Below are 72,089 nucleotides of genomic sequence, written 5' to 3'. Positions count from 1 at the left end.
ATATTAAGCAGGTTGACTTAGGCGCATTAACTTTTCTTTTGTCGTTGGGGATTGAAAAAACTGCCAGATGATGTGCTCTTTAGGTTTGTAGGTAATATTGTCCTCTCGGACGAATCTCCTCTCCTCCTCCTCCTCATCCTCCTCCTCTTCTTGATCTCCACCACTGTGAAGTTGTGGTGGTCCTTGTGGTGGGGGTGGTGGTGGTGGTCCAAAAGATCCAGCAGCTGCAGCTAATGTAGTCATTTTCTACTGAAATAACTGCAGGTCTACCTCTCTCAAAGCACAAAGGTAGAATGAGGAAAAAAGGTGGGGTCTTTCATCATTTGGAAAAGAAAACTGTTCTGAACCAATGAAAAGTGTTATTTTTATGTCACATGACATACACCATTAGGAAACCAAAAGTGAAATGAACCAATAAAGAAACCAAAAGTGAAATGAACCAATAAAAAGTTGTATTTTCAGGTCACATGACCCAACGCGCTTACGCTACGCGCTCCGGGCCGCGCCCCTGAGCGCGCCCGGGGGCGCGTAGCGTAAGCGCGTCAGGACGTTGCGCGATCATATGCGCTCGCGTGCTCCCAGGTGCGCTTACGCAGTGCGTTATATGATGCATCACGGGGTTACGCGAAACGTCACAATGTTGTTTTCGTACGCGAGAATAGCGCTAATGGGACGCTCACCGGTACGCGCCCCGGAGCGCGCCAAAGCACTGCGCTTATCCGTGCATTCACCGGTACGCGCCCCGGGAGCGCTCCGGGGACAAAAAATAAATAAATAAATAAATTACATAATTATACAATATAAAATTCGTTATACATTTTTTTACTTTTTATACCTATAGAGAAATGCTATTAAAAAACCATTGAAATTCACTGAAAAAACCATAGGTTTCACACCAGTTATAGTTAGGAATTAGCATTTAAAAAACCTATTAAATTCACTGAAAAAACCATAGGTTTGACACCAGTTATAGTTAGCTGGAAATTTTACTGACCTAAAACCATTGAAATTCCCACGTTATAGTTAGTTGGACTCACTATCACTTGCGCGTGTAATGCACTGCTGATGATATCACATATTACATCACTCATGACATGGTCAGTGACATCATTCATGACATCACTGATGACACCATCCTTGTGACAGAGTGACAGACCTCCTTTCACTGTAAAGTAACCCTTGAAACACATATTCAAAAATAGAAACTAACATTTTCAAAAAAGTGGAGATACCAATACCAGTTACAACAACCAATTCAGTAATTCCACCATTTATATACACATCCACTCATTCACCAACAGTTCTATATAGCCACTCATACATATACTCACTCATCATATGTAGTGATACACCTATACATCCTGTAACACACCGACAGTCTTCCAAAAGTTGCTCACACACATACTCACACATGCAAATAAACTATTGAACATCCATTTATTTGCATATACAGCTATACACACACTACCACCTTACTTCTAAGGAAACTTACACATACTTACTCTCTTAAACAATCACTTATAGAAACACATACTTATTTAAACAAGAACTCTTTCAATCTCTCACTCTCACATATACTCACTTATATACATCAATACTCACATATACTAGATTAAAACATATGTAGTTACTGATAAAGACACTAGTGAGACAGTCATTCACCTACTAACACACACATATACACACTCATCCATCCATACAGTCCTGCACACATGCCGTCTTCCAAACACATACAAACAGTGAGTCAGTCATTGATGCATCTATGTACTAAGTAATACCCCCACCAAACCATACAGACACTCATACTGATACTAAAAAAAACATCTAATAACCCATATACACACATGTAGCTACTCACCAACCCATGCAGCCACTTATACACAAAGTGAAACACTGATACAAACATTTAAATATTTAATCAATACTCGCTAATAAATATATTCACTAAAATACACTTAATAAGCTGTCATCAGCAGTGCATTACACGCGCAAGTTATAGTGAGACCAACTAACTATAACGTGGGAATTTCAATGGTTTTATGTCAGTAAAATTTCCAGCTAACTATAACTGGTGTCAAACCTATGGTTTTTTCAGTGAATATATATATATATATATATATATATATATATATATATATATATATATATATATATATATCCAACCAATACTTCTCCGGTAAGGAAAAAGGAATCCGGGCCACTTTGAAGTGCAAAGCGTGTTTATTTAGATGGCTTTCTCGACGCGTTTCGCAGTAACTACTGCTTTTTCACGTGAAAAAGCAGTAGTTACTGCGAAACGCGTCGAGAAAGCCATCTAAATAAACACGCTTTGCACTTCAAAGTGGCCCGGATTCCTTTTTCCTTACCGGAGAAGTATTGGTTGGATGTTTGTGGGATTCGATATCCCGTTCGAGGCCCGCCTTTGAAAAGCGGCAGGGTTCCACAGCGACTCATGTGGTTGGATATATATATATATATATATATATATATATATATATATATATATATATATATATATATATATATATATATATATATATATATATATATATATATATATATATATATATATACATACATACATATTGGCAAGTACCCATTTGCTCCACAATGATAACATTTCACAAACCCATTAACAAACAAAACATGCATTGACAAAAGTCTGGCATCTAATGCCATACATACTTGCTTTGCCAATGCAGGCCTATCAACTCACACTGTGCCTTTGTGTGACACTTCATTTCACACCTCACCAAATGTTGACCTGATGGAGAGGCCCTATCACATGGTGAGCTAGAGACCCTTTCACAGAAAAGGTTTTCAACTCACGTGTGAATGCTTCGCCTAGTGTTGCTCCATTTAAAAACTTCCCAGGCGATGGGAGGGGGTGGGTGGTGGGCACTGCCCAGAGTTGGTCCGGGCTTTTAAGGCAGAGGAGGACTTCCAAAGCCCCAACCACATGTCCCCACCCCCTTGTCAAGGTTTCTCCCTCTTTTCAGTATGATCAATCTGTGAAAATTATCTGAAGGTTGGCTAGAGCTAGATGACCCACTGAAAGCTCAAGCCAGTCTCAAGCCAAAAGCCCGGCTCTTGCTCAGCTCGAGGAGAAGATAGAAGAGCATCATAACTGTGTTGAGCAACCAAACAAAGTAATATATATTGAGACAGAAAATAGGATGGTAGTGAAAATTGAGACTGAAGCAAAGGGAACGGAATACAGACATTATCACAAAAGAGTTGGTGAACCCAAGAAAGCCCAAGGGCATGCCAATCCTTCCAAAAAAGGGTTCTATTTTTGACTTTAATAAGAGGATTATACCAAATAAAAGATTGTAAGAAACGGGAGCGATCATCTACAGCGTCTAGAAAAAGAGAAGAAAAAGATTTCCTAGCATTTTTAAAGATTGGAGAAGACATTCTATTTGGAATTTGTGATAAGGAAAGAAATTGTTCAAAAGAAAAAGGGTGGAAAAGGGAGGATTCAACCTTAAACCATAGAGGTTGTAAAGACTTGTCAGGAAAGCGGTCAGAGAGGAGATGTGTTGGGTGCATAAGAAAGAAAGAATCATGATAAGAGGAGAAATCCAGGAAGTTGACACCACCCATATGTTTAGGGCATTTGAGTTTGGTGAAAGACATTCTAGCCTTCCTATTTTTCCAGAGAAAGCGAGAAAGTATAGAGTAGATAGTCTTATAAGTACCTTTAGGTATATTAACTGGAAGATTGGAGAGAAAATATAGAATGATTGGAACCAACATCATTTTTATAGAGTCCAACCTGCCCCACCAAGATAAGAACAAAGGGTTCCATCTCGATGTGGAGTCTTTCAAAGTGGTGTGGAAAATCTTAATATTTAGTGCAACTGTATCTTTGATTACTGGAGTAAACCATAAGCCTAGGTATTTAATTTTAACAGGATTCCAGTAAAAAGAAGATAAAAAATCAGAATGGAAGCAATAGGCATTCAAAGGCAAGATTTCACATTTATCAGTATTAAGTTTGTAACCAGAAACAGACGGAAAGTGAGAGACTTCGGATAAAAAAGCTGGAACAGATGTTTGAGGTTTAGAAATAAAAAGGAGAATATCATCCGCATAAGCAGATAGCTTCAATTGAGAGTCGCCATAAGAAAATCCAGAAATATTGGAGTTCAGTCTGAGTTTCGTTAGAAAAGTTTCTAACTTTAAAATAAAAAGAAGGGGGGAGAGAGGGCAACCTTGGCGGACTCCTCAAAGAAGAGGAAAGGAGGAGGAAACAAGACCATTTGCTAACGAGTCAACAAGAGATCTTTGGGATATGGCAGAGGTAAATTGAGTATGAACAGACAAGGGGGAAAAGCGAGTCCTGGATTTCCTGTCAAGGAAGGGGTCCATAACCATATTACAATCGCCACCTAAAATCAAGTAATCATCAGTGTTTTGCATTAGGGAAGACACAATCTGGGGCCAAAACAGCTGATCATGTACAGTAGGAGCATACAAATTAAAAATAGTTAAAGGAATGTTATCCACTAACAGAGATACCACAACCCATCTACCATCAGAATCAGTGTCCTGACTCAAAAGCTGAACATTCAGGCGCTTATGACAAAGGACAGCGACCCCGTTTCTTTTACCTGAACCAGGAGATGCAAAAACATGACCAACCCAATTGCGACGAAGTTTAGCAACCTCTACATCCTTAATATGAATTTCCTGTAACAATGCAATATCACATTTCAAATGAGCTAAATGGGATAAAACCTGTTGACGTTTAATAGGAGAACCCAAACCCTTTACATTCCAAGATATTAATAGCAAAGACATTTAAACTTCATTTTGGATGAACAGTGATGAACAAATGAGAGAAAGAGACAAGAAGAGAAAGAGGCAATAAAGCGTAGCTGTGGGAGAGAATGCAATGAGGAAACATGCAACTGATGAAACAAGAGAAAAGTACTAGGGAAAGATATAGAGAATAACTGAGATAAACCAGAATAATGATAAGAAAAAAGAAAAGAAGAAGAAAAAAAATGAAAAAGGGAAAGAAAGAGCATGAACAGAGGAAAATAGAAATAGGACAAACCATGCAGAATTAGAAAAAGAAACGCAGGTAATGATAAAATGTTGCAACAAAGACATACCACAAAAAGATGATAAGAACAGGGGTGGTGAAGCCATATGAGGGGAATGGAACGCTGGACCAGAAAACTTCACAGCGGGGTAACAAGGACAGGGAAACACTTCCAGGGGAAAAGCGAGGGTGGATAAGACGGTAAAGGACCTTTAACCCGATACCTAAGAGATAAAGAAGAAATGAAAAAGTTATGGTACAGAGAGACCAACATTATAGAAAGAGAACAACCATTGTGAAACATAAAATACCATTGTGAACACTCACTGGACAAAAAACACAGAAAATAAGCGAAATACATGACACAATAAATGATGTAAGACAAAGGAAGAAACAATAGAATAAAAAAGGCAATACCAACAATTAGCGGAAACGGACAAAAACCAAAGGAAGACACTCATGGGCGAGAAATATCCATGGCTTCCATTTTGCAAGTATTCATGAACTTCCGGAGTAATTCAGGATCTTCATAGGTCGTGGTCTTGTTATTGTAGGTGACCTTGAAGAGGCACGGATGAAACAGGACGAACAATGTTGCCTTCCATGACTTTGTGATGTCTAGAAGACCTGTCTGGGTTTTTATTATGGAAACCTGGGCCACAGAGACCTCAGCCATGACCTTTTAATGGCAATCCCTGATGGTTATGCATTGCACAGATTTGACAGAGTTAAGCGAAGGGGCGGAGGATTGGCGATTCTCTACCAGTCGAATCTTTCCTGCCGGATCAATGCTCTGTCGGTACCATCTGACCCCTTCCAGGTATTGCATTTCTTTATCTCCTCATCTCCATCAGCATCCTTTGTAGGCCTTCTTATATATAGGCCCCCAGGCCCTAGATCGAATTTTAGCAGTGACCTGTTCAGAATCCTGGAGCCATATGTTGGCAAGCCCCATTTCACTATTTTAGGGGACTTAAATTTTCATCTAGATGACCTAACTTCTAAAGACACCCTGTCCTTGGTCGATCCCCTTGAAGCTTGTGGCTTTTTTCAACTGGTGAAAGGTTCAACTCACCGGGCAGGTCACACGCTGGATGGAGTTTTCTCCAACGACCCTAGGGTTAAGACGGGTACTCCTGAACCGCTGGTATGGACAGACCACCTAGCAGTACCTATAGAATTGACCCTTCCCCATCTAGATACATCTAAGAAGGGACAGGATCAGGGAGAGGGCAAAAGGAACTATAAAAACATCACTAATGATTCCTTGGCCCCCCTCATTAGCTCTGTTTCCCTGCCGCCAGACCCAGAACAGGCAGTACAAAAACTTGCCAACTCCATTGTTGGAGCAATAGATACTCTAGCTCCAGCGATACGCCGATATTCAGCAAGGCGAAGGGCCTCCGCCCCCTGGTTCAGTGAGGCACTTAGGCTGATGAGACAGGGATGTAGGAGGCAGGAGAGAAAATGGAGGAAAACATGGGATACTATAGATAGAGAGACCCATAAACGACTGTTAGGCGAATATAAGACCATGGTCATTAAGACAAAACAAGAATTTTTCTCTGACCTTACAACCTCTCTCACCTCTTCGAAGGAGTTGTTTAAGGTAGTGGATTCCCTCTGTTCACTACAAATGCCAGACCCAGTGATAGGATCGCAAGAGCTCTGTGATAAGATCTCTACTTTTTTCTATGCCAAAATCGATGAGATCTCTGTCAATCTGGAAACGCAGAGAAAATCACTTGGGAGCCACACGATCCAGACTCTCACAAATCTAGAAGCCTGGTCTAAAGATCCTACCAAAACTCTCTCTAACTTCCCACTGATTACACTCGATAACCTTTATTCACTGTTGAACAGGACTAAATCTTACTCTTCTTTGGACCCTTGTCCTCTCAAAGTGTTGAAGGAGTGTAAAGACACATTACTTCCTCCCTTACTAGAGGTAATGAATAGTGTCCTGTCACAGGGGGTTTTTCCTTCAATCTGGAAGAAAGCGATTGTCAGGCCACTACTTAAAAAGCCTTCCCTCGATCCTACGATCTTAAAAAATTTCAGACCCATCTCCTTACTTCCTGCCCCTGCCAAGATGCTTGAGGCTCACTTGAACTCGCACCTGTCTGCCTTCCTGGACTCTTCTGGGTTCTTAGATCAGACCCAGCATGGGTTCAGGAAATCCCATAGCACAGAGTCTGCACTTACTATTGTGACAAATAACATCAGAATGAAAGTGGACCAGGGACAGACAACGCTGCTAGTCTTACTTGATCTGACCGCAGCATTCGACACCCTATCTCCCCGATTTTAACATCCCGGTTGAGAGAGATAGGAGTGGAGGGGCCTGCTTTGAGCCTTCTGTCCTCTTTTTTAGACCTCAGAGAACAGAGGGTCAAACTGGGAGAATACCTCTCCCCCGCTAAATCTCTGCAATGTGGGGTGCCACAGGGGTCGGCCTTAAGTCCGACCCTATTTAACATTTACGTGGCCCCCCTAGCGAGACTAGTAAAAGCGCAGGGATTGGAAGTAGTGTTGTATGCAGACGAAACTCAGATCATGGTGTCGCTGGCTCAATCGGTTAGCACCTCCGCGTCCAGCTTCAGGAGTTGTATGCAATCAGTCGCTGACTGGATGATACTCAACTCCCTGAGGCTGAATGGCGACAAGACCGAGGTGCTGATCTTTGGAAAGGACCAGGATGTGTGGTCAAATGAATGGTGGCCGCCATCCTTGGGAACCTGTCCTATCCCCTCATATTCAGCTAGAAACCTTGGGGTCATCTTTGATACCTCGCTGGCAATGACCCTTCAGGTTAACAGAACGGTGGCCACCTGTTGGGGAGTTATTAAAATTCTCCGAAGGATAGTACACTACCTCTCCCCGCAAGCTAGGAAACAAACAGTGGTTGCACTGGTCGGTTCAAGACTGGACTACTGCAACTCACTGTATGCAGAGATCAATAAGGGACTGATCCAGCGTCTCCAAATAGTACAAAATGCGGCAGCAAGATTTGTACTAGACATCCCCTACTCCTCCTCTGCCACTCTAGCCAGAAAGAGCCTTCACTGGCTCCCTATAAAGCACCGTATCTCTTTCAAAATCATCTGTTTAGTGCATAGGGCTCTGAAAGCAGGAACATCTGATGGTCTGGGATCACTTCTCTCTGGCTATGTTCCCAGCAGATGTTTACGCTCATCACAGCAGAATCTCTTGGTAATCCCTCGGACTAAGAAGACCAGATGGGGTGGAAGAGCTTTCTCTTCAGTTGCCCCTCGTCTTTGGAATGCACTCCCCCTGGAGCTTAAGTCCTTATCCTCACTGCCCCTATTTAAAAAAGCCCTCAAAACATGGTGCTTCAAGAAAGCTTACTAGTAATTAGTTCCCTGGACATGCAATTATTTTGGTTAGGCGCCTTGATGCCCACTGGGCTGAGTTTGCGCGTTATAAATTTGCTTTCATTTAATTTCATTTCATCTGGCATTCAATCTACGCAGTTCCGGTCTGAACTCCAAAAATTTCTTTCGACAATCAGCTGTAATTTTGGCATAATCCTGGGCTAAAAACAGAGTTGAGCCATGCCAAGTGATCTTCGCACCTTGCTTAGCTGCTTGGAGGACTTTCAACAAGTTGATGTATTCCAAAAAATATAGAATAACACCTCTTGGTTTAGAAGAGGACGACGCAGAACGAGGAAGAGGACCAAGACGATGAGCCCGCTGGATATTCAATACAGGAGTGTCAGGGAGTCCCAAAAGCGTTGGTAAAAAGGTTTGAAAAAATGATATTGGAGTAGGCCCTTCAAGACCCTCCGCCAGGCCATAAATACGGAGGTTATTGCGTCTATTACGATTTTCCACTGTTTAATTTGCTTTTTAAGATGGAGAATCTCATTGGTTTCAGTGGGGAGTTGATTAGTGAGCTCCTGTACTGTATCAACGTGAGATTCCAAGACTTCAACTCTCTGTTTCGTTAGCATCCAAGAAGACTCAAGGTTTTGCAAACGAGTATTAGTTTCTTCCATGTGTGGTATAAGCGCACACATTTCTTCCAATATAGGTTCCATAGAAATGGATGAGGAAGAGTTGGTGGGAGATGGTGGATTCACTTTAACCCGTTTGCCAGAGGTGGACGCTGTTGCAGAAGGAGTTTTAGTATTTGGTTTCCTCCCCTGTTCGGGGGATAGCTCCTTTGGAGGTAACAGGCTCTTTAATATGTTCCTCTGTTGTATCTTGAAGAACATTAAAAGGATTAAATTCCTCCAGCCCTGCCACAGAGGTTTGGGCAGGCATATTCCGACTGGCACGAGACAACGCCATAATTCCACACACCAACAAGAAATTAGAGAATATAAAAGACACTGTGCTTATGTTCAAAGTAGTATTCGTCAAGGAAAAGACCTTTATTTTTATTTTGGTTGCAGCATAAGATTGTAGGAAAAAAGACTATTGTGCCTGTGGGGTCATGTGAACGCAGAAAAAAAGAGGTTCTAGTATGACTGGCTTCATGGAACTGTTGAAAAAGAAACCTTTATTCACTTGGCAGTCTCAAGGCGCAGAAAAAGAGATTTTCACGAGTTTGTAAAGTTGGCACATCAAAAACCGAAAATTTGTAAAATATCAGGCAGTCTGGGAGCACAGAGAAGTAGGCAGTTTGTTAAATAGGCGTCATGCAGGTATTGAAAGTAAAGTTTATTGCATCAGGCATCCTTCAGGCACAGAAAAAGAAGAATCTTCATGCCTAACATTATTTAGCAATGGGGATAGGCATTCCTGTGAGCTCGACGAGAAAACATATGAGCTGCAGGCAAAGCAGAAGTAGCAGGCAAATATGACTGAGGAGAAAGTTCAAAGCGCAACAATATAAGCGCAAGAAAATACTTCAGGAGGCAAGGTGATTTACTTTATTGCGGCGTTAGCAGCAAAATCAAAATGGCGGCCGCGATATTTCTGAGGAGACGCGAACATAGAAGAGGAAAATATGCTGCATTGGGCTCACCCTGCGAAGTGTTCTTCCGTGAGTCAGGTAGCACTCACATTCCGATGTTCAAAATGCCTTTGAAGCAGGTCCGTACTGCCGAAATGCGCCCCGGAGGTGTAAACAGCCCTCACACCCCGACGGAGCTCCCGGCGCCTGCGGCCATTCCAGTCAGCTCCTAAGCCACGCTACGCCATTCTGTATTATTTTTAGGGGTCGGCGTAACTCACTGACTTTTACTCAGCGGAGTTTCGTGGAGTTACCCAAAAACTCTATAAGACTCTGCAAAGTGACGCGAGCGGCAGAGATGTGGCACTTTGGCTGCTCGTTCTGATTTTTGGTGCTGGGAGCTTGTCGTGTGCTGTAAAATATGCGCGAACTGCACCAGAAGGCACTACTTTTTTCTGTTGCTCGAGTAGATTTTGTACCCAAGCAGCAGCTTTCTAACAGATCTGCCACAACTGTCCACATTGAGAAATCTCTCAGGGAGGCGGTCTAATGCTTAATTTTCCCGCTCACCAACTTACCATTGGCAAGCCACTCGTGAGAAAAAACTCTGCTATGCAGCGGTTGGCGGAGTTTATACTTGCGCAGCAAGCGCAAAACTGCGGAATTTACAGTCCACACCTAATTATTTTGTGCCTATAGGCCTGCCAGTGGGTTCCTCGAGTCTCCCTGGATTGGGTGGTAGACAGAGCGTAAGGCCACATTAGCCTCTGTCCCAGTGGCTGAACGGGAACACAACAATGACGAGGGCCCAACCCTCTACCCAGCAGACAGCCTCTCGTTGCTTATTTCGCGGCACAGAATGACGTCGCGCAGCAGAGTGGAGCATGGTAACAGCGCGCGCTCGGGATGAGGCGGGCCGCCATGATTGGTGCAGGACAATGGCTCGTCGGCACCGACAGGCCCCGCGTGCCTCCGTCTAGAAGCGGATAATGAGGAGGCGTGGGGTCACCTTGTCTGTCGGAGACGCCAGGCGCTCCAACACTGCCTGCTTTGTGTGCGTCCTGCGGCTGCTGCCGGCACGCCGAGTCCCTTGGTAACCAAAGGTACGCATCAGTGAAAACCTCCAATTTGTTCCCCTGCCAGACATGAAACACTTGGCCCTCCTGTACAGCGGTACACAGCCCAGACAGTGACAGCGACAGTCACAGTGCAGGAGGGACCTTCTATTCAGTACAAAGGCAGTTATTTTCAGGTGTGAATAGAGGAATGTTTGCGTCATCTCCCTTTTCTGACATTTTTGCAGATTTCCGTACAGCAATATCGTAGCGCGTTGGGCGTTTTTTTTCATACTCTAAATTGCTTGATCCTTATATTTTATTTTTTTATATTTTTCCGTCCAATGATGTTGAAAGGCCTTTCAAAAGCCCCCCATTGATGCAAGTTTTTGATCTTCGCAAAAATAGCTCTCTGTGCTCTGAACCTTACCTTGCCACTGGACCTTACTGGAAAGTGTTATATACATGTTATTTAACAGAAAGGCTGTTTTCTTTGTGTAAACGGCTAGCGTATCCCCTGCTATATTACCAAATGCAGAGCTGCATTGAGGCAGTGGTGTCCGCTCATACACATATATTATGTCCTTATATTCAGTTCGCTGAAGGGGGGTCCGAAACGTTCATTTATCTCCCAATTGCAAGCTGGGCAGGCACAGAGAAGGTAGAGAACATGTGTAAGTGACTCATTGAAGTAAGGACAACATTAGAAAGCCGAAATGGTTCTTTTGTAGTTCAATTGTTGCACTATTTCTCCTCCATCAAAGAGACTAAGGTGCAGACGTAAGAACTGAAGCTTCATTTTCTAAGATAGGTCAATTAAGTGCCCCTGCAGTGCCAGTGTTTGGTAGGTAGCAATTGTAAACATTTTGGTTTGTTTTGCCTGTAATTACTGCAAATCGACGTCTTTAGATTTTGAGTTTGTGGTCCTTCTGAGAAACTGTTTAAAATCCTCATAAGATATTTTGTGGTTCCACGGCGGGACCGTCTGTAGGTCGCTAAGTGTTGATTGAATAATAAGGGCCCAATGAGGAGGTTCAGGGTGAGCAAGTTCCTGACCAAGGTGATATTTAAAGTTGCCATTTTCGGCTTTGTTTAACTTGAACCAAGAATGTCAATCAATCAAAGCATCTTTATACGTCGGGAAAATCCGTCATTAAAGCAGTTTAACCAAAGTCTTATTAGTGCTGCTTTTTGTGTCATTGATTGATCGAGTTTGCCAAATACAAACGGAGTTGGGCTTTCTCCACTGAATTTGGCTACCTAAACACAGATTTATGCAGTTTTGACAGCCCCAGGTTCAGCCATCCACTGCCCTGGGAATTCTTTGAGGCCATAAGTTAGCGGAGAAAGCCTAAGCATTTAGGGGCTTATTAACAAGCCCCTGGCGCTGCCCATACATCACTTTTTCCCATATTAAAAGTGACGCACCGGCTGAGAAGTGGTGTATATAAGATGGACTTATCAAGGAGCGGGCCGCTTATTTTTAGTGCAAATCTAGTTTCTGCTGCTTTAAGTGCCAAATTTCCTGTAAGAAATTGGGTAATTGTTTGAGAAAGGTGGAAGCCCCACTCAGGCGACAACTACAATCCCTGTGAGGGCCAGCCAAAAGTCACTAAATTAACCTGTGCTTAATCCTCTGATAGCTGGGCACAAAAGCAGTCAGGCTTAACTTAGACGCAAAGTATAAAGTATTTATGCAGCACACAAATAGTAATAAAGTGAAAAGACAGCACAAATAAATCTCAAACCAGTTTAGAAAAGTAGAGTACATTTTAATACATAAAATAATACCAGAATGACAAAAATCCAACCAGTAGAACTGGAGGTATTCCGGTTCAAAGTTTATTGGTGAAGATAGTTCCTGAAAAGCACAAAGTGCCACTCACAGTTATCTGTTCGTGTTAGACTGGGGGAAAGTCACAAGTTTAGGCCGACTGCAATGGAGTGCGAATCGGATACAGGGACCAGGTTACTCCTGCTGAAAAGGTACCTTGTAAGTCCGGTGCAAAGACTTCCGCTCATGGTGGAGGAAGTAGCAAAAAGCAGGCTCAGCGTCTTGGACAGTTGTTGCTGTAGTGAGATGAGCAGGCCGAGCATCACAAATGGTCATTGCTGTACTGTTGCTCCGGTAGTCGTCCAGGGCTGTTGATGCAGTAGGGTGAAGTGCAATATTGGTCACCGTGGACTGCTGTTGATGCAAATAACAGGCATCACAGGAGCTTTGCATTGCCTGTAGTTGCAGACAGCAGAGTTTTGCGTGAACTGGTCCGTTAGCGAGGAGCCCAAACTTCAGCATTTTCACCTTTTCTTTGGGAGGAGTACACTTTGATGCGAGCTGAGGGCTTAGGACCAGGGGAGGCACTCCTTGGAGATCAAGGACTCCCTCAGGCAGAGGCCAGCAGGGCTCTGACAGATCCAGTTGCAGGTCCAGGCAGGTCCAGTTGCATCAAGTCAAGTGGGCAGTTGCAGGGAGGCCTCTAAAGCTTGCTGCATCCCTGTAACTCACACAGGAGGTCCGCCAACTGATCCCTGGTGTACCACTGATAGCCTGGATGAAGGCCAGCAGGTCTATTCTTCCTTCTCAGACAGAAAGGTAGTCCTTAAAGCAGCAGGGTAGCCCTCTGGAAGCAGGGCAGTCCTTCGGTAACTTCCACAGATCTAGGAATATTTATGCCTGGTGCCAACCTTTATGTGGAGCGACTCCCTGTCCTACCCCCACATCTGATTCAGGAAAGTTCTTTCCTTTCCCCTTTAAAGGCCCAAAACTGTCTGAGTGTGACAAAAGGCAGAGCAGACCTGGTGCAACGTTCCCTTGTATGTGCAGGGGAGCATAGCCCTTCAAAGTGTGAGTGGGGCTAAGTGCAGCCCTCCCCAGTCATCCTGTCAGGATGGCCCATCGTCTCCACCTCTATGTTACTGTCTGGAAGAAATACACAAATACCAACAGCAGAGTCATTTACAGTCATGTGACCCAGAACACAAGAGAATGGTAACTTTATAAAAGTGGCTTTTTCAGAAATGAGACCTAAAGGTTTGCACATATTAAATGTAAGAAGGCAATACTCTTTAATTCAATGGAGAGATAGACCTTACAGCAGTTAAAAAAGACCTTAGGAGTTTTCCAGTGTAGGGACATGTAAAACCTAAGTATACAAGACATACTTTTTAAATACAATGCTTCCTACCATATAAGCCTTTAGGGCATAACTTAGGGGTGACAAATAAGTATTAATAAGGAAGGTTAATGCCTGGTAAAAGGTTTATTTTGCCAGATCGAAATGGCAGTTTACAATTGCGCTACATGCTGCAGAGGCAGGCATTAGACATGTTTGAAAAGTGGTACTCTAGTGGGTGACACAATGAGTGATGCAAGCCAACTAGTAACATTTAATTTACAGGCTTGGGTACATGCAGTACCATTTACTAAGGACTTAAACATAAATATATGTGCCAATTGGGTGTAGTCCAATTTTACCATGTTGGAAGGCGAGAGAACAAGCAATTTAGGACTGGTCAGCAGTGGTAAAGTGTCCAGAGTCCTAAAGCCAAGAGAAACACATTCAGCAAAGCAGGAGGGGTGAAGGCAAAAACGTTTGGGGGAATACCATGCCAAGGATGCCAGGTCAAACATGTGTCCCCCCTCAGGTGAAAGTAGGGCAAACCACCTACTCTCATGGGAACTTTCATGGCAAAGGTGAAAGAACCTGGCAAGACCATCAGCATTGGCTTTGCCAGTTCCACAGCAATTTTCCACTGGAAAGTCCATTCCCTGTTGGGAGATGGACCACCTCAACAGTTTGGGACTCTCACCCCTCATCTGAGGGGTCTGTGGTCTGTTTAAACCTTGAAGTGAGTTCCAAACAAGTTTGGTCTCAACTTCTTCAGTGCCCAGTGCAATGTGTTCCATTTCAATTGCACTCCACCTCTGTTCACTGGGAAGTAACCTCCTACTGATGATGGCTACAAGTTGTTCCAAGTCCTCATCATCCCAGATAAACAGGACCCTTAGAGTGCCATGGAGCCACTTCTCAATGTAGCATCAGTTTCTTCATGGACCAGGGGCCAAGGAAAACAGGTCATATGGGCTCAAGAACTCCATTGCGAGAACTCTTCATCATCGATCTAAATAGATGTGACTACAAGAACCAGTAGGATAAAAAATTACTTTCAATATTACATCCAACTCAGGATAGATAAGGGCACTAACTGCTTGTCCTGAAGAATTGCCACAGGCTCATTCGAACATATTAGACCTGAAACATTTTGACCTTTTTAAAGAACCTAGGGTTCACATTATGCCCCTGTTCACAGATCATTTTAATCTTGGTATAGTTACCTTTGCCATAAACAATTTTGCATTTAGGCAACCCATAGCCAATTTCAGTCTAATTGCCTTCCCAATCTACCATATCCCCTCTTGAATTTGGTGAAGGGAATCATTCTACTGTCTGGCCAACACTGGTCAGAGCGACTAGAAGAGCTCATGCAAAAAGCCCCCAAGAGGAGCCTGCTGAGTATTGTAGCGCCACCGAGTGAAGAGCACAGCCCGGTCATGAAGCATGCCCCTTCGGTGGGTAAGGGTCAGTGCATCGGTGAAAGGATGCCCTTTTTGACTGCACAGGATTGCAATGACATCAATGTAGCATTGATGGATCAACGGAATAGAACACCATAGCTGTTTATGACTGGTCAGTGTGGGGAATACGTGTGCTGGACTGCCCAATTTTCTCTCCAGCTCCTCCTGTATTAGTGGGTCCAATATTTACATCTGGTGCCAGCCGTTGCTTCAGGGGGACTCCCTGTCCTACCCAACATCTGGTTCTGGAAGGTTCCTCCCCTGTAAGGGCTCCAAACTGTCTGGGGTGACAAAAGGCACAGCAGGCCTAGTGTGAGATTCATTTGTGCGCACAGGAGGCCAAGCCCTTTGAGGTGTAAGTGGGGCTGAGTGCAGCCCCTCCCTAGGCATCCTGTCAGGATGGCCCATCCTGTTTACAGCTAAGCCCTCTTTGTGTCACTGTCAGGAAGGAATACACAAACCCCAACAGAAAAGCCATTCACAGTCATGTGACATCAGGACACTGGCAGAAGATGCAAATTGTTGGGACAAGAAAATTACACCTTTGTAAAAGTGGCATTTTTACAGCTGTGACCTAAAATACCAATTTACCATTAAAGAGGATTTTGAATTACAATTCATTTGAGTGCAAACAGCATATCTCTATATGCAAGCAGTCTCAAGTTAACACAATTAAACACAATAAGGTAACCCAGTGTTAGTCAATGGGAGAGACAGGCCTTACAACAGTAAAAATAGTTTTTTACTGTCAGGACATGTAATATCTAAGTACCCATGTCCTACTTTTTAAATACTGTGCACCCTCCTCTATGAGCCTTAGGGGCCTACCTTAACACCTTCCATGCTCACGACGAGCTCAGCTCGTCATGAGCCACGGTGCTCATGTGCTCATGACAAGCTGAGCTTGTCATGACCGTTAGAACGCTCGCACGCTGGGCAAATCCCCCTGCTGTGAGAGCGTTCTAAAGAAACGGGTGTGGTCATGACGAGCTCAGCTCGTCATGAGCACACGACCACCGTGGCTCATGACGAGCTGAGCTCGTCATGAGCACCCGCCCTCCCCCCAGCACAGCAGGGGAATGTGCCCCGCAGGGAAGGGGTGAAGGGTAACTTGTAGGTATTAAAGAGGAAGGTTTAGACCTACCTAAAGTTTTATTTTGCCAGATCGAAATGGACATTTAAAACTGTACTATAGGCTGAAGGGGCATGCCTTAAACATTTTTTTAAAGTGCAACTCTAGCTGGTGGGACAATTATTGCTGCATGACCGACCACTAGTAGCATTAAATTTACACTCCTTGGGTACATGTAGTACCATTTAGCAAGGACTTACAAGTAAATCAAATGTGCCAATTGGGTCTAGTCTAATTTTACCATGCTTGAAGGAGAGAGCACAAACACATTAGAACTAGTCAGTAGTGGTAAAGTGTACAGTACTAAAGCCAATAGAAACAAATTCAGCAAAGCAGGAGTGGTAAATTCAAAATGTATGCAGGAATATCACGCCAAGGAGGTCTAGTCTAACAGTTTCTACAGTGGCGGCACGCAGAGGGAGTGATGCAGTGAGTGTGCAGGGAGGGGGAGGGGCAGGGTGGTGGGGTAGTGGAGTTGGACATACGACGGCCAGGAGTAAAGTAAGTAAATAAATAAATAAAAGGAGTTACCTGCGCTCGCTGCATCGCCGAGTTGGGAGTTGGATATTCAGGTTAAGACCCTATTGGCGTTAATGCCTGAATATCGCTGGGTTCCCAGCGATATTCATGCATTTCGCCGCTATCGCCGGATATTTTATCGCTTTAGAGATAAACGTTGCTAATAGCACGTTATCTCTGCGATAAAATCCGGTGATGCGCGGCGATAAAAAAAATATCGCTAAGCTCATTTAGCGATAAATATTGCCAGTTGTTGATAATATGCCCCTATGTTTCATATTGTTCTCAGATAAAAGAAAACTCAAATTGTACAAAATATGTTTGAAAACATGCACACAGAAATAGTGAAAGAATGTTTTGAATGTGCACCTACATGGCCTACATATCTATTAGGCATCATAATGTTAGAGGGTGAGATCAGCCTGTTTAGGGTGGCCCGTGGGTTTTATGTCATCCAATGGTGCGTGGAAGTGCATCTGTACACATTCTTCACTTGTATTCAAGAGTTGCATGCACGTATGTGGGAGGATAGGGATCAAGAGTGTATCTTCTCACGTTCGCATGTTTAGTTTCTGTGCAGGGAGGCAGGTCTGTGCGTGCTTGCTGAGTGTTGCCCATTTGCTATGTGCACATCCGCAGGAGGTTGGGAATAGTAGTCCTGCCTCCCGCAGTGGCACTGATCAGGCGCTGTCAGTTCGGCATGTGCATATCACTACAAAGGGTGCTGGGGATAAGTTAAATCTCTCTCTCTGCAGGTAAAGTGGATCTGCCATGGGGACTTAGGGCCACATGTAGGTAAATCACAAATACCGAATCGTTATTACCGATTTTTACCGAATCGGTAATAAGGAATCGGTATTTGCGATGTAGGTAATAATTCGGTAAAAATTACCGATTCGGTAAAATTCGGTAATAGTTACCGATTCCTTAGAATTTGGCAAAAATATTAGCGAAAACCCATTACCGAATCAGTAAAATACCGATTCTGTAATACCGATTCGGTAAATACCGAATCGGTAATTAAAAAAAACTAGAATTTTGGAATCAGAAAATCCAGAACAAGCACATGACTCCCAACCAGGAAGTGGCAACACCCATGCAGGTGCACTGAATCAGTTGGTGTTTGGAGAGACTGGGAGCAGCAGCCACAGCAGAGGAGCAAAACAGCCAACACCCAGTTCACAGAGAGAAACTGCACCATGGCCACATCTGATAAAAGCAAGGATTCTGCAGCTGGGAGAAAAAGACAAATTAAACTTGGTGAGAAGGAGTTGGAGGTCCTCATTGAGGAAGTAGTAAAAGAAAATGACCAGCTCTTTGGTAAGAGGTCACTAAACGTGCCTGAGTCCCAGAAAAGGGCCATTTGGATGGCAATCCAAGAAAAAATAAATGCCATTGGGGTCACACCACGGACAATTGAGGACCTGAAAAAACGTTGGTACGACCTGAGAGCACATGCCAAGGAGAGGATGGCTGAGCACCAGAAACAATCAGGAAAAACTGGTGGTGGAAGCTCCACAGCACCTGCTGCTACTGCCCTGGACCAACTGGTAGAATCCACCCTCCAGCCAGAGAGTGTCTGTGGAATTGGGGATGCGGATAGCTTTGCTAGACCTTCCAACACACAAGGTAAGTTGCATTACATCATACTGTTTCCCCTCCCTAACCCCATTCCCCTGCAACAATCCCACTCCAGGCCATGTTTTATGTAAGCTGTGCAATGCATCATGGGAAATGTAGTCCCTATCAATGGGTAGCAAAACAGTCACTGCCCAATTAGCTTAGGCAATTGTTACACATCTATAGATGAGATAGCAGAGGTCAGACAGCTAGGATGTCAGTTGTGAAATTTATTAGCACACATTTGCTGCAAGAAAAGTAAGTAATGATAATTTCTGTATCCACAGGCGGAACAGCGCCACAAGCTTCAGAGGGGGAGACTGCTGATGCTCCCAGGGATGATACAAGAAGTGATGAGGAAGTTCTGTCACCTCCACCCATTGCACCAACTACTCCACCACCACCACCTACAAAGTCAAAGCGATACACAGTTGCTCAACTTCCAGAGATAGATGCCACAGAGGAGGACAGGCAGGAAGTCCAGCATACATCACCAGGCGCAGACACACAGCCATCTGGGGCGCAGTCCCCCATGCGTGAACGCAGCACAGGTGTCCGTAGACGATGCCCAAGGTCACAAAGTCCAGAATTTCAAGGCTCAAATGTCTTTGCAGGCCTGGAGGGCCAAATGCTGATAGTGCAGCGCCTGCAGGGGAAGACAATGCGGACCATTCAGGGGCAGATGGTGGCAAACAACCGCAAGGTGGATTTAAATGAAGAAGGCCATATACTGCCTCAACAATACAATGGCAGAGGGACTAAAGGAGGTACACGCCTCCTGAGGCACAGCCGGGAGATAGATCGCTGACATTTTGCTTTTAACCCTGTGTAAATAATCTGTTTTCACATTGCCTCGCTCTCTGAGCACTTACATTTGAAAGCGACATTCAAATTTAATCTTCCCGCGTAGCGGACTTATCGCTACCGCGGCTTTCCTCTTGTTGCTGAAGACATCGACGGGGAACCCCAAGGCCACGCCCACTACGGTCGACCACTCCCCCCAACCTACGCCTAATAAAAGCGCTGACTGCTAGTGCATCACTCAAAGATACACCCCTCCTGAGGCACAGCCGGGATATAGATCGCTGACATTTTGCTTTTAACCCTGTGTAATTAATCTGTTTTAACATTGCCTCGCTCTCTGAGCACTTACATTTGATAGCGACATTCAAATTTAATCTTCCTGCGTAGCGGACTTATCGCTGCCGCGGCTTTCCTCTTGTTGCTGACGACATCGACGGGGAACCCCAAGGCCACGCCCTCTACGGTCGGCCACGCCCCCCCACCTACGCCTAATAAAAGCGCTGATTGCTAGCGCGTCACTCATAGATACACCCCTCCTGAGGCACAGTCAGGAGATAGATCGCTGACATTTTGCTTTTAACCCTGTGTAATTAATCTGTTTTAACATTGCCTCACTCTCTGAGCACTTACATTTGAAAGCGACATTCAAATGTAATCTTCCCGCGTAGCGGACTTATCGCTACCGCGGCTTTCCTCTTTTGCTGACGACATCGACGGGGAACCCCAAGGCCACGCCCACTATGGCCGGCCACGCCCCCCACCTACGCCTAATAGAAGCGCTGACTGCTAGCGCGTCACTCAAAGATACACCCCTCCTGTGGCATAGCTGGGAGATAGATCGCTGACATTTTGCTTTTAACCCTGTGTAATTAATCTGTTTTAACATTGCCTCGCTCTCTGAGCACTTACATTTGAAAGCGACATTCAAATTTAATCTTCCTGCGTAGCGGACTTATCGCTACCGCGGCTTTCCTCTTGTTGCTGACGACATCGACGGGGAACCCCAAGGCCACGCCCTTTATGGTCGGCCACGCCCCCCCACCTACGCCTAATTAAAGCGCTGATTGCTAGCGCGTCACTCAAAGATACACCCCTCCTGAGGCACAGCCGGGAGATAGATCGCTGCCATTTTGCTTTTAACCCTGTGTAATTAATCTGTTTAAACATTGCCTCGCTCTCTGAGCACTTACATTTGAAAGCGACATTCAAATGTAATCTTCCCGCGTAGCGGACTTATCGCTACCGGGGCTTTCCTCTTGTTGCTGACGACATCGACGGGGAACCCCAAGGCCACGCCTACTATGGTCGGCCACGCCCCCCCACCTACGCCTCACTCCTTCCATAAAGCATGTGCAATTACCGGACGCGCAGCGGACGAGCGCAGCAGGCGCGCCGTTTGCGCGCTGAAGGCACGCCTAAGGCAAGCCCGTCTGCGCCCGTCCGCGCCAGACCCGCGCCTAGTGCCGGAAATTCTGCCCATTTTTCTAACCTACAATATTCTAAATTAGACCTATGTAAGTTGGACCAACACCGCTGTGACCATCCTACCAAAACTGATTTTAACAATACTGATATTATCTCTAAATGTCCTTCTTGTGGCTTTCTTCCACCAATCGTCCCATTGCCTATCACACTCAACCCTCCGGATAATTGTCTCCACACAATGCCACATAGGAATACATCTCTTAAATGCATCCTACTTAATGTTACGCCTATGCTTAAATATAAATACGAGATAGAAGCTTTACTTATCGATCACAGCGCTGATCTCATGTTTCTCACGGAAACCTGGGCATCTCAGGCCTCTAGCCCTGACTGGAACACCGCCAGGCCCGCAGGGTACTCTGTTGAATGCATGAATCGAACAGGATCGATAGGTGGAGGAATTGCGATAATCTACAGATCACACCTCAAAATTATTGCCTGCCCTCAACCAGACTTAGAGGCCGAAGCCATGACCTTTAAAATCAAAGAAAATAATCATCTGATCTTTGAGGGACTGTTAGTGTATCGTCCCCCCGGCCCCAGAGATCCTTTCACCAAAGCTCTACACACTTTTTTAGAAACCACGTTTGATGCAGTCACCTATACGATCCTAGGTGATTTCAACTATCACCTAGAGTTAAATAACGACTCTGACACTGCTACTCTTCTTGACAATCTCCTCAGCTTCAATATGAATCAATAGATTGACAAACCCACCCACTCAGCAGGGCATACCCTCAATGGGATCTTTTTCAACAGCTACTCCATTAAAATCGTATCTATTACTCCCATACCTTGGACGGATCACAATGCCATCTTTTTTAACCTACAAATTAAAAATCCTTTAACTCAACGTCGAAGTTACCAGCCTCCTGAAAAATCCCGTCCCTGGAAAAAACTTGATCCCAACCTACTTGCTGAGACACTGGATAGAAATCCCCCCCGACTTCGAAGGTGGCAATAGGGATGACTGGGCTTCCAACTTCACTAGATGGATCACCGAGGCAGCTAATCAGCTGGCCCCAATCGAATTAAAGAACCCCACTAAACGGCTTGTTACCGCTCAATGGTACACGGCTGAGGTAAAAACAGTCAAGACTAAGTGCAGGCGTGCAGAGCGATCCTGGCGCACTGACTATAGCCATGAGAAAAAACTGGAATACCTTAAAACTCTACAGGAGTATAAAATCACTATAGTTCAAGCTAAATCCGCCTACTTTACAGAGAAAATTCAAAACTCTGCAAATTCCTCTAGAGAACTCTTCAAAACTGTGTCCCACTTAACTAAAACTCCTCGGGACACAGTATTCAGTCCTGATCAGTGTTTTGTAGATGGTATGGCCACCTTCTTTCAGAAGAAAGTACAAACAGTATATGACGATCTTAGGACCATGGTATCCGTCATACCCTCTAATGTAGCTGAATCTACTGACAAACCCCCCCCTTTTTCTAGTTTCTCTGCACTTGATAAACAGCAAGTCTCAGATTTACTTATCCAGATGAAATCTGGTTCCCCATTGGACCCATGCCCCCCCTTACGTGCTACATCAAATCCCTGAGACCATCGTAAATACCCTAACTCCTCTGCTCAATAAAATCATCTCTCATGGAGAATTTCCAAAAAACTGGAAAATGGCCTGCATCAGACCTATTCTCAAAAAAGAATCCCTTGACCCCTCTGAGCCCAAACATTATCGTCCCATCTCCTGTTTGCCCCTACCCGCAAAAATCCTAGAAAAAGCTATGAACCATGAAATAATGCAACACGCAGAGGAAAAGAAGCTACTCAATCCTTTACAACATGGCTTTAGATCCCTTCATTCCACGGAATCAGCCCTTATCATGGCTATCAAAAAATTTTGCAAAACCATGGACGAAGGTGGCCGGTCGGCCCTGATTTTATTAGAACTCACAGCGGCCTTCGACACCGTAAATCACTCCGTCCTATTAAAAAGACTTGCGTCCCTAGGCTTTACCGGCCCTGCCCTGGCCCTCATCACCTCCTTCCTAACTTCCCGCACTAACCAACTGATCTGGAACGGACTACAATCCGCTGAATTCTCTCTTCAGGGTGGAGTCCCACAAGGTTCGGCCTTGTCACCGACGCTATTCAATCTATACGTCTCCCCCTTGCGGCCCTGATTAGATCCCATGGCCTCCAACTGGTGTCTTACGCCGACGACACACAAATCATTGTGTCTATCTCACAATCCATTGATGCTACGGCGTAACGTTTCAGGAAATGCCTTACTCAGGTCAAAAACTGGATGAGCAGTAACTTTTTATGATTAAACACAGACAACACTAAAATCATTGAGTTCGGTCATAAACCTTCCATTTGGAACGATTTATAGTGGCCCCCTGAAGCAGGAGCTTGCCCTCTCCCTGTTGACAAAGTCAAAAACCTTGGCTTTTTTTTAGATAAAGAACTCTCTTGCAAAGCCCAGGTGAATCAGGTGACTTCCACCTGTTCCCACAGCATCAAACTGCTCAGGAAAGTCCTACCTTACATCCCGGTCACACTAAGGAAAACGGTGATGGGAGCCCTTGTAATGTCCCGGATAGACTACTGTAACTCCCTCTATCTGGGAGCAGGGGAAAAACAGCTGTCCAAACTTCAGGCAATCCAAAATGCGGCGGCCAGAGCATTACTGAGCCTTCCCAGACGTCACCCTACGTCTAAAGCCATCCGGGAGCTGCATTGGCTCCCGGTCAGACGTCGCATCCAATTCAAAGCCCTCTGCCTGGTTCACAGATCTCTACACGGCAAGGGACCTGACGACTTCAACAACCTACTTCTCCGTTATGTACCCTCGCGTACATTGAGGTCAGCTACCCTTGACCTAGTATGCCAACCCAGAATAAAAAGAGCCCGATGGGGGAAAGTCCTTTTACTACCAGGCGGCTAAAATCTGGAACTCGTTACCCCCAACACTTCGTGCCCAAAAATCTAAAACGAACTTCAGAAAGGACCTAAAGACCTGGCTCTTTTAATAAACCGATCTGTCCCCCTGCCCTCCCCTCTCTCTGTATCTTAGCGCCAAGACGCCGCGGCATTCGTGCGCTCTACAAATATTTCAGTCAGTCAGTCAGGTATCTGAGGCAGTGAACAAATTAAGTGACAGAATGGAGGGGGAGCGCGCTGCAAGGCGGAGAGACAGGCAGGTGATTGCAGGCTTCACGAAGTCTGTGAACAGACTGTGTAATCCCACCCACGTGCTGAGTCGAAGATCTGTGGCTATGCAAATGGAGATGGCCAAGTGCAGCCGTGAGGTTACCCTGGGCCTGGTCACAGTCACCAGTGCGTGGAAATCATGCAGAACAACCAGATTGCTGCCACCGGTTCGGGGGACGTTGAGGAAAGTGAGGAGGCAAACAGTCTTAGCACTGAACCCCCCCTCCCCCTTGCTAGAGAATAGGAGGTGCAGTGTGAGGCATGGCTCTGCTGCAGGACACAGTGCTGCTGAAGACAATGTGCAAGCAGGACGCGGCACTGGTGTGCGGGGGCGTAGGAGATAGGCACGGCCCTACAATTCAGATCTGTAGTGGGTGAAGGGGGAGCAAGACCGTAACAGGGCCTTAGAAAGATGGGAGAGAGAGGTTTGGAAGGCCCTGGACAGCATTGCCCCATTGAAAACAACAAGAGTAAGTGAGAAACGGGCGCCCGCACCCTGGTACTCGGAAGAGCTTAAAGTAGAGAGGGGGAGATGCAGAGGCTTGGAAAGAAAGTGGAGAAAAACAAAAGACCTGGACAACAAGTCTGCGTCTGCTGTGGCACATAGAGCCTACTTAGGCCATTGCAAAACGGCCAGAAGAGAACATCTGAGTTGGCGGATAGGTGAGGCGAATAATTCATCAAAGGAGCTTTTTAACATATTAAAAGAATTCACTAACCCTATAGTATGTAGCACGGCAGCCCCCCAGACACAACAACTCTGTGATAATATAGACACACATTTTAGGGAAAAGATAGATAAAATATATAACTCATTTGGAGGAGGAGAGATCTCCACTGGGTTCACTCCACAGCCAACTGATCCTTCACAATCTAACCTGGACTCATTTTCAACCATTACCGTGGAGCAAGTAGAGGAGGCACTTGCATTAACAAAATCAGGAAAAGAGTCAGACTGTGCCCCACCTTTCATCAAGGTAAAGTTAGCCACGAGCTTAGCTGCCTCACTTTCGGCAGTTTGTAACATCTCTCTGGACTCAGCTACCTTCCCTAACAAATGGAAAAGAGCCTCAATTAAACCTCTCTTAAAGAAACCGTTGGCAGACCCAGCAGACATGAAAAATTATAGGCCGATATCTCTGTTGCCTTGCTGTGCGAAAGTCATGGAGAAGATGATCAATAAACAACTGGCTGATTATCTGGAAAAACATCAATTGTTGGACCCTGCCCAATCAGGCTTTCGTGCAGGTCACAGCACGGAAGTGGCTCTAATAGAAGTCACGGACAGCATCAGGATGTCCTTGGATAAAGGGATTCCTACCATGCTGATGCTCCTTGATATCTCTGCGGACTTTGACACCATATCACATAACATCCTGCTTTGCAGATTACGGGATATTGGTGTCGGAGGTCTAGCTCTGTCCTGGCTCCAGAGCTTCTTGACAGATAGATCTCGGTAAGTCAAGTTAGACGCATTTGGGTCATCAGTCACCCCACTCGACAAGGGAGTACCTCAAGGTTCTATCCTTAGTCCCACTCTGTTCAACATATATGTGGCTCCATTGTCCGCTATTATATGATCACATTGTTTTGATACCATTTCATACGCGGACGACACGCAGGTGATTATTCCTTTTGATCCAGACCCTGCTATCACTAGATTGAAGTTTAGGACGTGTATGTTGAACATGGCTGAACAGATGGGGACAATTTCCTCCAACTGAACGCCAGCAAAACAGAGATTGTCCTGTTCAGTAAGGCGGAGGAACTCTGGTATCAGGACTGGAGGCCCACAGAGGGGAATCACCCTCCCCTGCAAAGCAGGTCAGGAATTTGGGAGGGATATTGGACAGTAAATTGTCATCTGAAGATCACATTAAATCACTTTCTGGTACCTGTTTTGGAATTTTGAAGATGTTAAGAAAGGTATTTCCTTGGATTCCCTTAGGATCAAGAAGGACTCTTATACAGGCGCTTATTGTGAGCAGATTGGACTATGGCAACCCCCTATTGGTCTGAGCCAGGGAAGATCTGCTCACAAGGCTCCAAGTGCTGCAAAATACAGCCGCAAGAATGGTCCTGACAAACCCAGACGCTCCCCTTCCCGACCTTTGTTATGTTATGTTATGTTATACTTTTATTTGTATAGCGCACGGCTACTCAGAAAGAGTACACTGGCTGCTGGTGAAGAATATATCAGTTTTTAAACTCCTCACTCTGGTGTTTAAGGCAACATGGGACCTGGGGCCAGCTTACTTGAGGAAAAAGACAAGGCCTTATGTTCCCGGTCATCTCCTCAGGTCAAGCAACCAGAATCTGCTTGCACCTTGCAGAATTTACAAAGCCAGAATGGGAGGACATGCCTTCTCCTATCTTGCCCCTTTTCACTGGAATAGGCTGCCGGAAGAGATTTGTCGCTGCATTTCTCTGGCACATTTTAAGAAAAGCTTGAAGACCTGGATGTTTTAGGGGTTGGTATTGCTCGTGGTATCCGTGTGCTGTTATGCCTAGGCGCCGTGAGATCCCCCTGGGGATGATACTATACGCTCTATAAATGATAAATAAATAAATAAATAAAGTAACCCTTTTGAACACATAGCTCGTGTCATGGTGTGCTGATAATTTGCCTGATGACAGGTCTATTAAACACCCTGACATAAATGCATTACCTGGCTTTGTCTCATTACTTACTTAAAAATAATTATTTGTGATCTCTGACCGTCTCTGTCTCCCATCTGCTGCAGCTGCACCGCCTGCTGCACTGTGCTGTGGCTGTGTACCTTGCTCATCCTCATCCCCCTGTTCAGAATCACACATTTCAACAGGTGTACCCTTCTTAGTGGCAAGGTTATACAGCATGGCACATACAGCTATGATTTTGCAACACACCAGGGGCTGGTACTACCGTGCACCTCCACTTTTGTGCAGGCAGCGGAACCGGCTTTTGAGGAGTCCAAATGTTCTCTCAACAACACTGCGTGTCGATCTATGTGCAACATTGTATCTCCTTTCACTTGGGGTGGATGGGTGCAGGTACGGAGTCAGGATGAAAGAGCGCACTGCATAGACACTGTCACCTGCGTGTGAGATGTAAGTAAGTATTACACAGCGTACAATCTTGTTGGACAGGCCACATGAAGGGCCGCTCCCCCCTCGGCCCGACCAGGCCCGAGCCCGGTCACACAAGTGCCACACACCACCACTGCTCGTCTTCCGTCCCCTCCGGGACCCCGGCCCCTGAACATATCGACCTCGTGGGCCCGACCCACTACTGGCCCGCGCGCCCAGCCTGGGCGCCATCTTGGACACTCCACCACGAGGCCGCCTGGCCCCCGATCGACCTCAACCCTGGGCCTAGCCAGGCCTCAGACATCCCGGCACCACCATCCACCCAGGAGGTGAGCGGGCTACTTGGCAAGTCAATGGGAGAAAGAGGCGTCGATGGCTCTCCCCCGCCAGGTGCCGCTCGCCCATCGCCGCCCCGGGCGCTGGCTCCACCCCCCTGCTGGGTGTCTGGACTCCCTCATCCCGGACCTCCCGACCTCCAAGTGCGAGGGTCCGGACATCAAAGGGCACCAGCCCCATAACTGGGGCAGCTCCAGAGCAGGAAGGCAGTTGTATCCTGGAGTCGAGAGACGCAGAGAAGAACTCATCCTTGACGGACTACTGGCGCTGCCGTAGCTCTGCCGTGCGCATCATCATCCTGCCTGCTGGCGCTGCCGCAACCTTCGTAACCTTCGTAAACCTTCATCGTCGTCGGGACCTGCTGGCGTGGCCGCGGACCGTTTGCAACCACCATCTTCATCGGGACCTGCTGGCTCCGCCGCGGACCGTCGCTTCCTTCGTCCATCTCGGGACCTGCCTGGCTCCGCCGCGGCCCGATCATCTAGAACGCCGAGCTCGAGGATTGAGAGCTATTCCCATCTTTTGGTAACAAGACTGTCCCGCTACCCTTTTCCCAAACCAGAGACCAGAACCGAGGGGACCCCTGAGTCCAGACCTCCTTGTACCATTCATCGTACTTAAAGAATTGCCTATAAAGTATCGTTGAACTTTACCCTTGTGTGGTGTCCGTCTGTGGGGGGGAAGTTACTTGTCTGTACGATCGTCGGAGACGGCTCTCCCCGGAGACCTCTCCTCTTATCCTCGGCCGACCCTCCCGGTCCGTCTAACATTGGTGGCCAGCGGCGCGATCCGAATCACCGCATTATCGTACAGAGAGTAGCTCATCCCACGACGAAATCACGATGTCAAACAAAGAAAGCGGATCCACCGAGAAATTTCAGATGGAGAAATTGGACGAGTACAGCCATCGTGAATTAAAACAATTCTGCATCGAACTAGGTATCGCTACCACCGGTCTAAGTACCAAGGACGATTTCAAGCATGCCCTAGAGTCTTGGGCAGAAACCGGGGCTGCCGGAACCCCCGATCAAAACATCGCAGCAATAGAAAAACAAACCACAGCCCCTGAAGAGCGAAGAACGGGTCTCTCGCAAGACGAGATCCAGGAACGAGAAAAAACCCGACTACACGAGCTGGAAATGGCCCGGCTCAAAATGGATGTTGAACTTAAGTTGGCCGAACAAAAAATAAACTTAGAGCACCTGCGTCTCCGAGAAGAAAGAGAGGAAAAACAGAGACAAAGGGAGCTCGAGGAGAAGAAATTGGCATATGAACACGAGCGAAAATTAGCGGAGATCGACTTACGCAAGCAGAATAAAGAAGTAGGGGTGCCCGAGCAACCCCACACCCCAGGGGCAACAGAGAAAAAGGTACACATCCCCAAGGATGTCGTTCGAGAGTACTTCCGAGAGGACGACATCCAGCAATGGTTTAAGGCCTACGAAATCGCTATGACCGCCCACCGGATCGATAGAAGCGACTGGGGAGCCGGTCTATGGGGGAGATTCCTCAACGAGGGCCGCGACGCCCTGCTACAGCTCCCGGACCACCAGATGACCTCCTATGACCATATGAAAGCTGCACTCCTCACCCGCTATGGCCTCACACCCGAGATGTACCGTCAGAGGTTCCGAGACTGCACCCGCATCCCGGGTACAACTTGGGTGGACTATGTAAACTATTTTAGCCGAGCCTTCGAGGGCTGGATCAAAGGAAGCAAGGTCACAACTTACGAACAACTCTTCAACCTCATGGTATGGGAGCATCTATCAAACAATTGCTTCATTGAGCTCCGCCAGCACCTCCTCGATAGCAAATTGACCGATCCCCGGCAGCTCGCAGCCGAAGCTGACCGGTGGGAAATCACCAGAGTGGGCCGGAATGGTTCCTATGAACAGAGCCGGAACAACAACGGTCAGCACCGTCCCCGAGGAGGAGGAGGAGGCCAAGGACGTGGAAGAGACAACGCTCCGGTCGCCCCCGCTAGCAGCACCACCCCCCCGGCCAACCGGGGCAGCACCCCGGCGCGACCGGGATATCGAGCCAATGTTACGTGCCATCGATGCCAACGAGTCGGCCACTATGCAAACGACCCAAACTGCCCCCAGTATCAGAGCCCAAGACCCCGCCAAGTAGCCGCTGCTGCTCTGGGGGAGGAAGAGATCTCAGAGGAACAAGAAGAATATGAGCAAGAGCATCAAGAATGGGAGCCAGCCGCCATGGCTCTAGCCTGCTTAGGGGGGAAAGACATGGTCCCGCGGGTCCCCCTACCCGCTAACACCCAGAAGTACAGCCAATGGGTGAGCATCAATGGACGCCGGGCCGAAGCCCTCCGTGACACCGGGGCCAGTGTGACAGCCGTCCGCTGTCACCTGGTGGCCCCAGAACAGTTCCTACCAAACATTCTCTGCCCTGTCCGTTCAGCCGATAACTCAGAGAGTCTGTGTCGGATGGCCTGCGTCCCTTTCGAATGGGGAGGGGTCTCCGGCATGTTGAAAGTAACGGTCCGAGACGATGCCCCCGTAGACTGCCTCCTGGGGAATGACCTTGGAAGCTCTCCGTGGGCAGCCGTAGAACGACGAGAACACCTGGGGATGTTAGGCATCCCGGACTGGGCATGCGTCACCACCCGGTCCATGGCCGCCCGTGCCAAACCCCGACCCGAGGAACCCGAATGGCCGGCGCCTCCGCCTCCGGTCGCACAAGCCGAAACCACCGACCGTGACGTCCCCCCAGAACCAGCTCAACCTCCAGACCTCGCTAACCTCGACCAGTGGCCTCAAGAGGGGGGGCCCACGCAAGAACAGTTTCGCCAAGAACAGAAGACCTGTCCCTCCCTCGAGGGACTCCGCCAACAAGCCCTTGCCCAAAGCGTAGGGGATACCTCCGGAAAACATTGGATCTACTGGGACAATGATCTGCTATACAGCGAACAAAGAATCGCGGAGTTGGGGGCCAGCCGAGTGCTAGTGGTGCCCCTCCGTTTTAGAGGCTTTCTGCTAAACCTGGCCCACGATGTCCCCCTGGCTGGACACCTGGGTCAAGATAAAACCTACAGCCGCCTGGTGACCCACTTCTTCTGGCCCAAAATGAGGGACGATGTACACCAGCATTGCCGATCTTGCCCCACGTGCCAAGCCAGTGGAAAGAGCGGCCGCAAACTAAAAGCCCCCCTGCAACCTTTTCCCGTGGTCACCACCCCGTTCGAGAGGGTCGGAATAGACATTGTGGGGCCCCTGGACCCGCGTACAAAACAAGGCCATCGGTTCATCCTGGTGCTAGTGGACCACGCCACCCGCTACCCCGAGGCTGTTCCCCTGCGGACTGTGACAGCCCCGGTAGTCGGCCGGGCTCTGATGGGAATCTTCTCCCGTGTGGGCTTCCCCCGAGAAGTCGTCAGCGACAGAGGCACGAACTTTATTTCCAAATATATGAAGTCCCTCTGGCAACAATGTGGGGTTACCTACCGATTCACGACCCCCTATCACCCTCAAGGAAACGGACTCGTTGAGCGGTTCAACCGCACGCTCAAAGGGATGATTGGGGGGTTGGAAGAGCCCCTCCGTCGCCAGTGGGATGTGCTGCTGCCGTGCCTCCTCTTCGCCTATCGGGAGGTCCCCCAGAAGTCCTTCGGCTTCAGCCCGTTCGAGCTGCTGTATGGACATCCAGTACGGGGGCCACTCAGCCTAGTCAAGGAAGGCTGGGAGATGCCCCCTCTAAAGAACCCCCCAGATGTTTTCCGATACCTCCTAACCCTCCGCAACCAGACCCGGCGGTTCCGAGAGCTGGCAAAAGCCAACCTAGAGGCCAGTCAAGAGGACATGAAAAAGTGGTATGACCGGAATGCCTCCTCCATCGAATTTGAACCTGGGCAACAGGTATGGGTGATGTCCCCCACCGAACCCTGCGCCCTGCAAGACAAATGGACGGGGCCCTTCAAAGTAGTCGAGCGCAAGGGCCCTGCCACCTATCTCATCGACATGGAATCTGCCCGGAACCCCCTCCGGGTCCTCCACGCTAATAGACTGAAACCCCACTTTGTGCGTTCAGAACTCAGCCTCCTGATGGCCACAGACAATGGGGCCGAAGAAGACTCCGAGCCCCTCCCTGACCTCCTACGGACTCGGGAGAAAGACGGCTCCGTGGATGGGGTCCGACTCTCGGAGGCCCTCACCCTGGAACAACGCCAAGAATGTCGAGACCTTCTGTTGCAGTTCGCCAGCCTGTTTTCCCTCACCCCAGGTGTCACCTCCTGGTGTGTGCACGACGTGGACACGGGGGACAGCCCCCCTATCCGCCACCGGGCCTACCGCGTACCAGATCGGGTACGGGCCTGCATCCAGGAAGAAGTAACCAAGATGCTCACGCTCGGGGTAATCGAGCCCTCAGACAGCCCCTGGGCCAGCCCTGTAGTCCTGGTCCCCAAAGCAGCCGCTCCCGGCACCACACCAGAACTCCGGTTCTGCGTCGACTACCGGGGCTTGAATGCGGTCACCCGAACAGACGCCCATCCCATCCCCCGGGCAGACGAACTAATCGACCGCATGGGAGCTGCCCGCTACCTCAGTATCTTCGACCTGACGGCGGGCTACTGGCAGATCGGCCTCACACCCCGGGCCCAAGAACGTTCTGCCTTTTCCACCCCTGATGGCCATTACCATTTCAAGGTCATGCCCTTTGGCATGAAGAATGCTCCAGCAACATTTCAGCAGCTCGTCAACCAGGTCCTGGCAGGGCTCGAAGGATTCAGCGCCGCCTACCTAGACGACATCGCTGTATACAGCCACCATTGGCCCGAGCACCTCCACCACCTCCAAGCGGTGCTACAGGCCCTCCAGCGGGCTGGCCTCACGATTAAGGCCAGTAAATGCCAAATTGGTCAGGGGTCCGTAACCTACCTCGGACACCAGGTGGGAAGCGGTCTGGTGGCCCCTCTGCAGCTCAAGATTGCCGCCATCCAGTCCTGGCAGCCCCCCATCACCCAGACCGAGGTACGCGCCTTCCTGGGCCTCACGGGCTATTACCGAAGGTTCGTGAAAGACTATGGTACCATAGTGGGGCCCCTCACAGAACTCACGTCCAAAAATCAACCCAAGAAAGTCAACTGGACCCCGGATTGTCAAACAGCCTTCGAACAATTGAAGGCCGCCATGTGCTCCGCCCCTGTGCTCCAGGCCCCCGACTACAGCCGGGAGTTCGTCGTCCAGACGGATGCCTCCGACCATGGCATTGGGGCAGTCCTGTCTCAAGTGAACACCGAAGGCCTTGATCAGCCAGTGGCCTTCATCAGCAGGCGACTCCTACCCCGAGAACAACGCTGGAGCACCATAGAGAGGGAAGCCTTCGCTGTGGTATGGGCCCTCAAAAAGCTCCGGCCCTACCTCTTTGGCACGCACTTTCGGGTGCAGACCGACCATCGACCCCTGCAGTGGCTGATGCAGATGCGGGGGGAAAACCCGAAACTACTACGTTGGTCCATCTCCCTACAAGGGATGGACTTCACTGTGGAGCACCGGCCTGGGCCAGATCACGCCAACGCGGATGGCCTGTCCCGGTTTTTCCGCCTCGACGAGGAGAGTCCCCAAGAGGATGGGTGACTCTCCCCGCCTTCAGCTGGGGGGGACGCATGTTGGACAGGCCACATGAAGGGCCGCTCCCCCCTCGGCCCGACCAGGCCCGAGCCCGGTCACACAAGTGCCACACACCACCACTGCTCGTCTTCCGTCCCCTCCGGGACCCCGGCCCCTGAACATATCGACCTCGTGGGCCCGACCCACTACTGGCCCGCGCGCCCAGCCTGGGCGCCATCTTGGACACTCCACCACGAGGCCGCCTGGCCCCCGATCGACCTCAACCCTGGGCCTAGCCAGGCCTCAGACATCCCGGCACCACCATCCACCCAGGAGGTGAGCGGGCTACTTGGCAAGTCAATGGGAGAAAGAGGCGTCGATGGCTCTCCCCCGCCAGGTGCCGCTCGCCCATCGCCGCCCCGGGCGCTGGCTCCACCCCCTGCTGGGTGTCTGGACTCCCTCATCCCGGACCTCCCGACCTCCAAGTGCGAGGGTCCGGACATCAAAGGGCACCAGCCCCATAACTGGGGCAGCTCCAGAGCAGGAAGGCAGTTGTATCCTGGAGTCGAGAGACGCAGAGAAGAACTCATCCTTGACGGACTACTGGCGCTGCCGTAGCTCTGCCGTGCGCATCATCATCCTGCCTGCTGGCGCTGCCGCAACCTTCGTAACCTTCGTAAACCTTCATCGTCGTCGGGACCTGCTGGCGTGGCCGCGGACCGTTTGCAACCACCATCTTCATCGGGACCTGCTGGCTCCGCCGCGGACCGTCGCTTCCTTCGTCCATCTCGGGACCTGCCTGGCTCCGCCGCGGCCCGATCATCTAGAACGCCGAGCTCGAGGATTGAGAGCTATTCCCATCTTTTGGTAACAAGACTGTCCCGCTACCCTTTTCCCAAACCAGAGACCAGAACCGAGGGGACCCCTGAGTCCAGACCTCCTTGTACCATTCATCGTACTTAAAGAATTGCCTATAAAGTATCGTTGAACTTTACCCTTGTGTGGTGTCCGTCTGTGGGGGGGAAGTTACTTGTCTGTACGATCGTCGGAGACGGCTCTCCCCGGAGACCTCTCCCCTTATCCTCGGCCGACCCTCCCGGTCCGTCTAACAAATCTCATCAACAGTTGTGTAATTCAGGGGGTGTCACATGTACTTACCTAGCAGGGAGCCTTCACCAAATTCTCCTGCAAGGAGCCGGGTATATATCTCACTGTTCCTGAATATGTATGAATCGTGGGTGCTCCCTGGAAACTTTGCAACTATGTCGGTGATTATGTTCTTCGCATCACATATAACCTGCACATTGATGGAATGTGTGGACTTGCAATTGGGGTTGATGTACTCAGTCGTAGCGGGGGGCAAATTGGTATATGTGTCCCATCAATGCAACCTATGACGTGTGGGAAGTGGGCCTTCTGATAAAAGTCCAACTTGGTCTTCAGCAGTTCTGCCTGTTTGTTGGGGAATTTGATGTAGTGTGCCATCCTTTGCAACATCCTTTGCAATGTCCGGATGGACATTGGAGAAAAAGAGCCATAGATCTTATTTAAGTCTTTGATTGCTATCCATAATTGTATTAAAAAGCTAAGGACCTTTGTTCTTCATAAAATTACTAATTACCCGAGGTCCACAGCTACCTAAACGGGTTCCCTTGCTGATTATACTGATCCTTTGCAACATGGCATCCAGGAATTTGCAGAAAATACGTGACAGGCAACTTTGTGAAACTCTACCTGCCACAGCTATTACCCCTTGGTAACTGCCAGATGCCAGGAGGTGCAGGCAACAGAGTACCTGTACATGAGTGGGTGTTGCGTGCGCCCTTGGTGTCTGGTGCTCCAGGAGTGGGTGCAGGTCCCGTATGAGGTCCAAGATGGTGTTTGGGTGTAGCCTGCAGCGCTCATGGATTTCAGCCTCAGTCAGTTGGAACAGTGTTATTCGCACTCTGTACACGCGCTCCTCCCGTCTCCAGATCCTCAGTCCTGCTGCACGCAAACGTAGCCGCCTTGCTATCACGTACAGGGCTGTCATTGTGTTCACACTGATGCATTTTGGGGCTGTTTTTATGCAGTGCACCTGATTACCTCCTGCTTTCACTTAGTGTTAAATACCGATTCTTAATTACCAATTTTTGGTACATCGCATTACCAAATTTTTACTGATTCCTTATTTCCGATTCTGTCTTTTTTTTCCGATTCGGTATTTGTTTTCCGATTCAGTATTTTTTATTCTCCGAATCGGTAAATAAGGAATCATTAACTGTTTTCCCTTATTTTTACAGATTCCTTATTACCGATGCCAATCGGTAATACCTACATCGCACATGGCTAAATACCGGTCGGTAACGGTAAAATTTACCGAACTTCACCGTTACCGACCGGTATTTAGCCACCTACATCTAGCCCTAAGTCCTCTATATTTCATGTGTATCAAATATATGTAAACTGTTCAAAGACGTGCTGTCCTTTACATAAAAGCTTATGCGGTATTATTGGACAGGCCCTGTCATGTGTGTAAAATCTATGTAAAATTTTCAAAGACTTGCTGTCCTTTACATAAAAGCTTATGGGGTGTTATTGGATAGACCCTACATATTAATGGGCAAGGTCTCCATATATTTGGGAAGACCCCATGCTGCTATAAGCTGTCTAAACCAAGTGTTTTCAAGTTTGTATTTTATAGAATGTTCCTCCACAGTATATCATCATTCAGACCTTTAATGTGGGAGGAAAATCTATAAATCCACTGTTACTCTTTTCCAAATAGAATGCTCTCCAGATTTCTGGTTTCTGCCACCACTTGTTCCAAAATGACCCATCTCAGGTCTTTCACTGTATGTCTCATTGTTATGTTGTGTGCAGCCATTTTGGTAGTGGCTTGTCACCAACGAATGTTGTTCTTATGCTCACCTTTTCTGGTACTTGCATTTCCGGTTGTCATCCCTATGTACTTTAAATTGCAAGGACAATGTATCATGTAAATCACCTGCTTGGTTTTGCAGTTTGTGTGTTTTCTCAACTGCCATGGGGAGCATAAACCCAGATCAATCTCTTTAGTGGAAGTAGTAAGGTGGCGTAAGCTGCTGTGGCCACAAAGATAGTGACCTGTCACCTCTGGAAGACCTAATGCATTCAGTACGGTGGTCTAGGATTGAATCTAAGTCTTATTTGTACAAGTGAGTCTCACAAACATTTTGCTCTTTTGTGGGAGAACAAGGGATAGTCCAAATGTCTAGTGCCTGTATTGAGTATACGCTAATTGCATTTAACGATTTTCTTAACATGGTCAGATGCAACATTATTTGTGGTCTCACATACAAGGGAGGTTCTTCCCTTTGTCTTATTGGTGTTTCTAGTAAGACCTCACTGCTCTAATTTCTCGCCCTTTTCTTGGTTTTCTGAATTATGTTTTCTTGATAGTAACATGCTTTTAGTTTGTTAGCCAGTAATTTTGTCTGATGTTTGAAATCTTTAATCTGTCTACACTTCCTACGGAGTCGCAGAAACTGCCCGTAAGAAAGATTTTCCTGTATTCGGCAAGGATGGTCTTGGTTGTTTAGCCATTGAAGGAAACTTAGCACTGTTGTTTTATCGCCCTTCCATACCACAAATATTTCGTCAATGTTACTGTTAGACCTGGCACCATTGGCGTTGGTCTCCCTTCCATTTTTTGCTGTTGCCTCATGTATTTTTTCTGGTGTTAGATGCTTTGGGCACTGTGCCACTGCTGTCCAGTGCCACAGCGCGAGTGCTCCCTGTTGTAAATTGATGTATGGATTAGTGATTCCATGATTGGATGTTTGGTTTACTTGTCAGACCCTAGTACAGTGCACTGAGTGTGCCCATGGCGCGCAATCCAAATGCTGCTGGTGGGCCTGCAGCACTGGTTGTGCCACCCACAGAAGCATCCTTGTAAAATGTGTCTAAGGTCTGCCATTGCAGAGCCTGCGTGCAGTCTGGTACTGTCATGCTGACTGGGCAAGTGCACCCACTTGTCAGTCCCTAAACCTTCCCTTTTCTTCACATCAGCCACCCCTATGGTAGGCCTAAAGGCAGGGAGCATTGTAAGTATAAGGTAGGACAAGCCCTGGTGTGTGTGGCATGTCCTAATAGTGAAATACAGCCATTTTCGTTGTTCACTATTGCAAGGCTACCTGTTCTGCATAGGCCAGAATGGGCTGTTAGATTATTACATGTTTATAATCCCAACAGACTCAGAGAACACGGTAGAAATCCGAGTTTAGTATGCCTGGACTCATAATAATAAAATGCATCTTTTAGTGAAGTTTATTTTAATATTCTGTGTTTGCAAATAACACTTTTAGAAAGTAGGTATTTGCTTGCCTAACCTTTCAAACCTGCCTCTTCTAAGTTGTGTATTCCTTTGTCTGGTTTTGTGAGTGACTGGGCTGGGGGATTCCAAGAGACAGGCTGAGTCACCCAATGGTGAATAGAGAGATCTGCATCTGGATGGGAAGGAGGAGTTGCACCTGAACCTTGAATAGGGCTGTGCCTGCCTTCCACAATGCTGGCTCCATTCCCTGGGGAGCGGCTGATGTCTCTGCCCTGCACACTGAAAGAAGAGAAGGAGTCCTGTAAACAAAAGTGCTCCAGGACTGTACTTGCTTTCCACAATGCTGAATCCACCTCCTGTGGGGCGTCTGATGTTTCTGCCCTGCACTGTGAAAGGAAAGGAGAAGACTGGCAAACAGCGTGCTTCAGAACTGGTTTGGACTGAGCAAAGGCCCCTCTCCCCTCAGAGAACAAAGGGTTGTGGGGTATAAATATTGGGACCCTGATCCTATGAAATTATATCACTTTTGGACTAAAAGAAGAAACCTTTACTGAGGAGAGGAACCTGAAGAAACTGAGGAGAGCCTATTCCTAAGCTGAAGTGTTGCTTGGGGGATTGGCCTGCAGTGGTTGCCTTACTGCCAAAGGAAGGAGAAAGGAACTTTGTGTATTTTGATTTCAACTTGTGAAGGATCTCCAAGGGCTTGGAAAAGAGCTTGCCTTCCGCTGAAGTCTCAGGGACTTAACAACACAGGGTTTGGCTTATGCGCAGCAAGGCCACGCCACTATAACAATTAACAATGGAAGATTGCCAGTACTGCACCTTTTTTCTGAACCTTATTTAGAGGCAACGAATCAAACAACTGCCCTCAAAAACCACTTTGATCAACAAACTTTATTTATATCAAACTTCATCAGATTTTTCAAATAGAAAATCCTTCATTATTTTACAAAACTCCTACCACTCCTCTATATTACCCTTAAACACCCATTTGAAAAGTAATCAAAATAGACTTTACACTCTCTGATTCATTCCCAGACTCTCACATGACATACACACTGAGTCTGATTCACGTCTCAATTATACTCATACCCGCATTTATACCCTGTTTCAACCTGACATCTTTAAAAACAAAAAAAGAAACAAAGAAAAAAACTGAAAACAGCAGGAAGAAATTCCCACCCTAGAGGACCTCAACAGATTACTTTCTCTGACAAGATCTCAATTTTTTTTTATTTAACAACAACAACAATGACTAGAGAGAACAAGGCCATCAGCTTTTTAAAAACAATTTCAAATTCTGATTAATTTTTTGTAATTGGCCTAGTCCTAGTAACGTGGTCTACGCGTTTCCAATCCCGTTCGTTAACGGGATTCTCCTCAGGACCCAATAGATTCTGAAAGAAATAAAAAATATTCCCATCTTACTGCCTGCACTTTCTAAAAACACTCCATTGTCTCAAAACACAATCTGCAGCATGTCACCTCTTACCTTAAATCTATCAGTTGAAAGCGTCAGTAGCTCACAGTGCAATATATTGTGTTGAAGGTTTCACGTTAAAACAGACTCCTGTAGTGTAATCATTTCTGCAATAATGATGTACACATATTTAGCGTTAAATTATTTCCAACAATTCAATATTAGTATAGCCGTTGTGAAGCGCATTAGTACCTGTAGATATTCTCTTGATAATTAGGTTGGTGTTGTGCTTAATGGCTCGAATTTCTTTAATGGCTCAAAAAGCTGAAAAGGCAACAAAAGGTCATGTAAATCCTCTAACGATGCTGTTGATAGATAGTTATATACAAATACTACTGCTAATGTCTCATGTTCGTTTTACATTCACTTAGTTATGCTCAGGTTGTATCGTATCTGAAATGCAAGGACTTGCCAAAAAACTGCTTGAGGGAAAAGAGAGGAGCCAGGCCCTTATGGACAGGTGAAGAGGCTGGACCCTATTATATTCTGAACACCAAAAAGTTGCCTCTAACACCTATATTTTAAACCACATTTGCGGAAAAGTTGAGCACACCAATAGTCGTGATCAACAAGGTATTTTTATTTATACCGAACCAATCTGGGAATTAATCAAATTTAAGCATGTTTTCACACATAAAGACACATAGATACAAAAATTATTTACAATTTGAATATGAAATACATTCAGGAAAGAAGGGGATATAATCCTGGTTCTAATAAGCAAAAACCATTTGTAAGCAAAAATACGTGATTATTCAAAGACAAGACAAAACCATTATGAACATGTGTAACATACAGTGAAACATTTCGGGTTGTGAATGATGATTAAAGCAAGCATAGTAATGAAGAAAAAAGGGGGGAAGTAAGAAAGAGGCAAAGTAAATTTGTGACTTTTTGCAGTAGCAGAATAACTACTGCCTTGAATTGACTCAAAACAACTCCTTCCTAACTGGCCAGTTATTGACGCAGAGTGTCGCATCTAAGAACTGAATTGAACTAAGCTTAAATCTACCATCTTAAAGTAATAGTATTGTGTATTTTTGTTGTTTATGGTCTTGTGGTAACTCTATATAAAGTCTACTTATTTTTTATATAAAAACCTGTGTGGGAGGAGCTACACGAGCATCCGTGATGGCCGCATGAGCACAGAGCTCCCCGGACCCTCGCCACTCTTTGCAACTTATCCTGACAACATCCTGAATTCTTGGACGGATTATTGAAGAGGAACCTTGGCTGACTTCATAACTCTTTTCAGATTTTAATTCGGACTCGGGAACCGAAATTATATCGATTTGAACTTTTGAGGCCCACCCTGCGGCGAGCCGGGGACTTGGCGAATTGTGAAGCCGGGACGGAGTTGAATAACAACGGCAGTGGGGTCTTCCCCAGTAGCCCTACTCCAACTTTCGGTTTCGTTTCTGGGTCCTGGCATGGCCTGATTGCGAGAAGGTTCCGCTTGGTCGGGGATCTGTCCAGCCTCTATTCAGTGTGAGCGAGACTTTACCATCTACGCCGATTGGGTCAAGTTGTGTCTTTGTCTTGGCCGCACAAGCCAGTTTTTGTGGACTGTTGGTGCCTTGCCCGCAGGCGGCCATTTTCATTAGGTCTCGCGGCCCCTCCGGGGTGCATCTGCCAGCATGGCAGCCAGGGGCGAAGCCGAGAAACGGAAGACTAAGACGCCCCTTCGTGGGGGACCGGTCCAATCCAACGTTATGGACCGGTACACTCAATTCAAAGGATCCCCTGGAGTCACCAGCCGTACCCCGAAGGAAGCCAAGGAGGACTCAACCGCCCCTACTGATCTGTCCCTGCAGGATATCATGGGCGCCATTACCAACATGAAGGAGACCATCGGCCAGCAGTATGAGGCTCTCGCTCATAAAATTGACACGGTTGCCATTAATGTCACCCTGATCAGAGCCGACCTGTCCAAGACCATGGAGAAGGTGAAGTCGTTGGATCTGAAGACTTCTAGCCTCACGGCCGATGTGTCGGAACTTCAGACCGAACTTGCCAATTTGAAATCGGCTAATGACCTAATGTCCCATCGGCTGGAGGATTTTGAGAATAGGGCAAGACGCAATAACATCCGCGTCATAGGTGTTCCGGAAAATCCCGAGACTCACTTGATTGACCTCCTGGTTGAAGATCTTGTCCTGAACCACCTTGCCCCTTCTGGACTGAGCAAGTTCTTCGCAGTGGAGCGTGCCCATCGTGTTCCAGGTGGAAAGCCTAAGCCGGGCGCTCCTCCAAGGCCTATCATCGCCAAACTTTTTCATTTCAGGGATCGTGATGCTATCCTGCAGGCGTCGAGAGTGAGCGGCCCGGTGAAATTTGAGAATTCCACAGTTAACTTTTACCCGGACTTTACTCAGCTCGTCCAGAGACAAAGGATGGGTTTCAGGGAGTTAGGCAACGTCTCCGGGACTTAGGATTGAAGTACGCAATGCTTTTCCCTACCAGGCTTCGTGTGGAGTACGAGGAACGGACATTCTTTTTTGACCGGCCGGAGAATGTGAGTGACGGGCTGGATTCCCTGCCTGGCCGGAATGACTGGACTGAGCACCCTGGTGGTGCTGAGGGTGGCAAGCCTGTTCAGAAGTGATGTTTCGGCCCCTGATCTCCGAATACTAGACATTGCTCAACTGGGTTCTATTTATTTTGTATACTATGTTTCACTGATGTTCCCTTCTGGGTGGCGGGAGGGACGGACCTCTTTCCTCCTCCAGGGTCTTTTTGTAGAGTGGGAATGTTAGGGCGACAGGCACACTGCATGTTGGGGTGGCTTTTTAGTCTACTGTAGGGGTGCAGGGAGGGGGGAGTTGTAATGGGTGTTGGTTGGGGGGTGGGATGGGGTGTTTGTGAGTGTGTTTTTCTTTCTCAAGGCGACGTATTGGTTTCTTCTATACTTCAAGTGTCCTGCTCTTTGTGGGGTGACTCGTGCATCACTTGTTGGGATGGGGGGTAGTGGGTTGAGGTTAATATATTAGAATGTCAATAGATTGGGTGATCGCATAAAACGGGGTGTGGTGCTGCAGTATCTGCGTCGCTTGTCTCCTGATGTGGTACTTTTGCAGGAGACGCATTTGGTGGGAAATATGTGTCATGCTATGAATAGGTGGGGTTATCGCCTGGTCGCACACTCCGGGTTCACCACTGGCTCTAGAGGGGTGGGTATTCTGGTTCGGTCTTCTCTCCCTCTGGAGATTGATGATGTAATCCTCGACGACAGAGGGCGTAATGCCGCCCTCACTGGTAGGTGGGAGGGTATGACTCTTTCACTGATCACTGTATACGTTCCCCCGGGTCTCCAGACCTCTACCTTCTCAGATGTTGGCCGTGTGATGCTGGAGCTCCCTGATTGCATTCTCCTTATGGGTGGGGATTTTAATTCTGTGCTGTCTGGCATTATGGATCGTCACCCCCCCAGGGATCTTCCTGATTCCCAGTCATGGCTTGGTGGGTTCTTGGACACCTTTGGTCTGGTAGACTGCTGGAGGTTAATGCATCCGACACAGAGTCAGTACACTTTTCACTCGGGGGCTCATGGGAGTCTCACCAGACTTGATTACATCCTTATGCCCGCTGCCCAGTCTTCCTCTGTTAGGGAGATCAGACACCTGGCCCGGGGCATTTCGGATCATTCTCCATTGTGGCTCTGCTTGGACACTGGGGTGAACGCTGCGGGGCGGATCGCCCCTATCAACCCCTGGTACTTGCGTAATCCCAAGACCCGTAACAGTCTGATGAAGTCCCTAGACCACTATTTCCTGGAGAACAAGGGGTCTGTTTTCTCCTCTGTGTCCCTGTGGGAAGCTTTTAAAACTGTTATTCGAGGACAGGCCCTATCCTTAATAGCTGAAACTAAGAAAGCTAGGAATCAGGAGGTGGTGAGTCTTGAAGCGGAAATATTGGATTTGGAGGCTGACCTAGAATCAGGTGTTACCCATGATAGACTCCACGCCCTTGGTCTGAAACAGCTAGACTATAAATCCCTTGTTACGGATGTTGCCAAGACGATGTACAGGGGGCAGCAGGGTAGACTGTACGATGTTGGGGATAAGGCGGGTAAATTGATTGCGTGGCTTGACAAGAGGGAAAGAGCGAATCGTGTGGTCCCTGTGATTCGGACTTTAGAGGGTGAGAGTGTGACTGACCCGAGTGAGATTGTGGAGTGTTTTGCGGATTATTTTTGTGCTGTGTACTCTCCGGTGTCTGATAGAGATGAGGACGACTCCCATTCATTGCTGCGCGACATTGCGCTGCCCTGCCTTTCTGAGGAGGATTGAGAGAGCATGGAGGCTCCGTTGTCCGTAGACGAGATTGCGACCGCAATACGTTCTCTCCGTTCGTGCAAGGCTATGGGCCCGAACGGCTTGCCTATTGAGCTGTACAAACTGCGCCCGGATAAAGTCGCACCATATCTTTGCGATATGTTTATGGAGTCACGTGACCTTGGCACCCTCCCTTGTGACCAGCATTTGGCAACGATCGTGGTAATTCCCAAGGAGGGCAAGCCTCGGGATCGCTGCGCATCGTACAGGCCCATCTCCCTGTTGAACGCTGAGCCTAAGGTTCTCGCCAATCGTCTGCTTACAGTGATTTGTGACCTGATCCATCCGGATCAGTCCGGTTTCATTCCACATCGGAACACTGCTCTCAACTTGCGGCGCCTATATGGTGTTCTCACGAGGGCGGGGTCTCTTCCGGAGCCGGCCATCTTGGCTTCCTTGGACGCCACAATGGCCTTTGATACGATAGAATGGCCTTATCTCTGGGCCGCCCTCGCGAAATTTGGTTTTGGTTCGGAATTTGTTGGGTGGGCGAAACTTTTATATAGGGAACCGCTGGCTCAGGTGGTGGTCAACGGTCGAGTGTCCAAGTCCTTCACTCTCGGGAGGGGTACTAGACAGGGGTGCCCGCTGTCCCCCCTGCTCTTTGCTCTTGCTTTAGAGCCTCTTGCAGCCTGGCTCCGATGGGAGCCGTCGATAAAGGGCATTCAGTGGGCCCCCGATTTTGCGGACCGAGTCTCGTTGTATGCCGACGATATTCTTTTGTACCTTACCTCCCCTCGTAAATCCCTTAACGTCTTGTTTGACGTTCTCACCTTGTTCGCCAAGAATTCTGGCTTGGTCATAAATTGGTCTAAATCTTGTGTATATGTCATCTCGGGCGGCCTTCCTCCATTACCAAGTAGATTTCCTATTCAGATCTCTCAATCCGGCTTCAAATATTTGGGGATTTTTATATCGCTAAATCCAGCTGCCCGCTATGAGCACATTCTCCTTCCTCCTCTCTGAAGGTTGAAACTAGACGTGGTCCGGTGGCGTAGATTGTCGTTGTCGCCGCTCGGCCGCGCCGCACTCTTTAAAATGATGTCTCTGCCTCGGTTTTTATACGCACTCCAGAATTTGTTTGACGTCGTTCCGGCAAGCTACTTTCGGGAGGTGGAAGGCTTACAGAGGCGGCTTGTTTGGGACGGCCGCACACGTATTGCTCTTGCAAAGCTAACTCTCCCCTGGTATGACGGGGGCATGGCGCTCCCGTATATCAGGAGGTACTATTGGGCTTCCCAGTTGTCCGCAATCAACCACGCAATGTATGCGCCCAGTCCAAATCCGGCTTTCGAGATGGATAAGCATCAGTTGCCGGGCGGTAACTACAACAGGGCGCTCTACTCTCGGACAGTGGGGAGGAATGTAACGGGACCCACCAAGATTGCTGTGCGTGTGTGGAAGGATGCAAATGCAGCCATGGGATGGAACGATCGATTGACACGAGCGACCCCTTTGTATGTGTCGGAAAGACTGGGATGCCTCTGGACTACAAAAGGTTTTGAGAAGTGGGATATGATCGGTATAAGCAGCGTGGGTGACCTTTGGGTGAAAGGCACGGTTAAGACCTTTGAGGTACTTCAGAATGAGTATGAGTTGAGTGATAGAGAGTTTTTCAGGTATGCACAGTTCCGCCATGCCTTGACGTCGGTCTTCGCTGCCGACACTAATGTTCCCGAGTCCTCCCCACTTGAGGACCGTATACTCGATGGTCATCTGCCCGATGGTACGATTTCATTAATATATAAGAAGTTAACGAACAATCGGGCAGATCTCCTCGTGCGTCTCAGGGAGGCCTGGACTGGAGACGGGTTGGAGTTGGATGACGAAGACTGGCAGTCAGCACTGTCTTCCCCGAAAGAGGTCGCCATTCCCGCCCGTCTCCGTCTGGTCCAACTTAAAATTCTCCATCGGGTGTATGTTACTGGTCCTCGTTTGGTTGCCATGGGCTTGTCCTCGGATGGGTTATGCAAGCGCAGGTGTGGTTTGAGTGCTACTTTCCTCCATATCATTTGGGAATGCCGGGAGGTGGCTGCGTATTGGACTCATGTGCATGCTGTGATGGAGTGTGTCACCGGGGTCTCTCTGCTGCCTGAAGCTCGGAGATGTTTGTTGAATGTGTGGGAGCCAAATGATTACAACGTCGCTCAGGCCCGGTGGGTGGCCCTTGGGAACATGATCGCAAAGAGGGATATTGTGCAGCTGTGGGGTTCCCGATTCAGAAAAGGGGGTGGTGATGAACAGAGTGTCTGAATTAAGCAGACCACTCTTACCCAGTCCAAAGATCAGGGCTTGATCCATCACCGTTTTTTAGCTCACTGCACCATCCCAGCTCAGAACCTGGCTACATGCAAATTAGTCTGTTCCTGTCCCAGTGCATGATGGGAACAGGGCAAATCAAACTACCAAGCCAATTCTTATACTGGGAAGGAACCAAGCTTCCGGGGACCGGTTTCTGGCATTTCAGCCGTCTTTGGCCCGGCTTGCTTGAATCCTGATGGTGCAATGAGCAAGGGACTCACATCTGAGTATACCCTTCCACGCTTATGGTGGACAAAATGATTCAGAAAAGGGGGTGGTGATGAACAGAGTGTCTGAATTAAGCAGACCACTCTTACCCAGTCCAAAGATCAGGGCTTGATCCATCACCGTTTTTTAGCTCACTGCACCATCCCAGCTCAGAACCTGGCTACATGCAAATTAGTCTGTTCCTGTCCCAGTGCATGATGGGAACAGGGCAAACCAAACTACCAAGCCAATTCTTATACTGGGAAGGAAACAAGCTTCCGGGGACCGGTTTCTGGCATTTCAGCCGTCTTCGGCCCGGCTTGCTTGAATCCTGATGGTGCAATGAGCAAGGGACTCACATCTGACTATACCCTTCCACGCTTATGGTGGACAAAATGATTCAGAAAAGGGGGTGGTGATGAACAGAGTGTCTGAATTAAGCAGACCACTCTTACCCAGTCCAAAGATCAGGGCTTGATCCATCACCGTTTATTAGCTCACTGCACCATCCCAGCTCAGAACCTGGCTACATGCAAATTAGTCTGTTCCTGTCCCAGTGCATGATGGTAACAGGGCAAACCAAACTACCAAGCCAATTCTTATACTGGGAAGGAAACAAGCTTCCGGGGACCGGTTTCTGGCATTTCAGCCGTCTTCGGCCCGGCTTGCTTGAATCCTGATGGTGCAATGAGCAAGGGACTCACTTCTGAGTATACCCTTCCACGCTTATGGTGGACAAAATGATTCAGAAAAGGGGGTGGTGATGAACATAGTGTCTGAATTAAGCAGACCACTCTTACCCAGTCCAAAGATCAGGGCTTGATCCATCACCGTTATTTAGCTCACTGCACTATCCCAGCTCAGAACCTGGCTACATGCAAATTAGTCTGTTCCTGTCCCAGTGCATGACGGGAACAGGGCAAACCAAACTACCAAGCCAATTCTTATACTGTGAAGGAAACAAGCTTCCGGGGACCGGTTTCTGGCATTTCAGCCGTCTTCGGCCCGGCTTGCTTGAATCCTGATGGTGCAATGAGCAAGGGACTCACATCTGAGTATACCCTTCCACGCTTATGGTGGACAAAATGATTCAGAAAAGGGGGTGGTGATGAACATAGTGTCTGAATTAAGCAGACCACTCTTACCCAGTCCAAAGATCAGGGCTTGATCCATCACCGTTATTTAGCTCACTGCACTATCCCAGCTCAGAACCTGGCTACATGCAAATTAGTCTGTTCCTGTCCCAGTGCATGACGGGAACAGGGCAAACCAAACTACCAAGCCAATTCTTATACTGGGAAGGAAACAAGCTTCCGGGGACCAGTTTCTGGCATTTCAGCCGTCTTCGGCCCGGCTTGCTTGAATCCTGATGGTGCAATGAGCAAGGGACTCACATCTGAGTATACCCTTCCACGCTTATGGTGGACAAAATGATTCAGAAAACGGGGTGGTGATGAACAGAGTGTCTGAATTAAGCAGACCAGTCTTACCCAGTCCAAAGATCAGGGCCTGATCCATCACCGTTTTTTTAGCTCACTGCACCATCCCAGCTCAGAACCTGGCTACATGCAAATTAGTCTGTTCCTGTCCCAGTGCATGATGGGAACAGGGCAAACCAAACTACCAAGCCAATTCTTATACTGGGAAGGAAACAAGCTTCCGGGGACCGGTTTCTGGCATTTCAGCCGTCTTCGGCCCGGCTTGCTTGAATCCTGATGGTGCAATGAGCAAGGGACTCACATCTGAGTATACCCTTCCACGCTTATGGTGGACAAAATGATTCAGAAAAGGGGGTGGTGATGAACACAGTGTCTGAATTAAGCAGACCACTCTTACCCAGTCCAAAGATCAGGGCTTGATCCATCACCGTTTTTTAGCTCACTGCACCATCCCAGCTCAGAACCTGGCTACATGCAAATTAGTCTGTTCCTGTCCCAGTGCATGATGGGAACAGGGCAAACCAAACTACCAAGCCAATTCTTATACTGGGAAGGAAACAAGCTTCCGGGGACCGGTTTCTGGCATTTCAGCCGTCTTCGGCCCGGCTTGCTTGAATCCTGATGGTGCAATGAGCAAGGGACTCACATCTGAGTATACCCTTCCATGCTTATGGTGGACAAAATGATTCAGAAAAGGGGGTGGTGATGAACAGAGTGTCTGAATTAAGCAGACCACTCTTACCCAGTCCAAAGATCAGGGCTTGATCCATCACCGTTGTTAGAACCGGGACCCTGGCCGGCCAAGACTCGCGTCGAGGTCAGTCAGGGATCGCCACTTCTAAGTGTCAGGGCAAGGGAGTTACACGCCAAGATAACCCCTCACTCGCCCTCTAGGTAACGTGGCGCGAGCAGTCAAGGCTAAACTTGGAGGCGATGTAAGTTAAGTATTTGCGCACGCACCCCAGCAACAACACCCAAGGCCCACCACAAAGAAACACTCCACACAAGGTTATGTAAAAATAGCCTTTGTATTATAATAAATATACAGCAGATAAAACACACATCTTATTACACTGTGCCAACAGGCACGGGCGGAATTTACAAGGGATATTTGTACAGGACAGGACCACTTGGATCACTGTCACGGGTAATAGCACTTTGTAAGCAACACTTTCAGCGCTTTAGCAATACCTTCAGTAATAGCACTTTAGCACACAATATAAAGGTAGAACATACAACCAGTAACCACTGGTAACAGGACCTCTCTAGCACCACCTGTACTAGGGAGAAAACAACCACCTACATGTCACAATACCTATAGGGGTGCAAGGATAAAACACATGATGTCGTAACATTCAGAGGTGTAAAGGCACATGACGCATAGACAATACATTCAGAGGTGCAGAATCAATAACCATTGCCCCATACTCACAAGTCACCACCTGTGACTGTCCCGGTGTCCCAATGTCAGGGCCTAAACGTGGCAGTTGCCCACAAAGTGCTGGGCAACTGGAGCAGGGAAAGTTAGGGCAACGTTGGAGCCTCTCTGGGCTCAAAGAACCACCACTGTGGCACTGGTGAGCCTCTCTTAGGCTCTCTCACCAGTAAGGGGGGCTGCTGAGCCTCTCAGGGCTCCAGCAACAAAAGGTACAGCCTCGCTGGGCGGTGTGGTCCCTCTCTCTGGGGACCCGGGGTAAAGACAAGGCACTTGCGAGCCTCTCTGGCTCTCTAAACAAGAAATGGCACCCTGAGCCTCTCTCAGGCTCTAGCCACAACTGCGGAGCCTCTCTTTGGGGAGTCCCCCCTCTGGGGACTCGAAGTGAAGGTGGGGCGCTCAGAGCCTCTCAGGACTCGTGAAATCACTGTGGCGCCTTGGAGCCTCTTGTTGCTCCAATACTCAGATGCCCCCTGAGCCCTCAGGCTCAAAACACAAAGGCGCGAGGTCGCGCTACAGAGAGGGGGCGGGGCGGACACCGGCAATGTGTCCCGACGCCCCCCCCTCCTCTGCAGGCACCGGCACTCACCGGGTTCGCGCTGGGCTCTCCAGGGGAGGCGGGTCTCTCCCGCTGGTCCCGGGGCTCTCCTTGGGCGGCGGGGCTCTCCTCACCGCGATGGAGCCTTGCTGGCACCTTTTCCTCCGCTCTCCTCGCTGCTGGGCTCTTCTCTCCCGGCGGCGAGGCGGGACTTCTGGTTGCTTCTCCCGGGGCCGCGCTGTGATTGGCCGGCCGGCCGGAACACTTCCGGGTCGTCGCGGGCAGCGCGGCGGCCCGTTTCAGGCAGGCAGGCGGGCTCCCAGATGATCCGAGGAGTGGGCTCCCTTGTAGATCAAACCAAAACCGGCAAAACAATACAGCAATGAGCGGGGTGGCACCCGCGCCGTCAAATCACCACACAGGGCGGGCAAAATACAGCGCTCACAGCGCTCGGGCAAAATCCAGCGTTTTTCAAGCGCTAGGCAGGCGATCTCAGCGCTCCCAGCGCTGAAGGGCAGAGAGCAGCGCTCTCAGGCTGCAGACAACGAAGTCCTCAGTGCTCCCCAGCACTGGAGGACAGGACAGGGCTCCAGCAGGGCTGGAGGCAGGCAGGGGGGGCAAGGCTGGGCCAGAGCCAGCACACTGGGTCTCCAGGCAGGGAGACTCCCCAAGTGGCGGTCCTTCTGGCCCCAGCAGCGGCACAAGCCCCCTCTGGCAGGATTCCAAAGTAGAACATTTTCCAAGGGGACACAGCCCCTTCTTATACTGTAAATTCCTTTGTTACAATGTACAGGGTGGGGGGGAAAACCAGTCGCAGCTGGTTCTGGAGCACTCTTATTATTATTATTATTATTATTATTATTATTATTATTATTATTATTATTATAAACCATTTTATAGCGCGCTCTGCTACTGGGGAGTATCCTGGCGCGGGGGAAATAAAGGAGGCAGAAAGCAGACCCTCACAAAGGTAGGGAACTCCTACATAACACTGTTAAACAAATAAGTCTTCAAAAGTTTTTTAAATGCGGCTACAGTGGGTGTGGAGCGCAGGTGTAGAGGAAGAGCATTCCAGGCGCGAGCCACGACCACCGCAATCGACTGGCCCCCAAGTCTGGCTCGCTTGAAACGGGGGAGGGACAATTGAAACATGGTGGAGGATCTCAGAGTCCGTGCGGGAACGTAGCTGATGAATCTTTTTCTCAGATATTGGGGGCCTTGATCATGGATAGCACGAAACGCCAGAACCAGTGACTTAAACCGGATGCGCTGTGCAACCGGGAGCCAATGGAGTGTGCGCATCTCCGCACGAACGCTCTTCCATCTAGGAATGTTAAATAAAAGACGGACTGTCGCGTTCTGGATGATTTGCAGGCGTTTGACCAGGTAAGAGGGGATTCCACTGAACAATGCATTAGCATAGTCCAGCCTGGACAGTATGAGTGCTCGCGCAACAGACTCCTTCGCTTCTCTAGGAAGCAAGGGAAAGAATTTGCGAAGCATTTTTAGGGTCGCAAAACAGGTGCCAGTAAGTTTTTTAATGTGATGTTTAAATCTTAAGTCCTCATCGAACCAAATGCCCAGGTTTTTGGCGGGTCTCCCCATCTCTTTCGGGCCTGGGATGTCAGGGGGCCAAAGAGTGCTCATAAACGAAGGGGGAAAGGAACCATAAAAGAGAACCTCAGATTTGTCCTCGTTGCACTTCAACTGGGCCTTCGTCAACCAGCGAAATACAGAGGACAAACATAAATGGACTATAGAGGTATCCAGGTTATCATCAGGCCAGGTGAACAACAATTGGGTATCGTCTGCATACCCAATTATCTTAGCCCCGAACTGTTCAGCTAGATAGATCAAAGGTGTGATATAGACATTGAACAGAAGGGGGCTGAGAGTGGAACCCTGAGGGACACCTGTAAGCAAAGGTTCCGGCTCAGAGGCATAGGGAGGCAGCCAGACCTGCTGGGTCCTGTCCGACAAGAAGGAGGACAGCCAGTCTAACACCACCCCTCCAATACCTATATCCGCCATCCGGCTAAGGAGGAGCTCATGGGGGACGGTATCGAACGCGGCAGAGAGGTCCAAAAGAATTAGAACCGCTCTGCCGCCCCCGTCCAAACAGTCCCGAATGGACTCGCTCATCTCCAAGAGGGCTGTCTCGGTGCTGTAAGCAGCCCTGAAGCCCGATTGGGCCGGGTGGAGGGCATTGGAAGCTTCAACAAATCTCTCTAGTTGTCGAAAAGCCACCTTCTCACAAATTTTAGTGAGTGCCGGTAAAAGGGAAATTGGTCTATAATTCCCAGGGGCCGTCCAGTCTAGACCTGGTTTCTTTAAGAGAGGTAGAAGCTTTGCCTGTTTCCAAGCAGTAGGGACCACGCCCGTCTTCAAGGAAAGGTTAACAATCTGCGTGATCTCCGTACCGACTAATTCCGCCACCTCCGAGAGCACCCGGGCTGGGCACGGATCGGCGGGTGAACCAGGGTTGGGCCACTCTGCATGGCCCAACCACCCATTTCATTCACTGGGGAGGCTAGGGTCGTTAGACACACCACAGGGGGGCGGAGCCAGCATTGTGTGGGGAAAACCCAGCCCATCCAGGACCCAGGTACACTCCTCCCACACATCACTCATGCTAATCTCCCACTCACCACCGGGCAGACCCATCCAGACTTCCTGGAGCCTGGCATGCCAGCCAGCTCCAGCCAATCACGCTCCAGCACCCTCACTGTACACATATCTCAATGTCCAGAAGTAGCACTTCCCAACTAGACACATATATGCCGCAGACACCATCTTGCAGCATTCACTCTCACGAGTTTAAGCATACCAAACTCGAGCCTGCACTCCCCACGCATCAGGAACTACCAGGGATACACACATTCCCCATGCATTCCTATGGGAGGGCAGGCCAGCCATACTACACGCACGCACTTTCACTCTGGGACTCAGGGGAAAGTGCGCAGAGACCCAAAAATCACTAACACAGGGTCACAAATAAGGCAAAAAGTCTAGGGGTGAACCTGCCCTGCGGGCCAAGTCCAACACAACCCCCTTCCAGCCAAAACGCAGGGGAGAACAATCACCACCGTGATGGACTTCCCTGCTTAGGGCGATAGAACACGGACGCAGGCCCGCCACTGCCGGGACACTCTCCTGTTCTATGCCACGGTGAACCCCTAGGGTTCCTTCTAAAGCTCCTGTAAGGACCAACTGGGCTACCCCACTGGTACTCCTCAGCTGTCCGCGGCCAGGACCCGGCCCTGGGCCACCCAGGTGCCACCGGTCCTTGCCAATTCGCAGAGCGGGGGGTAGTAACCCCTGGCACATAGTGTCCATTCTCCACTCTCCCTGTCTACAAGACAGGACTAGACTGCCACTGGTTCACCCGCCTTTGGTCTACAACCTCAGGCGGACCAGGAGTCTCAGGGAAGGCTCTCCTCCCCTTACCTCGTCTTCCAGGGTTCCTCCTCCTCCTGCGAGGGGTACCCTTACAACGCCACTCCAACCCAGGGTTTAACCCCTCAGGTTGCGCCGGGTCAGAGGTGGGCTCTCCCACCCTCTGCACCCCCTTCCAGAGGTCTGCCCTCTCCCAACTGGAGAAGTTCCTCTGGAAGAACCGGTCAGGACACTGGTTACAGTCGTCCTACCCTTCAGGTCAGGCCGAACCTGAACCTGGCCTCCCAACCTCCGGTCTAAAACCTTGGGTGGAATAATTGCCTGGCACTCCAGGACTTCTGGGGACTCACACGCAATCCCCCTGAGGCTGACACATGACCCATGTGTCGTGTGACGGTCTGTCTGGCGCAGATCTCCCGCCTCCTGTCCACCTGACAGTGCGCAAAGATCCCCCAGACCAGAAGTGGCGCCACCCGGGTCCACCCAAGAAGATCTAGCCCCACTGGCTAGTCTCTGGTCCACTGATGCATCCACTGGGAAACTCATCCCCCATTCACTCTTCGCTTCGGACTTCTGTGCCCTCCCAACTGGAGCGACACTGCCGGACACTGGAACCCCTGGAGCTCTAGTTACAGACGCTCCAGGTTCCCTAGACACTAGGAGATCCTCCTCAAGTGTACTAACAGGACAGCCTAGGTCCCTAACCTGGTGTTCCCTCAAGAAACCACCCAAGTTCTGAGACAGGGCTTCGGGCCTCTGGGTGCTCTCAGCCACCCACTGACTCCTGCTCCGCTGAGCCAGGCAGTCAGCCCTTCCACCCTTCTCACTATACTGGGACCTAGCTGGGCTACACTGAGCCTCTTCCACCACGCTGGGCTGGAAGCTCCCTGTACCACTACTGTTGGACTCACTCTCTAATGACTGTACAGCACCTCTGGCCCTCTCCCAGCGGTCTGCTTCCAGTGCAAGCTCCCATGGTTCAGACAATCCACACCCCATCAGGTGTTGCCGCAACCCTGGGGAACAACAACTGAGCAACTGCTCTCTGAGAAACATATCGAACAATATGTCCCAATCACATTTCGTGGGCTCCTGTACCCAATCACACAGGGCTTCACAACAGTCCTCCTCAAATTCCTCCCACGACTGGTGAGGCAGCTTCCTACTGCCCCTGAATTTCAACCTTTTCTCCTCCTCTGGAGAAACAGGAACCATACTCTGGGAACTGGGAGTGGGACTGTCAACATCAACACTCAAAAAGCTGCCACCACTGGACTCCACCCTCCCTGGGGAATCCAGAAAATTCTGACTGCGGTCAGGGGATAACCTACACTCTAGGGCTATCTTCTCCCTGGCCAAGGCCCTCTCAGCCTCTGCAATCCGCTCATTCACACCCAGCTGCGCCATCTTCCAGGCATGCTCTAACCTGAGCTTCTCCATGGCCAGCTGGTGCTCCCTCTCTTCTCTCCTATCCATCCACTCCTCTGGGGACAGGGAAAGGGATGGGGTGCTATCTCTGACACGGGACCCAGCAAGGGACTCCCTATCTAGGGGGTACTCGCTCTCTGCTGGCGCCCATCCACTGTCAAACTCACTCTCCACATCAGACTCTTCAGGGCTCCCCTCAGACCCACCACCCTCATGGTGTGCGGTCCGGGCCCTCTCCCTCTCACTGTGCTCACGCTCCCAGTCACTCTTCTGCCACAGGATCATGTTATCCCTAAGCTTGGACTGGGTGTCTGACTCACTCACTGTGATGTCTCTCTCCTTACATAACCGTACCAACTCATGCACACTGTACTTAGACAGGCCACACAGGTTAAAAGGAGATTCCATCTTGACAGGATGCTCACAGACACGTGCAACACAAGGGAACTAGCAATCTGAAGTAAAAGTACACAATTCCAAAACTTCCACTCTCCTTAAAAAAAGAACTCACTCATGCGTCCAGGAAAACACACCATTCATCCACGCACAACCTCCCCTCGGATCGGTAAGGCAGTTTCTACCACCCCTGACTTCTCAACCTGACCACATGTGACACAGGTACCAAACTCTGGAAGCAGGGCGGGGGACAAATGTACTGAACACAATTATCAAATGACACTCTTCAGGAGAAGCAATAATGGAACTTCACCAAAACACAATAACCCCCAACAATGTGGTCATCTAAAAATGCAGAGCTTTGTAGTGGCCAGTTGCCACTGTGGTACAACGCAAACACAAATTCTTATCCTCACCGCTTGCCGCCAATGTAGGAAGGGGGAGGCTCTAGTTGGCGCAGTGCAACACTAGCGACAAGCAGGGACTCTCTCTTCCTCGTCAGGGCTGAGGGTTACCTTCCAGACAACCTCTGCTTACCCTCTAGGTAGTGTGGCTTAAGCAGTCGTAGGCTAATCTTTGGGGCACCTAGGGTTAAACACTTGCAATATTACACCTTGACAACCAACCCACCACACAACGAGACCAGACTGTAGCCTGCTTAAAATCTATATAAAGATATATATTTTTGCAGAATACAGTCTGGTCTCGTTGTGTGGTGGGTTGGTTGTCAAGGTGTAATATTGCAAGTGTTTAACCCTATGTGCCCCAAAGATTAGCCTACGACTGCTTAAGCCACACTACCTAGAGGGTAAGCAGAGGTTGTCTGGAAGGTAACCCTCAGCCCTGACGAGGAAGAGAGAGTCCCTGCTTGTCGCTAGTGTTGCACTGCGCCAACTAGAGCCTCCCCCTTCCTACAACCGTTTTTTAGCTCACTGCACCATCCCAGCTCAGAACTTGGCTACATGCAAATTAGTCTGTTCCTGTCCCAGTGCATGATGGGAACAGGGCAAACCAAACTACCAAGCCAATTCTTGTACTGGGAAGGAAACAAGCTTCTGGGGACCGGTTTCTGGCATTTCAGCCGTCTTCGGCCCGGCTTGCTTGAATCCTGATGGTGCAATGAGCAAGGGACTCACATCTGAGTATACCCTTCCACGCTTATGGTGGACAAAATGATTCAGAAAAGGGGGTGGTGATGAACAGAGTGTCTGAATTAAGCAGACCACTCTTACCCAGTCCAAAGATCAGGGCTTGATCCATCACCGTTTTTTAGCTCACTGCACCATCCCAGCTCAGAACCTGGCTACATGCAAATTAGTCTGTTCCTGTCCCAGTCCATGATGGGAACAGGGCAAACCAAACTACCAAACCAATTCTTATACTGGGAAGGAAACAAGCTTCCGGGGACCGGTTTCTGGCATTTCAGCCGTCTTCGGCCCGGCTTGCTTAAATCCTGATGGTGCAATGAGCAAGGGACTCACATCTGAGTATACGCTTCCACGCTTATGGTGGACAAAATGATTCAGAAAAGGGGGTGGTGATGAACAGAGTGTCTGAATTAAGCAGACCACTCTTACCCAGTCCAAAGATCAGGGCTTGATCCATCACCGTTTTTTAGCTCACTGCACCACCCCACCCCCTTTTCTGTATCGATGTTGGCCACTATAGGTGTGGCAGGGTATACTCAGACATGAGTCCCTTTCTCACTGCACCATCAGGATTCAAGCAAGCCGGGCCGAAGACGGCTAAAATGCCAGAAACCGGTCCCCGGTAGCTTGTTGTCAGGATTGAGAGTAGCGCAAGAGTACGCTAGCGCCACTAACCTTACTCTGATGGCCAGCAGAGACGATAGACGATAGTCCTTCCAACTCCGCTCCGCACAAACCCCTACAATGGAATATACCCACTGTTTGAGTCTGTACGAATAGGGGCCGGGAGGTAGATTGACATCGGGGAATGGCACGTCAGGTATCGTCTGGTCTGTTACCATGGGGTGACTGGTACCGGGACACTGCAGGCAGGGGAGACAGAGAACAAAGGATTATTTCCGCAGTAAGAATTACAGGAACCCAAGATCCCTTCCCTCTTATCTCTACTCACCAGTTTCTCCACCCCATGTATCCTTAAAGGAATCCTCAACATAGACATAGAACCCTAGTAAATAGGTGCCTAGAAGTACAGAGGAGTTAACGTCACTCCGCTATCTCTCAGTTCGTAATCTCAAATAAACCTTTGAAATACGCACTATCGTAACGTGGAACCACCACGTAATGAACCCACTGTTTCCTTGTGGTTACAAATATAACATTATCAGAAATTGTCAGTAGCCACTGACAACAGGCATCAAGGTTTTCCCCGGAATGTAAACAAGAAATGGCGGCGGCAGAGACGCCGTTTGAAATAGTAACAATACACAAAGAAAGAGGAGGCGAGCCCGCACTCCTCTTGGTACTTGCACGACTGGAAAAGGCTGTGGACCAAAGGTTCTCCACCAAGATATCTGACCACGCTGGCTGTTGCTCGGCGTCGTGCAATCCAGGATATCTGACCACGCTGGCTGTTGCTCGGCGTCGTGCCGACTAAGATAACTGACCACGCAGGCTTTTGATCGGCGCTGTTCTCCAGGATCTTTACTTGAAGCAAAGGAAGGCTCATCTACAATGAGCGAGTACAGAACACGATTGACAAGCCCCGTTGAGTTCCGGAGGTGGAGCTTATATAATGTCCTCCCACTGAGCCAACCCCCAGCGCCGGATGGCCTTCTGGGACTTGTAGTGTTTCCGCCATAGACTGGATATACAAAATCCTTTACCTTGTACCTTGTTGATGGTAGCGATCGCTACACTTGTCTCCTTTCTGGTGAAGAATTGGCTTGGTAGTTTAGTCTGCCCTGTTCCCATGATGCACTGGGCCAGGGACAGACTGATTTGCATATAGCCAGGTTCTGAGCTGGGATGGTGCAGTGAGATAAATAACGGTGATGGATCAAGCCCTGATCTTTGGACTGGGTAAGAGTGGTCTGCTTAATTCAGACACTCTGTTAATCACCACCCCCTTTTCTGTATCGATTTTGGCCACTAAAGGTGTGGCAGGGTATACTCAGACATGAGTCCCTTTCTCACTGCACCATCAGGATTCAAACAAGCCGGTCCAAAGACGGCTGAAATGCCAGAAACCGGTCCCCGGTAGCTTGTCTCCTTTCTGGTGAAGAATTGGCTTAGTAGTTTAGTCTGCCCTGTTCCCATGATGCACTGGGCCAGGGACAGACTGATTTGCATATAGCCAGGTTCTGAGCTGGGATGGTGCAGTGAGATAAATAACGGTGATGGATCAAGCCCTGATCTTTGGACTGGGTAAGAGTGGTCTGCTTAATTCAGACACTCTGTTCATCACCACCCCCTTTTCTGTATCGATTTTGGCCACTATAGGTGTGGCAGGGTATACTCAGACATGAGTCCCTTTCTCACTGCACCATCAGGATTCAAGCAAGCCAGGCCGAAGACGGCTGAAATGCCAGAAACCGGTCCCCGGTAGCTTGTCTCCTTTCTGGTGAAGAATTGGCTTGGTAGTTTTGTCTGCCCTGTTCCCATGATGCACTGGGCCAGGGACAGACTGATTTGCATATAGCCAGGTTCTGAGCTGGGATGGTGCAGTGAGATAAATAACGGTGATGGATCAAGCCCTGATCTTTGGACTGGGTAAGAGTGGTCTGCTTAATTCAGACAATCTGTTCATCACCACCCTCTTTTCTGTATCGATTTTGGCCACTATAGGTGTGGCAGGGTATACTCAGACATGAGTCCCTTTCTCACTGCACCATCAGGATTCAAGCAAGCCGGGCCGAAGACGGCTGAAATGCCAGAACCCGGTCCCCGGTAGCTTGTCTCCTTTCTGGTCAAGAATTGGCTTGGTAGTTTAGTCTGCCCTGTTCCCATGATGCACTGGGCCAGGGACAGACTGATTTGCATATAGCCAGGTTCTGAGCTGGGATGGTGCAGTGAGATAAATAACGGTGATGGATCAAGCCCTGATCTTTGGACTGGGTAAGAGTGGTCTGCTTAATTCAGACACTCTGTTCAACACCACCCCCTTTTCTGTATCAATTTTGGCCATTATAGGTGTGGCAGGGTATACTCAGACATGAGTCCCTTTCTCACTGCACCATCAGGATTCAAGCAAGCCGGGCCGAAGACGGCTGAAATGCCAGAAACCGGTCCCCGGTAGCTTGTCTCCTTTCTGGTGAAGAATTGGCTTGGTAGTTTAGTCTGCCCATTTCCCATGATGCACTGGGCCAGGGACAGACTGATTTGCATATAGCCAGGTTCTGAGCTGGGATGGTGCAGTGAGATAAATAACGGTGATGGATCAAGCCCTGATATTTGGACTGGGTAAGAGTGGTCTGCTTAATTCAGACACTCTGTTCATCACCACCCCCTTTTCTGTATCGATTTTGGCCACTATAGGTGTGGCAGGGTACACTCATACATGAGTCCCTTTCTCACTGCACCATCAGGATTCAATCAAGCCGGGCCGAAGACGGCTGAAATGCCGGAAACCGGTCCTCGGTAGCTTGTCTCCTTTCTGGTGAAGAATTGGCTTGATAGTTTAGTCTGCCCTGTTCCCATGATGCACTGGGCCAGGGACAGACTGATTTGCATATAGCCAGGTTCTGAGCTGGGATGGTGCAGTGAGATAAATAACTTTGATACATCAAGCCCTGATCTTTGGACTGGGTAAGAGTGGTCTGCTTAATTCAGACACTCTGTTCATCACCACCCCCTTTTCTGTATCAATTTTGGCCACTATAGGTGTGGCAGGGTATATTCAGACATGAGTCCCTTTCTCACTGCACCATCAGGATTCAAGCAAGCCGGGCCGAAGACGGCTGAAATGCCAGAAACCGGTCCTCGGTAGCCTGTCTCCTTTCTGGTGAAGAATTGGCTTGGTAGTTTAGTCTGCCCTGTTCCCATGATGCACTGGGCCAGGGACAGACTGATTTGCATATAGCCAGGTTCTGAGCTGGGATGGTGCAGTGAGATAAATAATGGTGATAGATCAAGCCCTGATCTTTGGACTGGGTAAGAGTGGTCTGCTTAATTCAGACACTGTTCATCACCACCCCCTTTTCTGTATCAATTTTGGCCATTATAGGTGTGGCAGGGTATACTCAGACAAGAGTCCCTTTCTCACTGCACCATCAGGATTCAAGCAAGCCGGGCCGAAGACGGCTAAGATGCCAGAAACCGGTCCCCGGTAGCTTGTCTCCTTTCTGGTGAAGAATTGCCTTGGTAGTTTAGTCTGCCCTGTTCCCATGATGCACTGGGCCAGGGACAGACTGATTTGCATATAGCCAGGTCCTGAGCTGGGATGGTGCAGTGAGATAAATAATGGTGATGGATCAAGCCCTGATCTTTGGACTGGGTAAGAGTGGTCTGCTTAATTCAGACACTCTGTTCATCACTACCCCCTTTTCTGTATCCATTTTGGCCACTATAGGTGTGGCAGGGTATACTCAGACATGAGTCCCTTTCTCACTGCACCATCAGGATTCAAGCAAGCCGGGCCGAAGACGGCTGAAATGCCAGAAACCGGTCCCCGGTAGCTTGTCTCCTTTCTGGTGAAGAATTGGCTTGGTAGTTTAGTCTGCCCTGTTCCCATGATGCACTGGGCCAGGGACAGACTGATTTGCATATAACCAGGTTCTGAGCTGGGATGGTGCAGTGAGATAAATACCGGTGATGGATCAAGCCCTGATCTTTGGACTGGGTAAGAGTGGTCTGCTTAATTCAGACACTCTGTTCATCACCACCCCCTTTTCTGTATCGATTTTGGCCACTATAGGTGTGGCAGGGTATACTCAGACATGAGTCCCTTTCTCACTGCACCATCAGGATTCAAGCAAGCCAGGCCGAAGACGGCTGAAATGCCAGAAACCGGTCCCCGGTAGCTTGTCTCCTTTCTGGTGAAGAATTGGCTTGGTAGTTTAGTCTGCCCTGTTCCCATGATGCACTGGGCCAGGGACAGACTGATTTGCATATAGCCAGGCTCTGAGCTGGGATGGTGCAGTGAGATAAATAACGGTGATGGATCAAGCCCTGATCTTTGGACTGGGTAAGAGTGGTCTGCTTAATTCAGACACTCTGTTCATCACCACCCCCTTTTCTGTATCGGATGTGGGGTTCCCAACGGCCCCCCACCGTGTCAGTATGGAAGGAGAATATGGACTGGTGTATGTTTAGAGAGAAGACTGTGTATTTGGCTAGGGGCTAGCCTAGGGCGTGGAATAGAATCTGGGGTCAATGGAACGCTTATCGAGGGAACATCTGTACACCCCCGTTTGAGGAAAATCCAGACATTTCTCTAAGCCCCTGATCCTGACATTCCTGGAAAAATCTACTCTTTTTCCTGATTTTCTGACTTCCCCACTGACTCCCCCCCTGGCCATCTCCATTGCTTACCTGGTTATCTATCCTGTATTGAGGGTCCCCCCCGTTGGAGCACAACTTGGTCCATAATGCTCTCCGCCTTGAGATTTGTTTGTCTGTTTTTTCTTTTTGTTCTTTTTAAAGAAACAAAAATAATTATATCCTGATTCCATCCTGTGTTACTGAGACTTATGTCCAAAATTTTGCCGGACCTCTAGGGGATCGGTCGCTGCTTTGTAATGTTCAACGACTGCTTTTTATGCTCTAGCGGCCGGCCCCTGCGGTTGTAGGCCCATACTTGTAACCATATTTGCATTGCACAATAAAGTTTAAAAAAAAAAAAACCTGTGTGGTGTCCATTTGTAGTGTTGTCACTGGGTTACTGTATGTGGTCACAAATGCTTAACACACAACGCCTCTGAGATAAATCCTGACTGCTCGTGACAAGCTACCAAGGGGGCGAGCAGGGGTTATTTGAGGAGTGTAATCCCCCTTATCCTGACTAGAGGCGAGGGTCCCTATTTGTCACAAGTACCTACCTGTGCCAACTAGAGACCCCCAAATCTAACAGTTACATTTCCAATTTGTAATGTGTGCATGGTGGGAGTTGCCACTATGATGAATGTGTTTCTTTTCTAAATTGTACACATGTAGCCTGGCCACACTATGGGCAAAGATGCTCTCCATCGAAATTCCATGGGTTTGCCGAAACAGGATGCATTCAAATTCAAATGTTTTTGTTAACACCAATCTTGCTAATTCCATCACAAAGTTTAATGGGGTAGAATGGGTCCAAACTTCCCCTTCCCAAATTTCTCCTATGACCTCAAGTATTGTATCTTGAAGAAGATGTATATACAGACTATAGGAGAGTAGGATCTGCTTACTATGGTTACCCCCACTTTTTGCTGGTGTTTCACTGTTTTTCGACTTTAGTCTGGCTGGGGCCCTGCTATCCAGGACCCCAGCCTAGCAGCTTCCTCTCTAAACTGATTGCATGTACTTTAGGTACACTCCATATTGGTTACTGGGTTACCCTTGTGAGTCCCTAATATATGGTACCTTAGGTACCAAGGGCATAGGTACCCCAGAGCCCTACCAGGGGCGGAAGCATGTATTATGCCACCCCTGGGAAGCCTTCCAAAATGGCACCACAGGTCTGCTACTGCAGCCTGGGTAAGGTGGTACCTGCACCCCTTACTAAAATATAGGTTACCTATATCTACCTTTAAATCACTGACACATATAAACCTATAAGCCACTCCTATGGCAGGCCTTATCAATCCTGAAGGCAGAGTGCTTGGTTTTGTGTGAAAGGGTGCCCATGCATGAGCAGGTCCCCTCTGCAGCTTTCAGAATCTATTCTCTGATGCTGTTCTGTGATGCAGCCAGACCATATACTCTTATGTGCATTATAACCTCGCTGTAAATGCTAACTTTGGAATGGCTGTATGGAAACATGTCATGTTTGGTGTCAAGCACTTGAAAATCTACCCCCCCCCCCCCCACCACTCCTGGCAGCGGGGGTAGAATTCCACCCTTCTAGAGGGAAAAGACATGTACACACTTACCTGACCAGTCATAGTTTAAAAGAGCCCCAGCATCACAAAATGGATGCTGCAGCCACAGACACGAGTCTAACCTCCTGCTGCTGGACGAAACTCCGGTAGGGGAGCCCTGGACAAAAGGTTTCCGGTCACAGGGAGGTGTAACCACCTCTCAGACAGGCTTTAGTGTATTGGGGCTAGGTTGGGTGCATTCATAGAATGCTTTTCAGACAGTGTTAAGGGCACACTTGGTGTCCCTGTGCATTCCCCAGTTCAGACCGGTTGCAGGCACCCAGCCCCTGCTCTGATGCGAAACTGGTTAAAGGGAAAGGGGTGTAACCACCTCCTCCCTGGATCCTCCCATAGGTGGGACCCTAGAGTAAGTCCAACCCTAAACTTAGTATAAGTATAGGAACCCAGGGGCATATGTAGGTAGGCGTTTGCGAATCGCAAACAGCGATTTGTTATGTTGGTGCCACATCACAAAATAAGGAATCGCAAAAATTGCGATTCCTTATTTTGCTCAAGCATTTAAGGCATCTCAATTCTGCGATTCCTTAAATGCTATGTAGGGGTGCCTTAGAAATAGTGATTTGGGCTTAAGCAATCGCAAAATACTACCTACTCCAAGTAGATGGTATTTTGCGATTTCCTTTAATTCATTTCCTTACATACATGCCCTTAGGGCATGTATATGCGCCACATGTACTTACAGGCACATTCCAGGAGTGCAACATGTGTACTTTGGACACCCTGGCACCCTTGGAATTGTTTCTCACAGAAAATCGCAATTTGAGAATGTATCCCCATTCATTCCTATGGGCCTCTTGGCTCACAGAAATGAATGGGACACTCATTCCTTAATTGCGATTCGCAATTTCCTAATCGCAATTAAGGAATTTTTGAGATTCGCTAAAAAATTGCGAATTTCTACCTACATTCCATTTTGCAATTCTCAAATAGAGATTCCTTAAAAATCGCTATTTAAGAATCGCAAAATGTGAATTACCTACATATGCCCCTTAGTCCTTAGGACTTTAGATTACCCTGGAAGAAACTCTGCAACATATATCCTGGAACTTTGACATTCTATTTTGACTAGAAGACGGAAGAATCTCCATTGGGGTCAAGGAGTGACCCCCCTGTTCAAACAGGCACCAAAGAAGCATCTTGCGTGTCTGCATTTCCAAGGCTCCTGCCAAATCCCGACAGATTTGTGATTTAGGACACAAATTTTCAGACTGCTCCGAGGCCGACAAGAGATCCCAGCAAAGCTGAGACCCACCGCCCTCACGAGTGACGTGGACCCAGAACTCCTGGACACGTGCACATTTGTAAGAGCATCAACTTCCCGAGCTTTCCCGTAGTTGTGCATTGGGCTACTTGTAGTCCAAGCCCCGAGCATCCTTTGCACTGAAGATTGTGGGCCTACACTCCACGAGTGTTCCGTGGGCTTGCCTCCAGCATTTTTACTTGAGGCTCCTTTGCGATCCCTCGTCTGTCGACTGGTGGGCCCCCACACAGGTAACACTTTTGTTTCTTGGGCTTTCCTAGTTGCTCCAGATAAGCTCTGACTCCCCTCCAAAGGGTGAGTCCCTTAAATTTTGCTGGTCTGCCCCAAAGCCAATCTTTGCTTTCTGCATGGGTTGCTCTTGCCAAGGCTTGTTGGTTCCAATCTGGATACCGGCACCGCAGCACTCGACATCCTTTGTGGGACAGCTTGAATCCAGCTCCTGGTTGTCATCGATGCCTCCTGGTCCTCGTGGCTGAAAAGTCAAGCTTCACCTTCTGCACCTGAAATCACCCGACATTGGTGGGCATCTGCTCATCGCCTTCCTGGTCACTGGCTAGTGACCCAGACTCAGTTCCCTCTACTTTCAGGTTCTTTAGATCTCCGATCCACCCTTGGATCCATCCGGACACTTTCCACTTGGACGCCTGCAGCACTTTTCAGCAGCTCACCATAGAAAACGACGCCAAAACATGACATGAAAAGACACATATGCACCTAGCTTCCCTGGTTGAGGTAACTCGAGTACTCCCATGCTCCCGTGGGTATTGACTCTAGAACTGCCTAGTTGTAAAGGGGTTTGCTCCAAGTCCACTTCTCTAAGTGTCCCTAATCTTTAAAATTCTAATCGCAACTTTCTCCATAGAAGTCAATGGTGATTCGCAGCTGTGTTTAGACACTGCACGAGTCCCCTGTGGGTCCACCTTGGGTGGTTCCTGATGGCCCCAGCGGTTCTACAGGCCCTAGGCCTTGTCTCTATATGTCGATCGTGGTTCTTATACCACTTTCTTAGTATATGGTTTGGTACGCCCCAGGGCTAACCATATATTGTGCTAATTTACTGTTTGCTAAATACGTTTACTGTATGTACTTTTGCTTCTAGCCTCATAAAGAGACTAGAGGGATGTGTTTAGAATAAATACATATAGTTTATATATATACCTGGTGTGGTTCTCCTTTCATTTGGTCATTCATGAGTTTACAGACTGGTAAATCAAGCTGCTTTACATTCCTTCAAGCCTTAGCCTGATGGCTGCTCTCCACAGCTACCACTAGGATAGCTTTCTATATAGGTTGTCTTTAAACCTACCATCAACTTTTCTTTTTTCCTTATAGCCCACCACTGCTCTTTTTTGCCTCGCTCTGTCCACTCCCCCCCTTATGAGTTTATGCCTCTCTTTTTTAGCGCGGGGACACGCCGAGATGGCGTATTTTTCCATGCGCTCTACAAATGTCATTATTATTATTTATAATAAGGGTCGTTTGGACTGGTGCAAGGTGCCCACTAGAATAGTGAGAAAATTACAAAAAACAATTTGATGGACAGAATGTAGATCAATGTCTTACATTCACCCCAGTACAATGAACTGGGCCTAAATCCATCGTTTTTTGCACTCCACACCACCCTGGGTCAGATAATGGCTTTATGCAAATCAGCTCTGACCCTGTGCCCCATGGGAACAGTCCAGTCCGAACTACACAGCCATATCGTTCCCAGACCGGAATCAAGCATCCAAGGACCGGACCGGTTTCGAGGTAACTCCTCTCATCAGCCCGGCTAGCTTGACTCCAGTGGTGTGGAGGCTCTGGGACCCACGTCTGAGCTACCCCAGTACACTCAGGGAGAAAATTACAAAAAACAATTTGATGGACAGAATGTAGATCAATGTCTTACATTCACCCCAGTACAATGATCTGGGCCAAAATCCATCGTTTTTTGCACTCCACACCACCCTGGGTCAGATAATGGCTTTATGCAAATCAGCTCTGACCCTGTGCCCCATGGGAACAGTCCAGTCCGAACTACACAGCCATATCTTTCCCAGACCGGAATCAAGCATCCGAGGACCGGACCGGTTTCGAGGTAACACCTCTCATCAGCCCGGCTAGCTTGACTCCAGTGGTGTGAACCGGTCCGGTCCTCGGATGCTTGATTCCGTTCTGGGAAGGACATGGCTTTTGTAGTTCGGACTGGACTGTTCCCATGGGGCAACAGGGTCAGAGCTGATTTGCATATCGCCATTGTCTAACCCAGGGTGGTGTGGAGTGCAAAAAAACGATGGATTTGGGCCCAGATCTTTTGACTGGGGGAGTGTGTGACATTGATCCACATTCAGTCCATCACTTGTTGTTTTTGCACTAGAATAGTGGACAGCATATACCAGGCCAACTTCTCACACAGACTCTTTACACCTAGGCTCATTATTAGGTTCTGATTTTCAAGGAAGTCAAGCTCATTGATGTGGACAAGGAAGTATTTAGTGCCCCTAATGTATGTTTCTGTTTTCTGTACGATAGGTTTCAGCAAATAGCCAAAAAATTGTGACAGAGGTTCCAGATTATAAAAGTAGTGGATTCTTGGATTGGTTTCCCTTAAGAAATCTCCTTCTTGTTTGCTAATCCACTCTCAGCAATATGCTTCTTCAATCATGGTGTTAATTTTTGCCTTTAGTATAGGGTTCGGGTCACTATCTAGGATCATATAATTCTGTTCTTCTGCTAGCAATCTCTGACATTCTGTTCTGTATGCTATGGTGGTCTGCAGCACAGTGCCCTCACCTTTATCGGACGGTTTGATAGTAATGCCTGTGTCTTTTTGTAGTTCGTCTAGTGCTGTTTTGGCATCACAGTGTATACGGCCTTCTCAAAAGTTATAATCTCTACTAGGGTGGTATGTGGAGGGGGATAGCAAGTGGATTTTTTGTGCAGGCCAGTGGTAGAAGTCTTTGCTGCGAAATACTGTTTGCCAAAGTGGGCTTTAAGCCATAATTTACGGAAAAGGGTGCTAATTCACAGTTCAAGTAAAACCTATCCAGAGCTGGTGTTGGCACAAACCCAAGACCTTTGTTGAGTACCTGTGTTTGTGTCTTTGTAAGGGTTTTATTTGTCAAGTTTGTCACTAATTGTTGCCCTGCCCTGTCCCTGTTGTGGGTGGGACATGCTCCTTGACTGCATTTGTGAGTCCTCTATGTCCCATTGGACCCTGTTGTCCATTCTTCTTCTTCCGCCGCGGCCCTAGCCTCTGACTAAAATGACTAGCATTGGTTGTTTGGGAATTGTGACAGGATCATTGGTATGAAAGGGGGGCCCCATGGCATCATGTGTTGGCCATGCGATGGAAATGGGGCTAAAAATATTGAGGAACGTATGGGTAGTTATACCCTTGCCAGCGCCTTGCCCCAGGTCTTCTTCTTTTTCTACAAATGGTTTTCCATTTTTAGGTCCCGACCTCTGCCAATGCCCTTGCGCATTGCAGATGTCGAGACTTATAGAGTTGGATCCACGAAAGCTAAACCAGGCGGATTGCGCCGAGTGCATGTGCCCGTGCACGAGCTTGCCATTTTCTCCCCGAGCCGCCTGCCTCGCATCATTGCATCAGACCAGCCACAGCAAACTCCGAAGACTTTTTTTTTACACCCCATATGCTCGAGCCTCCCCTGCTCCAGTCTTCAAAGGGATCCGCTCCCCCGCCCCCTGCTTCACACTTCAAAGGAATGCGCCCCCGCCCTCGCAATACCGAGAGCATTTCCCGGCCGCTTTTAATTTCATTTCGCGGCCGCTTTTTTAACTCTCTTCTCAAATGTCACCATTGTTGTTCTTGTATCCTGCGTGTCTTTTGCGCTTGTTGATATTTCCATCTATGGTGCACACACAGGAGGCTGAGGGGATATTCCCGATACCTCGCTTTTGTTGTTTACTCTACGTCTTTGGTGCTTCTTTACATTTCCATCTACGCTGAATGCATAGGAGGCTGCAAGAAGATTCCCAATGCCTCGCTTTCATTTGTTTCCTGCTTGTCTTTGGCGCTTCTTCACATTTCCATCTACGATGCACGCATAGGAGGCTGCGGATCACCATTGCCATTTGTCACAACAAGCGAAACTCTATAAAAGGCTGCCCTAAGTCCTCCTCAGAGGTAGACTACAATTGGTTAAGGAGCTCAGCGGCATCAAGTGGGCACGGTGACCCGAAGCTATTTTATGACACAGATGGTTTTAGTTTACCTTCACTTAATGCTTACTATGAACTTTAATTGTGATCTAAAAACCTAGAGCAGGGGTCTCCAAACCGGTCCTGGAGGGCCGGATCCATGCCAGATTTTTTGGATATCCCCATTGAGATACATGTAGTAATTTTAAAAATCTGGCATGGATCCGGCCCTCCAGGACCGGTTTGGAGACCTTTGACCTAGAGTAAGAACGAATCACAATATTGAATTCCTGTGAGGAATAAAATATGAGCTTGTACTTTCGTACAGGATTGTGCGTATGCAGATATTTCATACAGGATTGTGGGACTGGAGACGTCAATTCCTCCAAAAGCTTCATTTCAGGTGGCTCCCCTCCTTCCTTCATTATTTCCACAACTGGTGGCTCCTCTAAATATCTCTCCCGCACTGCATTGTTGGAGGAACCTGAGAGAAGCAGCTCTTTACCGATTGCTTTGTTCATTGTAGTGCCAGAGAGGGCCATATCTGTTACGCAACTCATAGCTCTCTTGCAGAAAAATATGTAAATTTGTTTACTTGAGGATTCAAATCATGCCACCTTACCACAAGCCTCAAAATGTAATATGTGTTGTATTTCCAGACACAATTAAAATCATAATGAATAAAAAGAACAAAATGTAACTCCGCCTCACTCTCCAGGAGCAGCAATCATTTATTTTTCAGTTCATTCGGTTTATAGAATAAGCACAAGATGTCCCTGGAGTCAGCAGACCTCAACCGAATGTCTGACTAAATATCGAAATCAAAAATATCGAAATACAAAAATATCGGAACAAAAATATCGAAATTAAAAATATGGTTTTTTTAAATGTATTAATAATAATGTAAAAATAATTATAAAATACATATAATGTTACAAATATTAAATAAAAATATCAAAACATAATTAAAAAATTAAAACTAATACATATACATTTAAAATAAATTAAAAACTTAATAATTAAATGTAATTTTATATTTTTTTATTTCATTTAATTGATTTAATTTAAATTTATTTTATTTTTACCCTGTACGACTGTACCCCAAAAACACAAAACTGACCCTGAACCCTAAAAATACCCCTTTACCCAAAAACCCAAAACTGACCCTGAACCCTAAAAATATCCCTGTACCCCAAAAACCCAAAACTGACCCTAAACCCTAAAAATACCCCTTTACCCAAAAACTGAAAACTGACCCTGAACCCTAAAAATACCCCTTTACCCAAAAACTGAAAACTGACCCTGAACCCTAAAAATACCCCTTTACCCAAAAACTGAAAACTGACCCTGAACCCTAAAAATACCCCTTTACCCATGAACTGAAAACTGACCCTGAACCCTAAAAATACCCCTTTACCCAAAAACTGAAAACTGACCCTGAACCCTAAAAATACCCCTTTACCCATGAACTGAAAACTGACCCTGAACCCTAAAAATACCCCTGTACCCATGAACTGAAAACTGACCCTGAACCCTAAAAATACCCCTTTACCCATGAACTGAAAACTGACCCTGAACCCTAAAAATACCCCTGAACCCATGAACTGAAAACTGACCCTGAACCCTAAAAATACCCCTGTACCCAAAATTAATTAATATTATTTAATTACCAATTAATTATTAATTAACAATAACAATAAAGTAAATATATTAGCACATTTGCTGTAATTAATTTAATTTAATAATTAATATTATTTTGCACAATTAATTAATTAAGAATAACAATACATTATATATAAACATATTACTATAATTAATGTAATTAAATAATTAATAATAATTAATTACCAACTAATTAATAATTATAAATATGTAAAAAATTATAATAATTAATTGACTAATTAATAGAAATTAATTACCAATTAATTATTAATTAAAATATGTACAAACATATCAATTAGTTAATTATTATTAAATTACTTCCCACCCTATTCCCCTATAAACCCATAACCCGCTACAGAACATATTTATCAATTAATAAATTAATTAAAAATAATTAACAATTAATTCTCAATTAATTAATTATTAATTCCTACTAATTAATAATTAATTTAACATAATTAAATTACTTCCCACCCTATTCCCCTATAAACCCACAACCCGCTACAGTAGTAAAAGACAATATTTAATAAAATAACATTAAAAATAAATAATAAAACATAATAAATACAATATAATATACACTAAATTTATTTAAAAATTGATATTAGTAACATCAAAGTTATTAATTTCGATATTATTAACATTGATATTTACAACTTCGATATTACTGATATCATAACAATATCGATATTTAGACTGTCGATATTACTTACCTTCGATATTTTTGTATTTCGATATTTAAACTTCGATATTTTTGCATATCGATATTTAAAAATCGATATTTTGTCTGTGTACCCCTCAACCAGCCCTCTGCCTGCCAGACTTAGTGGCACTCCCATTTTTAAATTTTTTTTTATATAAACAATTTGTCAATGTATCGTGTTGACCAAAGAATTTATGGGCTATTTTCAAAAAAAGTTTTGTATTTCGATTGTTGCTGCATCCTTTTTGTCAGATACCGAAGTACAGTGATGTGATGCAAAAATAAAAAATATTGCCATCATCATCATCATATTTAACTTTATTCAGTTGTTACGACCATCAAAGTGAAAGTGCGTACATTACAGAGAGTCAATTAGCTACAGTCAAGTCAAGTCAAGTCATAAAATTTATATAGCGCACTACATACCCAGAGGGTTTCAAGGCGCTTGGGGAGGGGAGGGGGATTATTTGTCAAATATCCACGTTTTAAGTTGTTTTCTGAACTCTAGGTGATTCTGGGTGAGGCGAAGGTAAGCGGGGAGTGAGTTCCATGTTTTGGCAGCCAGGTATGAGAAGGATCTGCCTCCCATGGTGGTTTTGTTGATGCGAGGGACAGTGGCGAATGCTTGGCTGGAAGAGCGAAGTTGGCGGGAGGGGGTGTAGAAGGACAGTCGAGAGTTGAGGCAATCTGGTCCGATGTCGTAGAGTGATTTGTGTGCGTGGGTAAGCAGTCGGAAAGTAATCCTCTTATTGACGGGTAGCCAGTGGAGGTCTTTAAGGTGGCCAGAGATGTGTTCGTTGCGTGGGATGTCTAATATGAGCCTGGCTGAGGCGTTTTGGATTCGTTGTAGTTTCTTCTGGAGTTTGGCGGTGGTACCTGCGTAGAGGGTGTTTCCGTAGTCCAGTCGGCTCGTGACTAGAGCGTGGGTGACTGTTTTCCTTGTTTCGGAGGGGATCCAGCGAAATGTTTTTCTGAGCATGCGAAGGATGTTGAAGCAGGAAGAGGATACGGCGCTGACTTGTCTGTTCATTGAAAGTGAAGAATCTAGGATGACGCCAAGGTTCCGTGCGTGGTCTGTCGGGATGGGTGCGTTTCCGAGGGCTTCTGGCCACCAGGAGTCGTCCCATGCAGAGGGGGATTTACCTAAGATGAGGACTTCTGTTTTGTCTGAGTTCAGTTTCAGATGGCTTTGTTTCATCCATTCGGCGACTTCTTTCATTCCTTCGTGTAGGTTAGTTTTGGCGGTGCTGGGGTCCTTGGTGAGAGAAAGGATCAGTTGAGTGTCATCCGCGTAAGAGATGATGTTGAGGTTGTGTTGGCGGGCGATGGTCGCGAGGGGGCTCATGTATACGTTGAAGAGGGTGGGGCTGAGTGATGATCCTTGTGGTACGCCGCAGATGATTTCAGAGGCCTCGGACTTGAATGGTGGGAGGCGGACTCTCTGGGTTCTTCCGGAGAGGAACGAGGTGATCCATTCCAGTGCCTTTCCTTGGATTCCGATGTTTCTGAGGCGCTGTAAAAGGGTGCTGTGGCAGACTGTGTCGAAGGCTGCAGAGAGGTCGAGGAGGATGAGGGCGACTGTGTCTCCAATGTCCAGTAGAGTTCGAATGTCGTCTGTTGCTGCGATGAGGGCGGTCTCAGTGCTGTGTTTTGCTCGGAAGCCAGATTGTGAGGAGTCGAGGGATTTGTTGGCTTCGAGGAAGGGGATATATGATGTTACAACGCATACTGTTACAACGCATATCGT

Source organism: Lissotriton vulgaris, chromosome 5 (assembly GCF_964263255.1).
Source record: "Lissotriton vulgaris chromosome 5, aLisVul1.2, whole genome shotgun sequence".
NCBI classification, from domain to species: domain Eukaryota; kingdom Metazoa; phylum Chordata; class Amphibia; order Caudata; family Salamandridae; genus Lissotriton; species Lissotriton vulgaris.
This window is presented reverse-complemented; position numbering follows the sequence as displayed.